Raw genomic sequence first — 72,089 nt, forward strand, 5'->3', positions numbered from 1 at the left:
ATATGTGTCGTACTCTTTAGGGAGTTCGGCCTCTGTCCATTCTGCAACGAAGTCGACCAAAACTTGTGACTTGATAGCTCGCCGTGGCCTATAAGTTATGTCGAATGGGAGGAGCTCGATGGCCCATTTTGCAATCCGGCCCGTTGCGTCACGGTTGTTTATAATATTGTTGAGTGGTACTTCCGATGCTACTGTGATTGAGCACTCTTGAAAGTAGTGTCGTAGCTTCCGGGATGCCATGAATACCGCATATGCAATCTTTTGATAATATGGGTACCGTGATTTGCATGGGGTGAGGACAGTGGACACATAGTAAACCGGCTTTTGAAGAGGGAATTTGTGTTCGTCCGTTTCCCGCTCGACGACGAGTACTGCGCTGACAACTTGATGGGTTGCTGCAATGTACAATAGCATTGGTTCGCCGATGTTTGGCACGGCCAGGATGGGGTTTGTTGCCAATATGGCTTTTATTTCCTTGAGTCCGGCCGTGGCGGCATCCGTCCACTCGAAGTGTTCGGTGCGCCGAAGGAGGCGATAGAGGGGTAGCGCCTTTTCTCCCAACCGGGAGATAAAGCGGCTTAGAGCCGCCACGCATCCGGTTAATTTTTGTATTTGTTTGAGGTCCTTTGGGATATCCAATTGTGACAAAGCTTGGATCTTGGCTGGATTTGCTTCGATTCCTCTACCCGATACAATGAAGCCCAAGAGCTTTCCGGCTGGAACGCCGAAAACGCATTTTTCCGGATTTAGCTTGATGTCATATGCTCGGAGGTTGTCAAATGTAAGCCTCAAGTCGTCTACTAGAGATTCGACATGTCTTGTTTTTACGACCACATCATCCACGTATGCTTCTACTGTTTTGCCGATCTGGTTTGCCAGACATGTCTGAATCATGCACTGATATGTTGCGCCGGCGTTTTTGAGCCCGAAAGGCATTGTGTTGAAGCAGAGCCTTATGGGGTGATGAATGCCGTTGCGGCTTGGTCTGACTCGGCCGTCTTGATTTGATGGTAACCGGAGTATGCGTCGAGGAAGCACAACGAATCGTGTCCTGCAGTGGCGTCGATAATTTGATCGATGAGGGGGAGGGGGAAGGGATCCTTTGGGAAAGCCTTGTTAAGGTCTTTGAAGTTAACGCACAGGCACCAGGATTTGTCCTTCTTTGGTACCATCACCAAGTTTGCTAGCCAGTCCGGATGTTTTATATCTCTGATGAATCCGGCCTCCAATAGTTTGGCTAGCTCCTCTCCCATTGCCTGTCTCTTGGGCTCAGAGAAACGCCGAAGGGCTTGTTTGACAGGTTTGAATCCTTTTAGGATATTTAAGCTGTGTTCGGCCAGCCTGCGTGGGATTCCTGGCATGTCTGAAGGGTGCCAGGCAAAAATGTCCCAGTTCTCCCGTAGGAATTCTCGCAGTGCGGCGTCTACATCGGGGTTTAATCGTGCCCCGATGGAAGCTGTTTTATTGGGGTCCGTTGGATGGACCTGGAATTTGACTATTTCATCCGCTGGTTTAAAGGAGGTGGACTTGGATCTTTTATCGAGTATCACATCGTCCCTGTTTATCGTGGAGCGCAGCATAGTCAGTTCCTCAGCCGCTAGGGCTTCGGACAGTGCCTCAAGGGACAATGCGACTGTCTTGTTTTCGGCGCAGAGTGCTATGTCCGGATCACTAGCGAGAGTGATGATTCCGTTCGGCCCGGGCATCTTGAGCTTCATGTACCCGTAATGGGGTATTGCTTGGAAGATTGTAAACGCTTCCCGCCCCAGCAAAGCGTGGTATCCGCTACTGAACGAAGCCACTTGGAATGTGACCTCTTCGGACCTATAATTATCCGGCGTGCCGAACACCACATCTAGTGTGATTTTTCCTGCACAGCGCGCTTCCCGACTAGGGATTATTCCTCTAAAGGTTGTGCTGCTTCACTCAATGCGGTTCCAGTCTATTTCCATTTTTTGAAGGGTTTCCTCATAAATGAGGTTCAATCCGCTGCCTCCGTCCATGAGTACCTTGGTGAGGCGAAAGCCGTCCACTATAGGACTGAGTACCAATGCGCCTGGTGCTCGAGCTGTTCGGATTTTAGGTTCATCACTGGCATTAAAAGTAATAGCCGTGTCACTCCATGGGTTTATTTTTGCTACTTGATAGACTTCGGCGAGGCTGCGGAGTGTTCTTTTTCGCATATTATTTGATGCGAAAGTCTCGAAGACTGTTAAGACTGTACTGGAGTCCCTGAGGTGGTTTTCTGCGGCCTCCGGAATTAGGAGATCTTCGCCCCTTTTGGCCACCTGCCAGAGTATCCAACATGCTCTAAGGCTATGAGTTGGTGTGGCGTCCTCTGTACTATGAATTTTACAGGGTCCATTAAGCCATCCCTCCAGTGTGGTTCCATGCCCTGTAGAGGGTTTTGGTTTTTTGGTTTTTAACCCGGGTGTCTGATGATGATGCACCCTTTTATTTCGGACGAGGTTTCTATTCAGGGCCGGATTGTCCCAAAATTTAGTTTTGGTTTTCCGGGCGCTTTCCATCGCACAGTACTTTTGTACTATGGACGCCAAGTAGAGAAGCGTGTAATGTCACGACGACCTGTGGCGTTGAGGATTCCCTTGTCCGTGCAATTATTGCAAAAGATTGAGATTGTGTCTTCCTCGCGGCAGTCCTTTATCCTGTTCATAACCAGGAGGAACCTTGCCCAGTAATGATGTACTGTTTCTTCGGGCTTTTGCCTGATTTGGGATAGATCGCTTATGTTCGGGTGGGTGGGTGGAATTAAATCCGGAACTTCACCCAATCTAAGACTCAGAGGCCAAGGAGTTTCCGAATCTGAAGTTTGGATTCTTGGATGTTGTCCAGTGAATCTAGCCCGCCCGTTGCCTGATTCTAAGTTCAGGTCTTAAGTTACATCCTCCCCTCCGCGGGTATCCGGCTTGGAGGGATCGGGAATCCGAACAAAGCTAGTCCTTAAGATAGATGAAGAGTCTCCGCACTGTGCCTCTACCACGGCAACGTGATGGGTGACTTGGGGAGAATTAATTTCTCTTAGATCGGGTTTAAGCCCAACCTGGTCATAATCCGTAGTGACCCCCAAGGCGGCGATGCGATCCAAGAGCTCGTTTATGGAAGAGAGCTCCATTGGATCTAACTACTCGACGAGTTCTGAGCTGACGTGAAGATTGCTTTTGATGACCCGAGAGGTCACCGTCGGCGCAACGGCCGAACAGGCGGTCATGAGAAAACCGCCTAGCCGGAGAGTTTGGCTGACAGCCAAGGCTCCCTTAGTAATGGCGCCGTCTTTAAAGACAGGAAGAGGCATCCTTCCTGATTGCGACGGCACAGAGGAACTCTCAATGAAAGCACCAATGTCGGTGTCAAAACCGGCGGATCTCGGGTAGGGGGTCCCGAACTGTGCGTCTAGGACGGATGGTAACAGGAGGCAAGGAACACGATGTTTTACCCAGGTTCAGGCCCTCTTGATGGAGGTAAAACCCTACGTCCTGCTTGATTAATATTGATGATATGGGTAGTACAAGAGTAGATCTACCACGAGATCAAGGAGGCTAAACCCTAAAAGCTAGCCTATGGTATGATTGTTGTATGATGAAGTTGTCCTACGGACCTAAACCCTCCGGTTTATATAGACACCGGAGAGGGTTAGGGTTACACAAAGTCGGTTACAATCGTAGGAGATCTTGAATATCCGCATCGCCAAGCTTGCCTTCCACGCCAAGGAAAGTCCCATCCGGACACGGGACGAAGTCTTCAATCTTGTATCTTCATAGTCCTGGAGTCTGGCTGAAGGTATAGTCCGGCTACCCGGACACCCCCTAATCCAGGACTCCCTCGGGTGCTTTGTAGTGGGTTCGATCTTACGGTGCTTGATCCCAGTGACAGAAAGGGAAACGACATGTATGTATCGTTGCTACTAAGGATAAAACGATGGGGTCTATCTCTACATAGATAGATCTTGCCTACATCATGTCATCATTCTTATTGCATTACTCTGTTTCTCCATGAACTTAATACACTAGATGCATGCTGGATAGCGCACTGGTACAGCGACGTCCTAAACAAATGGTTTAAAACCCCTTTCCGCGACGGCCTTTGGAACCGTCGCCAAGTGAGTGTGGGCGATAGGGGGGTCCTTCCCACACGACCCAAAAATCGTCGGGGATAGGCCCTCGTGGGACCCAGGCTGGGGCCGTGTGCGATCGGGCGAGGCATGGAAACCCAATCATTTCCGTAGGTATGTACATCCCACACGGTGAATCCTAGAAATCATTTCCGTAGGTATGTACATCCCACACGGTGAATCCCAGAAATCATTTCCGTACGTATGTACATCCCACACGGCGAATCCCAGAAATCATTTCTGTAGGTATGTTCATCCCACATGGTGAATTGCAGAAATCATTTCCGTAGGTATGTACATCCCACACGGTGAATCCCAAAAAATCATTTCCGTAGGTATGTACATCCCACATAGTTCTTTGTGTGAAAACGTGTGTGCAAGGTGGCCTAACGCAAATAGTTCGCTGCCGGAAGCCGTGTGTGATTGTTAGTTGATTGAACATGCCTACTTTCTAGAAACCGTGCGGGTTGTTTGAGTTCACCGCCCACGGTGTTGTCTGAGTAACCGTTTGCAATAGAAAACCCCAATAAGCAGGGTAATTATCCTATTATTGATAATCCATGTACTAATCAAACTGATATTTCTTATAAAACACGCCAGGTATTTCATATCCGTATAAAAGCAACCAGGATTTCATAATCGAATTACATCAGATAGCTTCGACACTCAGTTACACCATTACACAACAACACCAAGTTTCACATGCAGCATCAAAAACCTTTGGAAAGTAGCATCATACATGGTAAATAGACAGATGAATCTCATCTAGGAAACTGCAGAAGCGGAAGGCAAATATTGAGCCTTCAATGTTGTTGAATGTCCTTGCAACTTTAGGCCAATGGCTATGGATAATTGCCTGCCCAACCTTCGTCCTCTTCAGAAAGACTTCAATATTGTACCGTGGGTGTTGAATGAATACCTTCCTCACCTCTTGACCATGCAGGTGATTTGAGAGGTAATCATCGGTGAACTGCTTTAAAAAGTACTGAAAACAAAGCTATGCATAAATCGTTGTTGTAAATTTGAAATGGCGCAAGGGGTAAAAACAAGGTAAAAGAGTTGGTACCATCCTATAGTTGACTGATGTCTTCTTCATTGTGCAAACAAAGATCTTGTTGTTATTCGTCGCAAGTTTCTTCATCCTAACAATATTTCTGAGTTTCTTGACTTGACTGGTATTCATGGATATCTCATTTCCCCATATGCAAAATGGGTCGAACAGTGGGTCTAAGCCTCTGACAGTAGGACCTACATGTGCAAGACCAAATTATAAGAAACCTAAATAGTAGAATGATTCCTGCAACTGCACAATAATATGTTATTAGCCAAAGGACACTGCTTGAACAAACCTCGATGGTAAACCGCAGTGTCTCCCATTGTTTCCCTGCAACACACATAAGGAAGATCTTGATCAGGTTAACTAAGAGTTGCCATACTATCAGCAGAATATGTATTGAGTACAGCCAAATTCGATTGGTGTCACATGCATAACAATACAAAATTGTACCAACAGCAAATGAAAATCAAATTGTAGAACTGAACCAAACAGTTAAATGGACAGCAGACCAAATGAACCAATAGTTAACTGAGCACGACATTGCAGAATAGAAACATGTACTAGAAGATAAGACAGTTAAAAAAACAAAGAATGCTTGAGAACAGAACTATGAAATGTAGCAATTGTTGGACCAAAGTATTAACTGAACATTACATTTCAGATGACCAAACTGTTAACTGAACATCAGATTGCATATTAACATTACAAAGGACAAATCACTAGAAGGCACTGGCAGTGGCCTCAAAAAAACATCACGAACTGTATTTTAATGTAGACAACCGCGCGGCGGTGTCGACGGTGGCCTCAAAGACGAGGTGCTCCTCCAAGATCTGGCGGTCGACACACATGTCAGCCATAGCGACCTTGTTCGCGCGTGCGCCCGCATGCTACTCAGCTCCACGTTATACTGCGTGTAAAATGGCCGTGAGCGGCGCTTAATTGGAGGAGGGGGCAGTGATTTTGGTGGAAGGTGTCGCTCCGTCAGTCGGGGCATGTGGGACGGGAAAGGAGGAGGATGGTGTGGGTGGGGTGTGGATTACCTGACCATATTGTAACACCCCGGATATGATTTACCTAATATGTACTCCAACTCTTGCCGTTTCCGGCGCTAAGTTATTTTATTTTCTCGGGTTCGGGTTTTTGTCTCCGTGTGTGGTTGTTGTTATCATGCATCTCATATCATGTCATCATGTGCATTGCATTTGCATACGTGTTCGTCTCATGCATCCGAGCATTTTCCCCGTTTTCCGTTTTGCATTCCGGCGCTCCGTTCTCCTCCGGTGGTCATTTCTACCTTTCTTTCGCATGTGGGGGTTAAACATTTCCGGATTGGACCGAGACTTTCCAAGCGGCCTTGGTTTACTACCGGTAGACCGCATGTCAAGTTTCGTACCATTTGGACTTTGTTTGATGCTCCAACGGTTAACCGAGAGACCGAAAAGGCCTTGTGTGTGTTGCAGCCCAACACCCCTCCATTTTGGCCCAAAACCCATCAAAACCCTCTCCATCATCTAGAGCGTTCGATCATGATCGCGTGGCCGAAAACCGCACCTCATTTGGACACTCCTAGCTCCCTCTATGCCTATAAATAGCCCCCTCCGAAATCCATGGGTCCTTCCCCAAACCCTAAAAAAATCATCTCCGCCGCCACCGGACACGTCCGGACGGTGCCGGATGCGTCTGCCGCTGCCTCCGCGCCAACCCGCTCGCGCCACGTGTCGCGCCGCCGCCCCCTTCGCCGCCGGCCCGCCCGAGCCCGCGGGAGGCCCCCGCGGCCCAGATCTCCCGCGCCCCGCGCCGCCTCATCCTCTACCTCGCGTCGCGCCGCCGAGTCACCATCGTCGGCCGCCGCCGACACCGCGCCGCACCGCGCCGGCCTACGCGCGCCCGTGCCGCGCCGGCCGCCGCCGACCTTGCCGCACCACGGCGCCGCCCCGCGCCTTCCTCCTCCACGCCGGCGCCCTCCCCGGTGAGAAGTCCGGCCACCGGCGTCCTCTCCGGCGACGTTGAACCTCGGTCCGCGCGCCAGCTACAGTAACTCCGGCGAGATCCGATCTAGATCTGGAAACCCTAGGGGTTGACTTTCTCATTCCTAACCCTAATTATTTTGCTATGTTCATTGTGCCGTATCTTTGCATCCGTAGATCCGTTTTGGGCGTGTAGCATATCAAAATATTCGTCTCAGAGAGTACATCATTTCATCTCATTGCATCATTTTCATTTGAGCTCATCTTGATGCCTGAAATGCTGTTGGAAGAGTGCCATTTGAGATAATTGCCAGATCTGCTGCTCCAAATAGCTATTTGTCATTTTTGCCATGATTATTGTGTGCATGATATGCCCCTGAGCTCTACATATGTTTTGTTATATGCTTTGTCATCTTTCCAGATGTGCCATCCATGTATTTTTGTGATGTGTGTGGTGACTAGCACAAGCTTGCAAAGTGGAGCATTCGTTAATGCTGATTTCAGGGACTTAGCAATTCCACTAAGTCCTTGATCTGTTTTTATCAATATGCCATATGTTCATGTTGTTTCTTAGTGATCCGTGCCTCTTTTGAGGATGATCAGTAATGATGATTTGTTAATCTTGGAGTGCTCTATGCATCCGTGTCTTTTTTTGCAATTATGGAGCACCCTAGCTTGAGTCAATCGAGGTATACTTTTGCTATTTCGTGAATCTAGGCAGATTGTCTACTTGTTAGCGATTTTGCCGAGGATGTTGTAATTGATCCGTGCATGCTATGTTGTTGTTTTTGCCATGTCTAGCTTGTATAATGTGTATTCTTGATGGGTGTATGCTTAGATTGTCATGACATGCTCTGTAGTGGGTGCATCGAGCTCGTAAACATGCCTACTTGATATCTGATTTGCATGCTCCAGTTTTTCTCTAAGTCCGTGATCTGTTTAAGTTTTTGCCATGTTCACATGCTTGCAATTGTATTTTCTGATCCCTTTTGGCTCAAGGTCACTAAGGAACTTTTGTTAAGCTCTTTGAGTAGCTCCATGCCATGCTTTACTTTGCCATGTTCAGGCCCTGTAGCATATAGTTTTCATGCTCCAAAGTGTGCTACCTGATCTGAAATTCCAGACAAGTGTTAATTTCACTAAGTCTGAGATCTGTTTACCAATTGCACTTTTGCCATGCTTGTTTGAACCTGTTAATGGATGAATTGGCCGTAGCTCAGTGTTCATCTTTTGTTAAACTTTATGAGTGGATCCATGCCATGTATTTTGTTGCCTTGTTTGAGTGCTGTAGCATGTTCATCTTGTTGCATTTAGATGGCTACTTGCTGTATATCGCAGACCGGTGCCATATTTGAATTGCTTGCCATTTCCAAACCGTGTCTCCAATTCCGGCGTTCTTTATATCGTTTTCAAGCGAAATCATCTCACCTTTCCAGTGGCACACTTGGATTTCCAAGTTGAGGCCAGGTTCATTCATTCCTTGTCAAATCTTGCATATGCATCACACATCGCATCCCACATAGCATACCATGTTTACATCATGTTGTTTGAGTTTGCACGTGGTTGATTGTGTCCTTTTTGCTTGTTTGTCTTGTTTGGGTAGAGCCAGGAGACGAGTTCGCTAACAAGGAGCCCGTTGAGTTTGCTTTCGAGGATCCAGTCAACTCTGACAACTTTGCAGGCAAGATGATCATACCCTCGAAATCACTTCTATCTTTGCCTTGCTAGATGCTCGCTCTTTTGCTATGCCTATGCTATGATGCCTATCACTTGCTTATCATGCCTCCCAAATTGCCATGTCAAACCTCTAACCCACCATGTCCTAGCAAACCGTTGATTGGCTATGTTACCGCTTTGCTCAGCCCCTCTTATAGCGTTGCTAGTTGCAGGTGAAGATTGGAGCCCGTTCCTTGTTGGAACATTATTTACTTGTTGGGATATCACTATATTATCTTGTTATCTTAATGCATCTATATACTTGGTAAAGGGTGGAAGGCTCGGCCTCTCGTCTAGTGTTTTGTTCCACTCTTGCCGCCCTAGTTTCCGTCATATCGGTGTTATGTTCTCGGATTTTGCGTTCCTTACGCGGTTGGGTAATAATGGGAACCCCTTGACAGTTCGCCTTGAATAAAGCTGTTCCAGCAATGCCCAACCTTGGTTTTACCATTTGCCACCTAGCCTCTTTTTCCCTTGGGTTTCCGGAGCCCGAGGGTCATCTTATTTAACCCCCCCCCCCCGGGCCAGTGCTCCTTTGAGTGTTGGTCCAACCGAGCGATGTCCGGGGCTACCAGGGGCAACTCTGGGCTGGCCTACCCGACGTCTGGCTCATCTGAGTGTGCCCTGAGAACGAGATATGTGCAGCTCCTATCGTAATTTGTCGGCACATTCGGGCGGTGTTGCTGGATTTGTTTTAACTTGTCGAAGTGTCTTGTAGAACCGGGATACCGAGCCTGATCGGAATGTCTCGGGAGAAGGTATATGCTTCGTTGACCGTGAGAGCTTGTCATGGGCTAAGTTGGGACCCCCTGCAGGGATTTGAACTTTCGAAAGCCGTGCCCGCGGTTATGGGCAGATGGGAATTTGTTAATGTTCGGTTGTAGATAACTTGAACCTAAACTTAATTAAAATGAATCAACTGTGTGAGTTACCGTGATGGTCTCTTCTCGGCGGAGTCCGGGAAGCGAACACGGTGTTGGAGTAATGCTTGCCGCAGGTTGTTCTCTAGTTATTCGATCGTGCATTGCCTTCTCTTCTCGCTCTCATTTGCGAATAGGGTAGCCACCATATATGCTAGTCGCTTGCTGCAGCTCCACATATTTACCTTGCCTTACCTATAAGCTTAAATAGTCTTGATCGCGAGGGTGCGAGATTGCTGAGTCCCTGTGGCTCACAGATTACTTCCAAACCAGATGCAGGGCCTGATGACTCCGTTCCAGATGACGCGCTTGAGCTCAAGTGGGAGTTCGACGAGGACTCACGCCGTTACTACGTGTCTTTCCCTGATGATCAGTAGTGGTGCCCAGTTGGGGCGATCGAGACCGCGTCACATGTTGGGTTGATCTTTTATTTTGGCACCGTAGTCGGGCCATGAGTGATTGGATGATGTAATGCTATTTATGTACTTTGATTGACGTGGCGAGTGTAAGCCAACTATGTACCTTCCCCGTTATTATCTATATTACATGGGATGTTGTGAAGATTGCCTTACTTGCGACATTGCTTTCAATGCGGTTATGCCTCTAAGTCGTGCTTCGACACGTAGGAGATATAGCCGCATCGAGGCCGTTACACATATCGACGAGGCCGTGCAACAAGAAGAAGGGTCGGCGGCGAGGAGGCGGCGCTGCAAGAAGAAGGGTCGCCGGCGAGGAGGCGGCGCTGCAAGAAGAAGGGTAGCCGGCGAGGAGGTGGTGATGTAAGAAGAAGGGTCGCCGGTGAGGAGGCGGCGCTGCAAGAAGAAGGGTAGCCGGCGAGGAGGCGGCGCTGCAAGAAGAAGGGTCGCCGGCGAGGAGGCTGAGCTGCCAGTAAGCATCAGTGAAGGTTTGAACTTGGAAAGCAAGGAGGAACAGTGGAAATGTGGCTTTTGGTAGGAGGGAGGGGGCGGGGAGATAGATATTTCCGTGGTGGCAAAAAAAATCGCTCGGTGCCACGAGAAACTGGCGCACAAGTGTGGTTCAAGTGGGGGCGGTGGATTGTAGACGACGAAGCTTCCTGCGTAAGCCAGACAAGACGGTGCGCCAAAATATTTTGTATCGCATCTCACACGATTCTTTCTAGTAAACTGTTTGTGATATACCTGATTTTTTCATTATGTTTTGAAAGACAAAACGGTGTTACGAGGGAAAGGATGACATTTGAAATGCTAGAACATTTACGTACAATGAACATGCAACTAGTACATGAGTGTCGTGTTTAAATTTGGAATTATTCTGGGTTCATTTGGCATTTTTATGCATTAATTGAGTTTCTGGGCATTTAATGTGTATAATTCAAATTTTAACTACAAGCACATGCTCCAATGCACCAAAGTTTGCTTAAAAATCACATGTGTGTCTTTGGATGAATTTATAGGTCCCATGCAAGAAATAGGAATAAAATTCAAACATCTGGATGTCGTGGCTCAGCCGGAATGATTGAGAAACTTGGTTTTTTAATTCCTGTAAATCCAAAACATGGCTGAAAATCATGAAACTTGGCATGGTGTCATGACATGGCACCAACATGCTGCAATAACTTTTTTGGCCGAATTGGGACAAGCTTTGGTGTAAGCTTCTTGCAAACCGGAGCTTCCCTCAAGAAGGCTCCTGGTTCTGAGAGGGAACGTGTCACCTCCGTGTGCGAAACGACAGACGTACACTGCCTTCTCCCGCCTTAATTTTTTTACATGGGCAGATTATACCAAATAGAAGTACTGTGCTAAATTTTGGAATTATTCCGTGTTCGTTTGGCTTTTTTATACATTAATTAATTTTCTGGGCATTTTATGTGCATAATTCAAATTTGAAATACAAGCACGTGCTCCAGTGCACCATAGTTGTTTGAAAAATCACATGTGTGTCCTTGGGTGAATTTCTAGGTCCTATGCAAGAGATGTGAGTGAAATTCAAACATCTGGGCGTCGTGGCTCAGCCGAAAAGATTGAGAAACTTGTTTTTTAATTCTTGTAATTTCAAAACATGCCTGAAAAGCATGAAACTTGGCGTGGTCTCATGACATGGCACGAACATGCTGCGGTAATTTTTTTGGCCGAATTGGGACAAGCTTTGGTATAAGCTTTTTGCAAACCGGAGCTTCTCTCAAGAAGGCTCGTGGTTCTGAGAGGGAACGTGTCACCTTCGTGTGCGAAACGACATACATACACTGCATTCTCCCGCCTTATATTTTTTTGCACATCCAGATTAGACCAAATAGAAGTACCGTGCTAAATTTTGGAATTATTCCGGGCTCGTTTCGCCTTTTTATATATTAATTGAGTTTCTGGGTATTTAATGTGCATAATTCAAATTTGAACTACAAGCACAGGCTCCAGTGCACAAAGTTGTTTGAAAAATCACATGTGTGTCCTTGGGTAAATTTCTATGTCACATGCAAGAGATTGGAGTGAAATTCAAACATCTAGGCATCGTGGCTCGGCCGGAAAGATTGAGGAACTTGGTTTTTTAATTCCTGCAATTCCAAAACACGCCTGAAAATCATGAAACTTGGCATGGTGTCATGACATGGCACCAACATGCTGTGGTGATTTCTTTGGCCGAATTGGGACAAGCTTTGGTGTAAGCTTCTTGCAAACCGGAGCTTCCCTCAAGAAGACTCATGGTTTCGATAGGGAACGTGTCACGTCTGTGTGCGAAACGACATACGTACACTGCCTTCTCCTGCCTTATTTTTTTACACATCCAGATTAGACCAAATAGAAGTACCGTGCTAAATTTTGGAATTATTCTGGACTCGTTTCGCCCTTTTTATACATTAATTGAGTTTCTAGGCATTTAATGTGCATAATTCAATTTTGAACTACAAGCACATGCTCTAGTGCACCAAAGTCGTTTGAAAAATCACATGTGTGTCCTTGAGTGAATTTTAAGGTCCCATGCAAGAGATGGGAGTGAAATTCAAACATCTGGGCATCGTGGCTCGGCCAGAAAGATTGTCAAACTTGGTTTTTTAATTCCTGTAATTTCGAAACACGCCTGAAAATCATGAAACTTGGCATGGTCTCATGACTTGGCATCAACATGTTGTGGTAATTTTTCTGTCCGATTTGCGAAGGCCCACACATTAACAATCAACAAAGTCATTTTGGAACAAGTGTTGTCACGTTACAAATCGGAAACACAAGTATTATTGAAACTGTGGGCGTTCGACTTACCAATTACGTGCGGCCACGCGTCCCTTTTTTATTGGCTAGGAGGTGCCATGCGGGGTAGCTATTTGAGTACGGGAGGCGTGCGATCAGACCCATGCACGTGCTCATCGGGAGGAGAGCCCTTTGACCGCTACCCGCCGCACACCTCCCTCCCAACATCTCCAGTAATGGTGCCCGAGCACCTGTTCTACGGCATGGCTATGTCTCACTGGACTGAGATTTAAGAGAGAAAATGAAAATCTGAAAAGAAAGTTTTGCAAGGATGTAAGATCCGACGAACCTATATAGTATCGACTACGACTTATAGCAAACATGATGAATACAAAGACGATGACATTGGATAATAATTGTCTTACATATTTAGAAACATAATTAAAAAAGCCACATGCGGCAACGCCCGAAATACACGAGGGAAAAAGAAGAAGGAAGACAAAGATCTGGCTCACTGATCTCTACTTTCTTGATGTGTTGCTGCAGGCCGCGGGAACTAGTCTCCGCGGCGAGTGGCAACGAGCTCTTTCTTATCCTCAAGATGCTGCTTGAGAGCATCCACGGATTCCTCCACCAGCTTTCTGCGCTCGATGCGCGGCTTGTTATTCTCGTCCATAAGTTTCTCGACGATGACGCTGGTCCTCTTCAACAAGGCAGTGGTCTGCTCCTGGTACTCCGCACTTCCGACAATCTTCACCCTCAGCAGGTCGCGCTCGGCCCGGAGCTTCACATTGCTCTCATTTAGTTGCCGGATGACGTCGGTAGACTGTTCAAACGAGGCTTGCAGGTCATCCTGCAACCTTGCCCACCTGGAGATCTGATCCATCTGCCTATGGACGAGGGCACGCATGCTCCTGTAAGAGTCCTCGCCTGCCCGCGAGGCATTTTCCCAGGGCGCCGCGACATGGGAGGACATCTCTGCTGCATTCGCGGTGCAGCGGGACATCTTTTCTGCTTCCGCGGCGCGGCCGGACCAGTCTGCTGCATCGACGGCGCGGCGGGTTCTCCGTGCTGCTTCGGCGGCGCAGCGGGACCTCTCTGCTACTAAGGCCGTGCGGCGGGACATGTTGGCTGATATCGCGGCGAGGCAGGACATCTCTCGTGCTCCCGCTTTCAGGCTCGCCTCTCCCTGGTCGCAATCTCTCGACCCAAAACTCACGCTGGCCATGGCGAACGCAAGGGAACGATGATGAATGACTTGTTTGTTTTTGACTTTTTGTGGATGAGGAGTTGAGGAGGAATGTGCAGTCATCTTGGAGTAGTAATATTTATAACCGCATAGTAATATGCTCCTACGTGGGAAACCGTTTAGGTTTTGATCGGTGTGAGCAGGTTTGCAATTTGGAATGTGACGGGACGCATGCTCAAAATTTACTGACAGTTATAAGTGCGGCACTATTCCTGGAAGGCGTAACGTGGGCACGTACGCCTTCTCGGCCGCGTACGTGGTTTTTGCATCATAGGGTGCACCGCAATAGGCAATGTCAGCGCACGTCTTTTAATTAGAATGGGTGTGCCCTTCTAACGCACACACGTTAATCTATCTAACTGTTTCAGTTCGTTGTGACTAATCGCAAACAGTTCATCCATCTAAAGTGTATGCCATCAATCGCAGACACTTTAATCTGGCTTACCCGTTTCTGTTCTGTTGTCTAATCGTAAACGGTTAATCCTTCTGAAGCGTATGCCCTCAATCACACACACCTTGATCTGACTGACCGTTTCTTTTGTGTTGCCTAATCATAAATAGTTCATCCGAGTGAACCGTATGTTGTATATCGCACACACCTTCATCTGGTTACCCGTTTCTTTTGTATTGCCTAATCACAAAAAGTTCATCCGAGTGAACCGTATGCTCTATATCACACACGCCTTCATCAGGCTGCCCGTTTCTTTTGTTCCGCCTCATCTCAAACAGTTCATTGGACTGAACCGTATGCCCTGGATCGCACACGCAACTAAAATCTAAACCATATTTGATGCATCCTCCATCGCAAACATTTTCATCTTTTGACGGTTTTCATACAACACCGTTTGCGATTATGGCACCGCACACAGTTTCTCGAAGGGTCTCTGATCGTAGTGTCGCATTAGCAGCATCCTGCAGTAGTGGCGGTCGATGTGTGGAGTAATAGTAGTAGATGCAGGCAGAAGTCGGTCTACTAATCTTGGACATGATGCATATATAATGATCATTGTCTGGATATCATCATAATTATTTGAGGTTCTACCAATTGCCCAACAATAATTTGGTTACCCACCGTTTGCTATTTTTCTCGAGAGAAACCACTAGTGAAACCTACGGCCCTCGAGTCTTCTTTCTCATATATTTGCCTTTGCGATCTACTTTTTATTTGCTTTTATTTTCAGATCTACTAAACCAAAAAGCCAAAAATATTTTGCTGCAATTTTTCACTTATTTATTTTATTTGGCTTTCGATCTATCAATCTACTATAAATTTATCTCACGTTTGTTTGCCTATCTTGAGGCGTCGTACCCCGAAAGGGATTAACAACCCCTTTAACACGTCGGTTGCGAGGATTTGTTATCTCTGTGCAAGGGCTGTTTATGCTGTGTTGATTGGTTCTCTTATTGATTCGATAACCTTGGTTTCATATCTAAGGGAAATACCTACCGCGGATGTACTGCATCCTCCCTTCCTCTTTGGATAAATATCAACGTAGCTTCAAGCGATATCAGCCCACGCGTTAGTGGTTCAACTGCTAGTTTAAACGTGCGAGCGTGCGTTCGTGCCCGGCGGTGAGTACAGGGGACGGCGGCGTGGCTCGGGAGCTCGCCGAAAATCGTGCATAGGACACGGTTTCGCGTGCGCTTGGGTGCAACAGGACCGGCGTGACGAGGAACGTCAAGTGGTGGTGGCGGTTCGTCCCGGGGTGGCCGGAATCAAGGCTGGCGACAAGGTGAGCCGGCGGGCGTTCCGGGCGAGCTCGGATCCAATGGCCACAGGGGCAAACGACGGGGAAAAAGAGGGGAAAGGATGGGGGCTCACCCCAGAGCTCAGGGGCAGCTCATCGACGTCGGGGCAGCAGTGACGGTGGTCGGGGCGGAGGAGCTCGGTGCGGCGTCGTTGGAGGAGATGCGGGGTGGGGGCGGTGGTCCTCGGGCGTGGGAGCGTTCGCCAAGGCCGCTGGGAGTAGCGGCGACTTGGAGAGGAAGGTCAAGCGGCTAGGATCACCGGCAGCTTGTCGTCGAGGTCGTCGGGGCGGCGCGGCTTGGCGGAGGTAGAGGGCGGCACCGGGGCATGGCAACAGCTTGGCCAGGGGGACGGGGGAGCCCGGCGCCAGTCGAAGCCGGGCAGTGAGGCGAGCAGATCGTCGGTGAGGGTTGTAGGGGCGGCAATGGGCGGATCAGAGGGGCGGGCGCAGCCAGATCGGGGAAAGGGACGGCAGGGAGAGTGGGGGGGATCGGGGGAGGCAGTGGGGTGTCGGTGAGGGTTAGGGCTGTGGGGATGGGGTTATCCAGCCGGGGGTGGGCTAGCTGGGCCGCGTGGGTGGCCAGCTGGGCCTGTTGGCCCAGTTGGCCGGGGGTGTCCTTCTCTTTCTATTTTTATTTTGTTTTGTCTTTCTCTTAATTTTCTTATTTTTATTTTATGTTTTTATTTTAGATACACATTATTTTTAGTGTAGTAAAATATGATAACAACTCCTAAAATAATGTCAAAACCACCCACTGCCATAAAAGTTTTACCTTGAAATAAATTAGTTTAGAATTTTATTAATTGAAAAGGGTATTTACTTAGTTGTTTTTGTTATTTTTTAAATCATTTTAGATTATTTAAGCATTTTATAAAAGTGTGATTTCTTCACCATAATTACCTATGCAGTATTTGGCACCTCCCGAACATTTACTTTTAATATTTGAAAATCTTTACTATTTGACTTGTTTTTTACTTTTGATTTCGAACGGGATTGAATCATGGTGAGGTTAACAACAGTAATCACGGTGACATGTCATCATTAACAGGGAATTATTGTAGCTTAAATATCCGGGCGTCATAGTGGGCATCTCATGTCAAGATCTTGATACGCATGTACCTGATGGGATCGTGGAAAGTGTTGGCGACGGCTCATGATGACTTCAATTTGGTGGTGTTTCTCAAGTACCTGGTCTCAAGGTCCAAGATGAAAATCCTAGGTTTGACTATAGTTTATTATACCTGCCAATGATGGTGTTTTTTAGTCATTACCTTGTTGAAGGCATTGCTCAGATTTTCTTGGACTCTATCTTTAGGTTGAAAGCTCAGGATCTGGCCATTAGTGGTTGGGTCCGTCGATGGCGGCGCTTGAGCGTCGTTCCTTTCCCGGAGACTTTGTTATTGGTGAACATTTTCTATTGTCCTTATGATGGCAAGAGATGATTGGTGTGGATGGTCGACCTTGTAGTTCTTCAATCGTTGTTTTAAGTACTTGTGAGTTTTTTTATTTCTCATATGCCTACGCATAGCTTCGGTCATGTATGACTTTGCTCCTTGCCAACTTGATTCTTTGTCTGTTCATGCTGACTACATACATTCTATTCATGTACAGGTCATGCGTATGTGCATTGTGTTTGTATCCTCTTAGTGTTTCCGTTGGAGTGAATAAAATCCACTCTTTACTTATTAAAAAAGGCATAGGCTATGGAACTGTAGCGATCCCCATGAACACAAGTTTAGAACTAGGGTTGAGCTTGGCTAGCCCATAAGTAGCCCAATTTGGTGGAGACAAACTAAATTCGAGCTTGGGCTTGGAATCTCCTATTTGACGCTTGTGTGCGGCAACGGGCAGCGTTATGTCTCGTTTATAGCGAGACATAGCGTGCTCTCGCATTAAGCACCTCCCTAAATGTGCCAGGCCAGGAGCGTGGGAGGCAAGGCCTCATTTTTTATGTTTTTTTATTTAACAAAAACTTGTTTATACATCCAAATATTCTAAATAAATATATTACAAAAAACAGTTTACATAAAAACATTAAAAAATGTTAACCAAGCATTAGAAAAATGTTAGATGTGTATACAAAAAATGTTTTGCATGTATACAGAAAATGTATAAAAAGGTATACAATGCATGTGAAAAAAGCTGATCAAGTATTTAAAAAATATTAAATTAGCATTTGAAAAACAAATGTTAAAAAAGTACTTGAAAAATGTTAATCAACATTTGGAATGTTAAATGTGCATAGAAAAAATATTGATCATGTAGTAAAAAAATGTCAAACTTGTATTTGACAAAATGTTAATCAACCGTTTGAAAATGTTAAAATGGGTATAGAAAAAAATGTTAACAAACCATTTCAAAGTTATTCTAAGTAAAATATACATAAAATAATTTCATAAAAATTCTAAATAAATATATTTAAAAAACTATCTACATAAAATAGTAGAAAAAATGTTTCCCATGTATACTGAAAAATATACAATGTGCGTGAAAAGAGTTGATCATGTATTTTTTTTCTGCATGGTAATACGTGTCTCATTCATATTATATGGAGCAAAGTACAAGTCACGTAAAGACCGACATGACAAAACTGAAAAGATAGTAGAACATCTCTGAGCTTGACACCAACGCCCGTCACCTGCCTCCGGCACCATCATAGCAGCCACCAAATAAAAGAATGACGAATCACCTCCTCAGCCGAGCTCGACGTGGCTCCGTCGCTGATATGCGGCTTTGCGGACCTTCAAGGTAGCTCACCAAAAGTGAAGCTCTTACCGTTGAACGAATCAGACAGGGGCAACACCCCGGACACGTCATCGAACTTCAGATCTGGTACCCCACCACGACTAAGACGCCGAAGGAGGAAACCGTACCTGCCATCCACGAACCACGAACCCAGTAGACATTCCGTCTTCCAGATATCGTCGATGCAGACCACAATCTGCATCCGCTCCTGGACTACTTCCCAAGCTCCACGCCGATACTGGAGCAAACGTCGTCGCAACGGCGGAGCTCGAGGACACAAATCCACCGCGAGGATGCCGTCGCCGCTACGCCATCCTTGCTTGAACAGACTGGTTTCTAATTTCATCCCCAACCATAGGACCGATGGCCTCGTCAAGGATGGATCTGAAGAACCTTTATTCAGCGTTGTCATCGTCGCCGCCGAAGCCAAGATTATGAACAGCCTAAAAACCTAGACTACGAGAGAGTAAAGACGATCCACGCGCGTGGATCCGGCGACCCCCTCTCAACACCGACGACTGAGGTCGCCGGCGGAGGGGGGCCGCCAAAGGACGGCGCTAGAAGATTGGCCTCCTGGCGGCGGCTAGGGTTCCAGCCGCCAAGACACGAGAGGAAAACGATCTGATTGGGGACGGTTGTGAATGGACTGTCAGAGTTGATCATGTATTCAGGAAATGTTAATAAAGCATTGACAAAAATGTTAAACAAGTATTCGAAGTATGTTCAGCAAGAATATCAAATATTACATGTATCATGTATTAAAAATTATTATATTGTATTTGAAAATATTAAAATGTGTATATAAAAATATTGACCATGCATTAAAAAGTATTAAACTTGTATTTAAAAAAGTTAAGCACGTATTAGAAAAATATTCATGATCTATATGAAAAATCTAGAATAAAAACAGAAATAAACAAGAAAAGCAAAAAAATGAAATCGAAAAAGAAACAAAGAAAACAAAGGAAAAATAAAACTAGAGAAGCAAATGCAAAAAGAATAAAAATAGTAAAAATTGGTAAACTCAAAAGAAAAGCAAAACAAACATTGAAAACCCAGAAAGAAACAAAAACCAAAGAGTAAAAGATGGGAAATGAGAAAGAAAATGAAACTAATGAAAACCATGAAAGAAACAAAAGAGAAACCAAATAAAAATGAAATGAAACACACAAAAACTGAAGTATAACGATGAAAAAAAAGAAAACAGAGAAGAAATATGAAAACCAAACAAAAAAACAAAAGAAAACGGAAAAACCCAAAACGAACACATCAGCTATAGGCCGATGAATGGACGAAACGAGTAACACCCTATTATGCTGGCCCATATTCGCGCTGCGCAGCAAAGGTTCAGCGAGACGGACGCTAGTATCGCTGTAAGCGAGACATAGCATTTGCCTGAGTCTACTTGCAAAAATGCTACACGCACGGACTGATTACGGGATTGCAACGGACCCCTTCCAACTAACTAATCTTGCCCTCCCTGATTTTCAGGTGGGTGAGGCCCTTCCTCCCCCTTTAATTCAATAACAGTTTGACAACTCAACCTCACCCCGTAACCAGCCCGTAATCGTCCGTTGATGTAGCAAAGCTTGTCTACTTGGAGATCCTTCCCTGAAGGCCAGCCAAATGCGCCGGCCCATTTTACCCGCGAGCTGCTTTGAATTTGTTTTTGTTCTCGGTTTTCTAGTCGGTTTTCACCAAAAAAAAACCAGCTATTTCTTTATAGGAAATGGATATTTTTTAAAGAGATATATGTATTATAAATTGTTAATTGTGTGCTATATAAAAAGGCTTAGTATGTATTAAAGAATCATCTCATACTAAAAAAAGGTTTAGTGTGCATTAAAACAATGTTCATCATATATCAAAAATTGCTAAATCTATATACCAAAAATATTCAGTTTGTAACTAAAAATGTACTTCATATATGAAAAAGTTTAGCGCGTATTTGAAAAAAAACGTTCACATTATATTTTAAAATCTAAATAGAAAAGAAATGTCCAAAAATAAATTAAAATGGAAGAAAACCCGAGATCTGAAAAAGAAAAAAGAAAACCGAAACATAGAAACTACACACACACAAAAACCTAAAAAGGGAACTGTCGGAAGAAAATAGCCATAAAGGCCGGCCAGTCTGGAGGCTAGCTTCAAGGAAGAGACTATATGACGCCAGCCTACGGCATATAGGATTAGGGCGTACTACGTATCGGTCGACGGATGGCGGATCTTTTAATCCGCCGTTTCGCAAATCGTCCAATTCATTGATACTCCCTCCGTCCGAAAATACTTGTCATCAAAATGGATAAAGAGGGATGTATCTAGAACTAAAATACATCTAGATACATCCCCTTTTATTCATTTTGATGACAACTATTTCCAGACGGAGGGAGTACGAGCTATCTATTTATATCGTTCGTCTTGCAACAAGGTCTTTGTTGCAAAATATTATTTTTTTCTAATTTTCTGCAATAAGACCTTTGTTGTAAAATCTTCTTTTTTTTAATTTCCTGCAATAAAACCCATGTTGCACAACCTTTTCTAGTGTTCTGAGACAAGACTCTTATTACAAAAACTGTTTAGGATACATCTAAATGTGACATAATTATGTCACATCTAACCTGATATTCATTATGTTTATGGTCTATTTTGTTTTTGTCCCAGTTTTTTTTGCTGCGTTATTTATGAGAGCTTAAATATGACATCTTAACAAAAACAACTAGATGTGAATTAGACAAACTGTTGCAAAAATTGCAACATCTCCACTTCATATAATTTTCTGCGTATGTTGCAAAAATTGCAACACATCTTCGGCCGCGCCACGCGCTTGGGCAAGTTATCTTGGCGGTCACCGTTGTTGCCGAGGGACAGAGACATGCGTGGTTAAGCAGGCCACCTGTCCACGCCAGATCGGCCGGCTGATCCCTGTAGGATCGGCCTTGGGCTTGAGCATATTTCCAGCTCTTTCTTTTTTTTGCGGGATTGAGCACATTCTGTAAAAGTGCATGCTCTAATCAATGCAATTAAAAAACCGATTTAATGGAAAAGGCTAGACAGCACATTATACGTCGACACGTTCTAACTGACGCCTAGTCTGACTGCGAGTCCCCGAGATACGAGTATACGACCGCTTCCCCCATGGCGACAAGACGAGCACGCGCCCGTCCATGGAGCCGACACCGCTGAGCGAATCAGTCGCGCCCGACCCGACGAGAGCATCCGAGCCCGGCCGACGCGCGCCCCCCCTCACCCACCAAGCAACCAACCAACCCCTCCACTCAAAGCAAAGCCTCGAGGCGGAGTCCGTCCTACTCCATCCATCGCGTCGCGTCACACACCGGCCCGGGACTACAGTCGGAAAAGCACGGCGCAACCACACTCTTTGACCTTTGCCCCGTGCTCCCACCATCGCCCACCATTCCACTGCGCCGCCGCTCCGCCCAAGCCCGCCCCCATTTCCACCCTCGATCGTTCTCCGGTCTGCTCGTCGACCGCCTCGCGCTTTCTTCATGTCCAGGGAGCGGCGGCCGCCGCTCGCCCTGGCCCTGGCGGTGGCGGCGGCGGTGGTGGGCGTCCTGGCGGCTGCGTCGCCGCGGGCGGAGGCGGAGCTGCAGGTGGGGTTCTACAATGCGACGTGCCCGATCGCGGAGGGGGTGGTGTTCGCGGAGATGCACGCCATCCTGCACGAGGACCCCACGCTGGCGCCCTCGCTGCTCCGGATGCACTACCACGACTGCTTCGTCCAGGGCTGCGACGGCTCCATCATGCTCAGGTCCCGCCGGGGCACGGCGGAGCGGGACGCCACCCCGAACCGGAGCATGCGCGGCTACGACGCCATCGAGCGGATCAAGGCCAGGCTCGAGACGCTCTGCCCGCTCACCGTCTCCTGCGCCGACATCATCGCCATGGCCGCCAGGGACGCCGTCTACCTGGTGAGTAGCTGCAGAGACCACGACGACAAGTTGATTTAATTGGGCATCTTTTTCACCGGCTCTCGTGCTTACTTTGCAGAGCAAGGGGCCGTGGTACGGCGTGGAGACCGGGCGGCGGGACGGCAACGTGACGGTGGCCGAGTACGCGGAGAACGACCTGGCGCCGCCGGACTCCAACATCGTCGACGTCAAGACCTTCTTCAGCGTCAAGTCGCTCACCGCCAAGGACATCGTCGTCCTCTTCGGTACGCACCTCTCCTTTCCTCTCCATGACTCCATCGCTTCACGCGTACGTGCGTCCGTGGACGACAGCAACAGCCCAACACACGCCGCACTGACAATGGCATCCTTCCTGCCCCTCCAGGGAGCCACAGCATCGGGACCTCCCACTGCGAGGCGTTCCGGAAGCGGCTCTACAACTTCACGGGCGCCATGGACCAGGACCCGTCGCTGGACGCCGGGTACGCGAGGCAGCTGAGGAAGCTCTGCCCGCGCCGCCACGGCGGCCGGGGCAGGAGGACCAAGGTGCCCATGGACCCCGGCAGCGGCTTCACCTTCGACCTCAGCTACTACCGCCACGTGCTGGCCACGGGGGGCCTCTTCCAGTCCGACGGCAGCCTCCTCCACGACGCCGCCACCAGGGGCTACGTCGAGAGGATGGCCAACGCGTCGTCGCCGGACGAGTACTACCAGGACTTCGCGGCGGCCATGGTCAAGATGGGCCGCACCGACGTGCTCCTCGACAGCCTCGGCGAGGTCAGGGCCACCTGCGGCGTTTTTGTTGACTAGCCTTAGGTTCAGGGCTGCATTTGCACATATACACATACACTGGTTGATTTGTACGGGGGTTTATCGGGTTCTCTGATCTTTATGCTAATAGTATTATTAACTGAAGATGCAAAAGAGATGCAAGGCAGTTTCATACGCTTTTTAGCTGAGGGGGTCATCACCTGTAACTTGTACAAATAGTCCACGTACTAATACTTATACTGTACTGCATGGAGCTACTTATCTGTTAAGTACATCTGGTCGTTTGACCAACCACATGTTTCTGTTTGGTCAACCACAATTCGGTCACCAAACCTGGCCAGTTATAACAAAATAATTTAGCTACAGAGCGTGTCAGCTACTTATCATGCAAGTCGAACTTGTGTGAGCAAACTTCTCTATCGAGACAACCGAAACTAAATACTACTCCCTCGGTCCCAAAATGTAAGACATTTTTTTGCACTACCATCAAAAAAACGTCATACATTTCGGGACAGAGGGAGTACTTTACTATCCAATGACTGGTGATGCACTAAAAAAAACAGCACAAATGCACTACAATTTGCAAGCCAAAATCGTTTTCCTATTCTAAATATGCAACTTGAACGTTTTCGGCAGAGTTTTCTGTAGCAATGAACAGGTTTTACCCTAGTAAAATAGGAAAGCTTTGGAAAGAGACATATCCAGTGTACAGTGCAGTGAAATTGCTCTTTCATTTGTTCAACTTCGATTCCAGAAATTACACCTATTATATAATGAAAAACTGTAAGTGAGAACTGAACACCCTTTGCTTTTTAGAGACTACACATGACAAGAACAAAGAACACTTGGCACATTGGTGCATACATTGTTATTTTTTACCCCATATATAGATTCCAGATGCTACTACTGCGCTTACTGCTCCAATGGACGCCAAAATTTTCAACTTCGAAGCACCTTTCCTAGGCACAGGTAATTCCATCAAACGTTGTACCTGCACGGAAATTTGATAATTGAAATGAGCATTATGAAAAATAGATCTGCTCTGACCAAGGAAAGTAATCTTAAATAGTAATGAATTTCTTGCTCATAAAAATCATAACACACGAAATGATGTTCTTAAAAAAAATTCTTACCTCAATTGGTTGTTGCCAATTTTTCTTTATCCCAGAAACATGCCCTTTTCCCACAACTGCCACCACTGAAGAATGTTCCCTTGCTACCTTCAATAATTTGGAAGACATATACCTACAATGAAATTCAAGAAGTTAAAGCACAACCATTATCGCAACATTGAGAAAAGCAACACAAAATGCTTTACAAAAGTAAAGTAATTTTGAAGGAACTCACATATCACGTTCATGGAGAAGTGTCTCCATCAGACTAGGAAATGCCTTGCTCATCTCTTGAATGACAAGTGTTAGCATGTCAACATCATCCATGTCCTTTAACTGAATAAACAAGCATTTGCATTGCTATGTAAATACAGTGAAGTAATTATTTCTCGTACATTTCATCTAAAACCAAAAAGGTAACATCATGGTATATTAACTCTCACAATAGTGGATCTGAGGGCATTTAGAGAATCAAGAAGGCAAGATGATATAAGTGCTCCCTGTGGCAAATGTATTGCCTAAGACAACATACCATTTTATTAAGATCTTCAGGGCTCGGTAAAAATAAGGACTGGAAAACAATGTAGTACAGAAATTTAGCTCTGTGCCACAATGACATTTTCCCCCAAGTTCTCCTCAGAGTGATCTTCAAAAGAAAAAAGAAAAACATAAATGGCATCAGTTCAATGCTTATGAAAATTAACTGGCGACCTATCTCATAGTACCAAGATTTCAATAAAGGACCAATATGACATGCTGAATGTAACTAATATTATGCCAACAATAGCAGCAGTCAAGAGGTACAAGAATTAACATAAGATAACCCCCGGTGATGCTCTAACTTTAATCACTTAAAGATCCTACCACAGCGCAACACCATGACAACTAGATGCATATAACCTTTTGGATCCAATGTCCATAACCTACCACATCATTTTATGGCACATCACATAAGAAGATTGAAATTAAAGTTATAAGAACAAGCAAGCAGTGTTGACCACCTTTCAATCAATCCAAGCGGATAGATGTGATGATGATTTTGATGAGATGTGTATGTTTTTCTAAAAATTAAAATCTACTCCCTCCGTTCCTAAATATTTGTCTTTCTAGACATTTCACATGACTACTACATACGGATGTATGTAGACATATTTTAGAGTGTAGATTCACTCATTTTGCTCCGTATGTAGTCACTTGTTGAAATGCCTAGAAAGACAAGTATTTAGGAACGGAGGGAGTAATCAGTAATATGGGTGGAAAAATTAATGGGCAAGAATCAGCAATGTATGTTTGATTCATTTGAATTGTTGGAATAAATTGTCCGTCATTCTATTAGATGCATAGAAAATAGCGACAATAGAAGTTGACCACATTTATCCTTGTGAGAACAAATTGCAATATTCAGTGAAAAACTTATCCGTGTAGATCATTTTATGTAATTTAATTTGTTCTGTCCAGTGCCCTTCTGAATGAAAAACCAAATTCAACCACCAAGTTCAGTACCTGGACAGGGCGATCTCCAAGGATAACTTTGCCACCATACGTCATTGCTTCCTCAAATGCCACTCGAAATTCAGCTCCAGGTAATACATCAAGCTGGCTAGCAACCTTGGGTGCCAAAATCAACATCATATGAGCTACCATGAACACTACATAATTAGTACTGACTGTACAATAAAATCAGTGCATACCTTTGCAAGAAACCAGCTATAGAGAATCCCAAAGGTGTTCATCTTTTTCTTCTTCCACATGTCAATCATTTCATTCATGGTAGGAACCTGTGGGCAAAATCAGATTGAATGATGAACGAGAAGAAATAATGATACTCTATAATGGAACATGCCAAACTGGAGATGATACAATCTATATGGTCTGATTTCGATGATGTAATATTATAAGATTAAATACATGCACTTAGATGAAGGATCCGCAAAACCTATACACCAAGAGAACCACTGTTCATGCATGAACAAGCACAACTATCCATCATTATAATGATATGTAATCCTAACTTAGATACACCACAAATATGTTTTTGTTAGAAGTGCTTGATTGGTGTCCATGAGAATATGCAATGCCATATCAACAGTTTGAAGCCCATCCTGTCAATTAACTCAAGTAGGTCAAATTATGAACAAAATATGTTTTAACCAACAAATTCTACACAAGTGTCTTCTGGAGCAAATTTCACTTGTGTTATCCAATCCAATCAACTTGTTATTAGAGATATCTCTTGGGAGAACTCCACTCGTGTTTTCTTAACCAACTTTATACTAGAGATATCCAACATCCAACAGATAGTTCTTCATTGAGATTAATTTTGTAAACCCCAACGCCATATTAAGTGGCTTTCTTCACCATTTGAGGGAATAAAATAGATAAAGATCAAAGCAGAACGGACTCAAAATTCTTATAGTGCTTCCTGGTAATGTGATTCACACAAATACAATAGCTTCAATGTAATGGACCAACAATCATTATAGGATAAGCATTTATTTCCTACTTTACACATGTCAATTGTTTCATACCTGAAGGTTTTGTGGTGTCAGAATAGAAACCCTGCTGGAACACAGTTCCAAGAAAACAGCCTACAATTCCAAAAAAAAAAAGAAAGTGTTCCAAACAAATTAGTTGAAAATCTCCAATATCAATTAGAAAAGAAAACACTCCAAAACTGGCAGCCAACCTGCCAAATGATCCACCAATTGTTGAAATTACTGATGATAAGTAAAGAGAGGAAGAAACCTGAGGCTTCAGAAAGTTGATGACGGCTTTGACTTGATCACATGATTCCTACAATCAAATCAGCAGTCAAGTCAGCATTCGAAATTACAAATGTCCTGATGACTGACGCGGCCTTTTTTAGCACATGCCGCACACTCAAAGCAAAACCACCGGGGTACCAGTACTTATGATTTAGTACTACCGCCCTTGCTGTAGCCCACTGTAGCCCACACAGAAGTAGTACTAAGCAGAAAAGCAATGCAACTTGCTTGCTGGGCCAATGCAGGCAGACGTCCCTACCTTTTGTGCTTGGACTCTAAATCTTAGATCGATGAAACTTTCTTCCTTGAAAAGTAAAATTATCCCGAACTGAAACTAATGTACACGAGTAGTGGTGTTTTGACGCTCCAACAAGGGATTAGAACAGAAGGAAACGCGCAAGGGTCCTGCAATTGACGCTCGAAAATCGAAATCCGTGGCAGGAGGACAGGGCAGGCTCACCTGCGAGACATGGGCGGTGCCGACGACGTAGACGCGGCAGGTCTCGCCTTCCCCGGCCGCCACGGCCTCGGCCGAAGTGTGGCACTCGAGGCACACCACCCCTCTGGCGAGCTCCTCGGGCAGTTCCCTGGGCATCTCATCACCAGCGTCCTCTCCCCCCGCTTCCGCCTCGGCGTCCGCGAACTCCGGGTCGTCCACGCCAGTCTCCCCGTTGAACTCGGCGTAGGCGTAGGCGTCGGCATCGGAGTAGGGCGTGGCCGGATCCATCAGCAGGCAGAGCGGCGCGAGGCGGCGGGACGCGAAGCTCCGAAGAGTCGGGGTTAGGGCTCGGCGGGCGGCGAGCGGCGGGGTGCGAGGCGGTGGCGGGGTTCGGAGGAGGAAGGGGGCGCGGTGGAGGAGGAGGCAGGGCGGGCGGATCATGCGCCGGAGGGCGTCAGTTTGGGGTGGGATTGCTCGCCGTGCCGGGGGCTATTGAGATGGGACGGGACGGGACGGCCTGTGACGTGGCCTCCGTCGGTGCAGCGGCTGGGATCTCTCTGAGAGACGTGGGGGGCGGGATCTCGGCCGTTCGAACCACCGACGTGGCCGCGCCGCGCTGCCTCGCTTTTATTCGTTGGTTGCTTGATCTGTCGTCCCTGCGCGCGGTTGCATATGCAGTGAAATTTTTCTATTGTTGGTGGACGTATAAGGGCATCTCCAGCGCCGAACCTGGAACCGCTTGCATAGGTTCGGGTCAGGCCAAGTTTTTTCTCGCAAACCGAAGACAAAGTGAAGGGGCTCTGCGGACATCCGGATCTCTGACATGCATGCACCAGACTGCCTTGGCCTATCACGAACCCTCGCCAGTCCCTCCTATGCTTTCCATCGAACGGTCATGTCGCTTGTCGCGCCTCATTCTTGTCGGCCCGGACCATGCAACGCCCGACATTGATGCTCGTGATTTGACTGGACAAGAGGACGGTGCTGACGGACGAGACTTCTCGGGCGTCGCCGCTTTGATGCAGACGACGCGTCCCGAGAAACCAACTCCGGCTGCTGCGCTGCATTGAAGTCGTACGCCGACCTAGCCTCGTCTCGCCTAGCCGCAGCTATTTAAGTCGTGCACCGACAACGCATAAAGTCGCACGCTCGCTTCCCAAGCACCGTCCTCCTTCCCCTCCCCGCCACCGTTTCCGAGCCATTCCTCTTCTTCGAGCCCAATAGTGATGCCGAAGTCTTGGTTCTCCATGCTAGGAGGCAGGAGACACTGGGAGTTCTTCATCTGGTGATTCTTGGTGCTGCCGTCCTTGCTCTCCGGGCCCATCGGCATCGACGACGCCCATTTCCTCCAGCAAGGAGGTGATCGACATCTTCTCTGGCGACGAGGAGGACCAGACGCCGCAGCAGAGGCCTCGCCTCCTATCGGAGTTCGTTCGTCAGATCGAGTTAATGACGGAGCATTCGCTCCGTCACATGGGCCCGTCGCCACCATCGTCGGTGCACGTCAAGGAGGAGCCGTCGTCCCCACCGTAATAGCCCATAAAGTGTGAGCCGGTGTCCCCTCTTCGGCGGGTCAAGAACGAGTCGACGTCGTCCCCGCCCCAGCGCTACCGCTGTTGGGGAACGTAGCAGAAATTCAAAATTTTCCTACGTGTCACCAAGATCTATCTATGGAGAGACTAGCAACGAGGGGAAGGAGAGTGCATCTACATACCCTTGTAGATCGCTAAGCGGAAGCGTTCAAGTGAACGGGGTTGATGGAGTCGTACTCGTCGTGATTCAAATCACCGATGACCAAGTGCCAAACGCACGGCACCTCCGCGTTCAACACACGTGCAGCCCGGTGACGTCTCCCACGCCTTGATCCAGCAAGGAGAGAGGGAGAGGTTGAGGAAGACTCCATCCAGCAGCAGCACAACGGCGTGGTGGTGATGGAGGAGCGCGGCAATCCTGCAGGGCTTCGCCAAGCACCACAGAAGAGGAGGGAGAGAGAGATGCAGGGCTGCACCAACGAGAGATCGAATCGCGTGTGTTATGGGCAGCCCTAGGCCTCATATATATAGGGAAGGGGAGGGGCTGCGCCCCCTCTAGGGTTCCCACCCCCTAGGGGGGCGGCAGCCCTAGATGGGGATCAAGGGTGGCGGCCAAGAGGGGGAGAGGAGAGGGAGGCGCACCAATATGGGCCTTAAGGCCCATATCCCTTAGGGTTTGCCCCCTTTCCACCTCTTAGGCGCCATGGGCCCTTGTGGGAGGCGCACCAGCCCACTAAGGGGCTGGTCCCTCACCACTCTTAGCCCACGCAAGCCTCCGGGGTTGGTGGCCCCACTTGGTGGACCCCCGGGACCCTCCCGGTGGTCCCGGTACATTACCGATAAACCCCGAAACTTTTCCGGTGACCAAAACAGGACTTCCCATATATAAATCTTTACCTCCGGACCATTCCGGAACTCCTCGTGACGTCCGGGATCTCATCCGGGACTCCGAACAACATTCGGTAACCACATACAAGCTTCCTTTATAACCCTAGCGTCATCGAACCTTAAGTGTGTAGACCCTACGGGTTCGGGAGACATGCAGACATGACCGAGACGTTCTCCGGTCAATAACCAACAGCGGGATCTGGATACCCATGTTGGCTCCCACATGTTCCACGATGATCTCATCGGATGAACCACGATGTCAAGGACTTAATCAATCCCGTATACAATTCCCTTTGTCTAGCGGTACGATACTTGCCCGAGATTCGATCGTCGGTATTCTGATACCTTGTTCAATCTCGTTACCGGCAAGTCTCTTTACTCGTTCCGTAACACATCATCCCGTGATCAACTCCTTGATCACATTGTGCACATTATGATGATGTCCTACCGAGTGGGCCCAGAGATACCTCTCCGTTTACACGGAGTGACAAATCCCAGTCTCGATTCGTGCCAACCCAACAGACACTTTCAGAGATACCTGTAGTGCACCTTTATAGTCACCCAGTTACGTTGTGACGTTTGGTACACCCAAAGCACTCCTACGGTATCCGGGAGTTGCACAATCTCATGGTCTAAGGAAATGATACTTGACATTAGAAAAGCTTTAGCATACGAACTACATGATCTAGTGCTAGGCTTAGGATTGGGTCTTGTCCATCACATCATTCTCCTAATGATGTGATCCCGTTATCAACAACATCCAATGTCCATGGTTAGGAAACCATAACCATCTATTGATCAACGAGCTAGTCAACTAGAGGCTCACTAGGGACATGGTGTTGTCTATGTATCCACACATGTATCTGAGTTTCCTATCAATACAATTATAGCATAGATAATAAACGATTATCATGAACAAGGAAATATAATAATAATCAATTTATTATTGCCTCTAGGGCATATTTCCAACAACCGCGGCGTCCAGATCGGATGTCGCGTCAAGGACGAGCCATCGTCTCCCCCACCCAACTGCGGCGTACAGATCATACCCAGGTCAAGGACGAGCCGGCCTCGCCCCCGCGCCGCATGTACGCCCACAATGACGGGCCTGCCTCGCTGTCCCACCGCCACTGTCGCGCCATCAAGGAGGAGCTGCCTCCCGCGATCATGAAGACGCGGGGCCGTATCCTCCACTACCTCTGAGGTGGCGGTCCCTCGAGCTCCAGGTTCGTCGTCTCCGGCGAAGCAGCAGGCGTGGTACGACCGCCGCAACACCTAGCTGACTCGCTTTTTCTCGTTGCTTGCTTGATCTGTCACCCTGCACAGTTGCATCCCATTGTTGGAAGAACGGTATTTGTCTTCATCAGTTCTTTTTTATTTCTATTTATCTTCCCATTAGTACTACAAAAGCAGTCCAGACCTACAGTAAGTGCAAGTCCAAATTCAGCTTCAAGATTATCTGTTGATTTCCTTTATGAGCCAAGAGACAAAACCTTTTTTATTGTGGTGATTTATATCCACGCAAGCAGTGAAACTATTTTTCTATGGTAAGATTTATTGGGGCTTCTAGGCCAATGCCTACATTGGTATTCACACATTTGCTATCATCATTTTCAAATTTTAATTTTAGTATTTTCTGTTGATTTCTTTTCTGATGAGACATGAAATTTTCCATTCCTAGAGGTATGGAACTGCTATTATGGGAGTTTATGAGCTATTACCTTTTGATGATAATGCCAAAGATTGAATTAGTTGATGTTTGAGTTGCTGAACCTGGTGCATCCAATATACCAAAGGAAATTTCAGAATTGGTTCTAAGAAAATGTGTTGTTGATGTGGTTGTATCATTGATTTTTTTTATGTAATGCGAGGTTGCAAGCATTCCCGTCATTATTGAATGAGATTTAGTATGAAAGAAAAGCTCCCTAAAACCGGAAAACAATAAAACGGTGCGACAAAGGCACGCGTCAATTTCTAGTTATACATTATGTCTGAAAGCTTATTTTTGAATGCCTAAGAAGATCCAATTTTCAGGGAGCAAATTCACACCACATACTAATAATATATATCTTCATGTCACTAAATTACCTCTCTTTGTGTTAAATTTATTAATGTTTCATTCTTTATATTTGCATATGCTAGATATTGCTTGTCTTGATAATTTATTTTCCTATAAAATGCCTATGCATAAGAAGAGGGTTAGACTTAAATGTGTAAGTGACATATTTTGCGACACTCTCTTTGTGTTTCAACTATTATTTTTTATGTGAGCATCATTGAAATCTCAAGCCTATCTTAATTCTAGGAGCAAATTTACACATCATGCATGTCATAGTGAAATATATGTTAACTAGATTTCTATATCAAATCAATGCACAACTTCTTATTTTATAAACTAGGAAGGTTTGGTATACACCAAATTAAACTAGTCACACTCTAGATGAGCTTATCAAATATCAAATCATATTTGTGCAAAAATAGAGTCTGCAATTTATTATGTTCTTCAATGATTACAATAACTATGTTATTTGAAGTACAAATACAAATCATCCACATGTTGCCAATTTTATTAAGAAACCCAAGTAGCAAGACACATTTGGCATAATCTAGAAGTTTATACCTAATAATAGACTAGAAACCACTATCAATATTTCTCTTAGATTTTATGCTTTACAAATCTCTATCGTGATATTTAATGATATTATTATATACGAACACACAGACACACACACACACACACACGGAGAAATATATATTTATAACTTAGAGTTAATACAATTTTAAAAATTAATTCAATTTTTTTAATAATACAATCTAAATTTAGGAGAAGCAAAATTTTAGTAATATACATTTAAACTGCATAGCAAACATGTATTATTTAGCAAAATTTTATATGTTGTTGACGATGCTAGCTAAGTATTATAAAAGTGTACTAATTAAAGCTATAGTATTAGACAACTGGTTTAAATAAGTATAAAAGTTTATTATGAATATATATGTTTTATTACGCCCCTGGTCCAAAAATCATTTGGACCCGGCCTAATTAGAAATCACATTGTCTTCAATATGATTGAATTTTTTAAATGTGTTTCTACACAGTTTGATGTAATGCAGAGGATTCTCTTTCTTGTACTTTGCTTTCTTGTAATGGGTCATAATCAGGTCTACAATATGTTCTGAAGTTACCATCGCTGGGCACACCATTTGTGCTTATTTAACCATGATTTTCATGTCAGCCTTTTTTCTTGAATTATCATGCTTATATAATCGATCTTCTGCTGGTCATCCCAGTCATCTAAATAACCTCTAAGTACCTCGGATGTTTTATGGTTGCTGATGAAATCATATAACACACTCATGTCAGTATCTCTAACCAATCTGCAACAATGGTTGATAATATCTTGGTCTGATTAACAGGTTGATGTCTAGGATGAATAAAGACTGATCTGTATGCTCCTGAAGTCTCATATTCGTTGCGCAGACGTAGTACTAAACAAACACAATGTGAATTTTTTTAGAATATACACTTCAATCATGTTCCAACTCAAACGGCTTTAAGCCTGATTTGCAAAATAATGGATTCAGCTCAGGTGCTACTAAAACGAAAAAATATATAACTCTATTATTAAAGCTAATTTTGTTAATCTAAAATGAGATGGACACAATATGAAAAGAAATTCATATTACTTCTGTAGTTAGCTTCAAGCTAAAAAAGGTAGTAGACTCATGATGTGAGCCAATTTTCCTTTCCACATTCTTTTGCCTTCGCTCGCATAACAAATGGACTCGTGAACGTACCGAATAGCTTTAGCTCATCGCCATAGCGGAGAACATTTATTTTGGGTTTGAGGGTCTGTTTGGGTGGGTTATTTTGTTACAACGGTGTCTAGGGTATCTGCCCAGACACATAAGGGGGAGTGGGGGAGGGTCTGGTTGAAAATGCTCTTAGGTCTCTGTCGTTGTAGGTTTGCAGTTAGGCCATCGTACTCATCCCCATCCTCGGTTGCACCGGATGATATGACGATGGACCTTGCCACCGTGCCCGCCCAACTCTCATGGTGGAGTCGTCACCACATAGTGCCCCCAATGTCGACAATTATGGACCTGCCCCCACGAGTAACTCTGAGGAGGTTGTGAAGGTGGATGTCAAGGCGGAGATGTTGACAATGGCGAAGCACAGTGATGCTGGAGCCACAGGAGGTCGAGCAGGACGAAGCTGAGACTGAGAAGGCTGAGATTTTCCCCCTCGAGACTGCTCATCGGGACAAGGAGCGGAGGAGGATGCATGCAGGGCGGCTCAAGGAGGAGCATAGGGCCATTGTGGCTTCGCAGGAGTAGAACCGCCGTGAGCTCTGGTATCACGAGCACATCACCTACATGGAGCGGTTCATAGACAAGCGGCGCAAGCCTGCGAGTTCTGTTACTGTGATGACCCGGTGGCCCTGACAGCGTTATACTGCCCACAATTAGGCGTGGGACAAGCTCTAGGAGCCTAGGAGGACCTCGCCATGGAGGAGGATGGGGAGGAGGGGTTCCCTATGACGGCGACAACCATGCCCAACAACGTCGATGACATCTCCTTCGACTTCAAGGCCTAGGGTGAATGTGAAGCTTAAACTAAACTTCTTTGCTTATAATTAAGTTTTAGTTTAGTTCTATTTTAGGAGATCTTTTGTCTGGTGGGGCACTCAGTTGTAGCTAAGCACTGCCTATCATGACCTGACTTATGGGCAAGCAAAGAGGGTCAATCAATGTCTTGAAATGTCTCTGAGATGTTCGGTGCATGACAACCCTACAAAATTGCTTCTTGAGTGCGATTGGCGAAGTTCTGATACTATATTCACTAGCATGCTCTTCTTACATCTCTACTACTCCCTCCGTTCTAAAATTCTTGTCTTACATTTGTCTCGATATAGATGTATCTAACACTAAAACGTAACTAGATACATCCGTATTTAGACAAATTTAAGACAAGAAATTTGGGACGGAGGGAGTAACTAAATTGGTGTTATGTGTGGTGGCGATGAGTTCTCTCTCCACTCCATCCCATCTTCATCATACATCTAGAATCTATCAGATCCGCTCTAGTTTGAAAGAGTTCAATCCCCGCTCCATTCCAATCTTTCTCGTCCATCTAGAACCCATCATACTCTATTGGTTTGAAAAAAAGAATTTTATAGGTGAAATGGTACAAAAATAATATTGTTGCGGAGCCTCAATCTTCTCTGAATTCTGATGTGCGGCAATGGATTCAGAATCAGAAGCACCATTGCAAACATACTAAAAGAGCAACTGCACAGGGCACAACTTAAGTTCAAGCTTCATCTTGACAAACATAGATGAGATCCTTCCGAAACTTTATGAGTTGGGGAGCATGTATTTCTCAAGCTGCAGACATTTGCAGATTCTTCCCTTGTGAACAGGCCTGATCTGAAGTTAGAGTTGAAGTACTTTGGTCCATTCACAATCCTAGCTAAGTTTGGCACTATGTCATATCGTTTGGGCTTGCTTGAAGGAGGCTTAGTTCACCATGTGTTCCATGTATAGCATCTTCATCATCCATGTATAGCATTACTCGTGTTCCATGTATCCCAAGTTCCCAACTGAAGCAGCATGTGCGAGACCATACGCCAGTGTTCGCTGCATTACCTGAACCTCCTGACCAGAGGGCTCTAGGAGTTATCCCTGAAAAAATATTGGATTCTCGCCCTGTGACGACCCGGTGCATCGTCTCCGCGCGGTTGCGCATTTGCATGCATCATCGTCGTGCAGTCGTCCTCTCTTCTCCGGACCATCAAGTCATGGAGCAGTGTAGTACAGCACAAAAGATGCCACGAGATCGCATCTCGAGCTCCTCAGTTCACTATCACTGGCCCCATCTTTTCTCCCCCCGTTCCCACTCCCTGCCGATGTCGAAGCTGTCGGTTCGCTCACAGCCACCGGCTTCTTCTCGGGCTCACCGATGGCATCCATGATTAGACCATTACTGCAGCGACACTTCACCCTGTGATTCGTTCCAAAGCCCAAAAACTTGCAAAGAATGGCCTCGGCGGAGCTCGGCAAGAAGCTACGGATCCTGATCATCCCCTTATTCGTCACCAGCCACATCGGCCCCCACACCGACCTCGCCGTCCGCCTCGCCGCGGCAAGGCGGGCACCGTCGAGCCCACGCTGGCGGTCACCCCGGCAAACGTCTCGGTCGTTCGATCGACGCTCCAGCGGCACGGCGCGTCCGCGGCAACCAGCGCCATCAAGATAGCCACCTACCCTTTCCCGGAGGTGGATGGCCTCCCGCTGGGCGTCGAGAACCTCTCTGCCGCCGGGGCCGCCGGGTGGCGCATCTTCGACGCGGCCCGCGCAGGAGGCGCTTATCAGGGAGCTGCCCCCTGACGCCGTCCTCACCGACGTCCACTTCTTCCGGAACTCCGTCATCGCCGGCGACCTCGGCGTGCCGTGCATTGCGTTCAGCGTCATCGACACCTTCTCGAACCTTGCCATGAGCCATCTCGGCGGTAAAGTCGACTGCGACTCCGGTTGCAAGGAGGTGATCGTACCACGTTTTCCAGGCCCGGAGGTACGGATCCCGAGGACCAAACTGCCCGAGTTCTTGAGGGTCCAGGAAGAACACGACCGATTCAACCCGCGGTTGGCGGGAATACGCAGGTGCTTCGGCACGCCTTCAACACTTTCTTGGACATGGAGAGGCAATACCCCCGTGTAAACAACAACGAGTTCAGAGCAATAAAGAGAACTAGCAAATATGCCCGTGCGTTGCAACGGGTGAAAAATACATGCCCCTAAATCAAATATGCATGACGGCGGGAATGTGTATGTTGAGGAGTAACATGAAGGAGAATTTTGATTTCAGCCAACCATTTTGTACAAACGGCTAATAAACTTATGCATTGCACAATTTGCGGGTTTGATTAAAGATAGTCATCTCCAACTGTGATGAAAAAATGAACTCAAGCATAAGAATAAAAAGACATACAAAAGATAACAAAATTCAAAGTACCGAAACACAATTTTCTATCCTCTGCATATTTGCATATTTCTGCCTTTCCGTGTGCATTTTTTTCTTTCGTATTGGCTCCATGTTTGAATATTTCTTCCTCCCCTGTGTCTTATTTTGCAACTGGATTGAATCTTAATTGTTTTATTTTGCCGATAGGTTTCATAACGTTGGTTTTTTTTTCTAAGGACTGTGATATTTGACACATGTGTGCCATATAAGCAAAACTGCCACACCTTTATTTTTTTCACTTTAAAGTACCACATGATCTCCCTTCCTTCGACCCCACTTTCTTCCGAACGACCTGCAGGCTCGCCCGAGAAACCTGCTTCTCCCGTACATATCGCGCGCCCACCTCCGAAAAAATTGCCACTTCGTCACGTCTACCACATGATAAAAAAATAATGTGCATGTGGGATTCAAACCCACACCTTCTTGGCACCAAAGCGCGCTACCACAACAACCCCACCCTTAGTATTTGTTGCTCGAACTAAAGAAACTAATCGTTTTGATCCCTTTTTTTACAATTGTGTTACTACAAAAAAGTACAGAAAATTATCATGATTTTCCCTCGTGAGAAAGTTACCATGGTATTTGCATGCAAGTTATCAGGCCTGTGTTGCGTAAGTTACCGTGCTATTTACATAGAACTTACCAAGTAATATGTTTCAACAACTACACCCCTTTCGAAGTTACCACTGTGTTATAAGGTCTTCAATGTGTAAAATACCATGGTACTTACACATAAGTTATCAGGGTATATGTACATCAACCTCGTCCCTGGTCAAAGTTATCATGGGGAATTGTACATGAGTTACCGGGTCTACAGTTCGTATATTATCATGGTACTTACACCAAAAAACCTGAGTGTGTTTCGGTAACTTTTTTCATAGGTCAAAAATTACCACGATGTTTTTGCGTAATTTATCACGCCTATAGCAGGTCAAAGTGGGCCGTTTTTCTGGGCCAACCCATGAGCATGTGTGCCTCCTCATGACACTAAACATTATGTGGCTTTTCTGTGGCACATCATGTGTTGTGTTCATCTAAGAGGCCCCGCGAGGCGAGTGTATGTTTTTAACAACTTGTTTTCCTTTGGTAAAAAGTTACCATTATGTTTATATTGTAAGTTATCAGTTATGCGGTGCTTATATTATCATATTATTCACACAAAAATTATCGGGGATGTTTTGAACAACTTTTTTCCCGGACAAAAAGTTATCATGGTGATTCTAGGTAACCTATCAAGCCTGCAATGCTTAAAATATCATGCTATTTACAGAAAATTTATCAGGGGTATGTTTCAGCAAAATCCCCCCCCCCCACAGGTCAAAAACTTATCATGGCGTTTAGTTATCGCGGTGCATATGTATTCATGCTATATATTTACACATGAAAATACCAGAGGAGGGAGGTATAGTACTGTGCTATTTACATAGAAGATACCGGAGTATATTTAAAAAAATCTTCCCTATGGTCAAAGTTACCATGGTGTTTCTATCTCAGTTATCAGATGTGCGCTACGTATATTACCATCTATTTACACATAAATTATCTGGTTTCTTTTCACATTTTTCTTCCCCAACGGTTAAAGTTACCACGATGTTTGTATCTAAATTATCAGGTCTATGGCGTAAATGTTATCGTGCTATTTACAGAAATTACCGGGGGCCGGGGTTCAACAAATTTCTTCCCAATGATCAAAGTTACCACGATGCTTTCACCAAAGTTATCACGCCTTCAATGCTTATGACCATGCTACTTACACATAATGTACCGCGTGGTATACAAAAGTTATCATGTTGGTGTTGCGTCATTTATCGGGGTGGTGATGGAGAATTTACCACGGGAAAAGTTTATGTGCCAGGCTTGATAGTGCTAAAATATTGAAGGCAAAACATGTCAAAAACAATATTTTTCCTTAGATTGTTCAACAATGAGTGTCATAGGTGAGATGGTTAGCTCCCTTCGTTGATTACCTTCCATGCATTCTCTCTGTTTCCTTCCTTACTCAGCCCTCTTGAGGAACGTGAATCGCGTCTGTTTTTCCTTGTTTCCTTGTTTCTGAAATCAGCCTCTCTTTCTTTAATTTCTTTAGCCCCTCTTCTCTCTTTCCCTCCTTATCATCTCTCTCTTTCTCTCTTATTTCCAAGAGGACTTCTTAACTCCCAGGGAAGTTAATGACATATATAAATTGGGTGGATCACATGTAAGGGGGCGATGTGGTATTATTTGACAGGCGAGTTGACCTTTTAACACTGAATATAACCTAGTTTGGTTGGTTGTGGCGTTATGCGCTCAACAGTAGGTTGCGTGTTAGATTTAGGCTCAAACATTTTTTTGCCTCGGTCTGGCTCGTCAGGATAAGTGGGCCTGATTCCTTGGGCCATCGGACGCATCAAACGGGATGGTTAATTCGGCCTACTCGTGTGGATGTTGGGTTTAGTCCTTCTCTCGGACCAGAGTAGATATCGAGGAAGGATTTTTTAGACGAAAGCGAAACTGGCGTACGATGGGTTTTGACACGGACGGACGAAAATTGTAAGATGGACGAAATTATGATGAGAAGAAGCAATAGCCCTTTTATTATTACTAGTACAAATGCCCGTGCGTTGCACCGGGCGAAAAAAGAGGCACACCATGCTTCATGTGAAAAAGAAGTGTGTTCCTCCAAACATTATTGAGCAATAAATAAAGCGTGCAGTTAGCCTAAAAACCTGCTTCATGTGTTAAATATGGAAATATTCTTATTTTTAATAAAAGTTAACGTTTACATAAAAATCAGGACACTTTTTGAAGAATAGTTAACATTTTTATGAAATTGGAACATTTCTTTAAATAGGAATTTTTAACAGATGTTTTTTAATAATGTTTTGTCTTTTTGAAAACTATATTTTATTTGTAATATTTTTTGCACTATTTGGGCTTGGCCTAAACATAAGGACTTGCCTACACAAACACGCACACTTTAAGAAAAAGAAGACAATGTCGTTGCGAGAAGAACTGCCCACGTTGTCTCTCTTCCCGTTCCCCATCTCACTATCCCTAGTAAACAAATAATTGACCCTCTTCATTTAATTGCCCATGCGTTGCAACATGAATGTACCATAATTTGCATGTTTGAAAAGTCGCCTGGGATTCAGTTATCTTGCAAATGCATAAAAATATTTTGGTGTTGTTGCTCCATGTAGTCCCCTTGTCTCTCTTGCGGAAGAATGAAGAATGAACTGTGATATAATTTGCATGTTTGAAAAACTTGACTGAGATTCAGTCATCTAGTCTATAGCAAATACATAACTCAATGTCTCACTATGATATGGATAAATCTTATGGCTCTCTTAAACACAAACAATGATAATTCTCGTGGGATCTTCTGTCACATAAAGTGTGAGAATTGCAAGAGCAGGACAAATAATCGTACATAAAAGATAAATTGAGCACTGAGACATCAAAGTAAATCAGAGCTAGTCATGATTCACCCACCCTTGCTCTGATGGTTTTATGCATTTGCTCACCTCTCAACAAGGCGACAACTATAACATTGTACTGCCCCAAGTAGTGTTCCTCTATGTCTACTCATGGTTTCATTCAAGTTTTTTTACGCTATTATCCACCAATGAACATAGAAAGGGGTCACTAAAGGTATCTTCAGATATAACTTATCCAGGGCCATCAGTTATGGTATAAGCATCCAAAGGAATACTCAGATATAACTTATATACAACAAATAGAGCCAACCAGAAGGTGTCTTCAGATATAAAGCCATGTAAAAAATTGTCACCCTGGAAAAATATTGCATGCTTGAGAGATCAGGATGCACGTTTCCATCTCTGTTTACAAGTTGCGACCATGTGAGCATGGTCTATGTTACAGTAAAAGAAAGAGAAGAAAAACTACACCGAAACAGGTTAGTTTTAAGTCACATGATGGGGAAAAGGTGGATTTACCATTGGAAAAAAAATAGGTCTTATTAGCACTAAGACACACATCAGCATAAAAGATAAGGAATGCCAGAACATAGCATCAGTAAGAAAATAAAAATGCATAGAACAGAAGCACCACAATTTGAGTCGAAACCTGACATGGGTAATAGACGATTACTTTTGATTCAAAAGAATACATCAAAGCTTCCATTGGTCACTGAAACTTCTCCTGGCATGATATATGGTCCAGCAGAAAGCTACACTACTGGCAAGTATAAGCAAATAATGTATAGTTATAAGCAAATAATGTATAGTTATAAAAGATATGGGTAGTTAACTCTACAAATAACAACTCAAGAATAACATATAGTTATAAGTAGGTAGAACATTGCTCTTCTACAACAAAAGATTATGAAAAGTTTATGATCCAACTATTCAATAGTAGATAATGGTACAGTTTTGTGTAATGGAACAAACACATTCTATTTATTACCCTGATTTGTTAGTTTAAAGGCAATTGACAGAGGAAATTTAAGATAAACATGGCCATTCTGTGTAAGCAAAATAACACAAACAGTGGCAAGAAATAGGATACAGAGATTACAACAATGCCAGTACACAATCTGACTTCACCTACCAAGACTAATAGTTGCTCTCTTTTAGTGGTAATCTTCTATCTGGGAGAGTTACAAATTTGTTCGTAACAAAGAAAAAAATGAATTTTCTGAATCACTAATTTTATGCACCAAGTATCATTCAAATAGGAATATGCAGCACTAAGATTGAAGATAGTGAACCTGACCGAAGGTTGGATTATCCATAGTTTGGTTGGGGATAGAGATACCAAGGAATTGATGATCCCAGTCTCTCTCTGGTTTGGTCCTCAAGGGTGCCCAACAATGTATTCTTTTTGGATGGCTACTGCATAACGGAAGAATGAACACATTTCGAAATTTACACAAGACCATACTTGATTCAGACATCTGCCCCATGTGTCTCCAAGCCACAGAAACTTGCTCTCGTCTATTTATTCAGTGTCCTACAACAAAAGTTGTTTGGTGTGGTACTGGCATACTCCAAACTGGCAGGAAATCATCAATTCGAAGCGTTTCATGACTTTGCTCATCCTTTGGAACATTTGGGATCCTTGAAACTCTCAATTCAGACAATACATGAAGCACAGAAATATGGCATGGGAAGTTGTTTTGAGACAATACATGAAGCAGGCCAAGCACTCCCTCTTCAAGTAGCTCATGGAGCTTGGGGCGGCGATGACGCACGACAGCGATCTGGGGCGGTGGTGAGCAACGCATAACACTAGCGGCGACACGAACAAACGCTTGTCGGCCCGAGAACCGTCGAGCTCAGGGCACAGACGGACGGCGACGCCGATCGTGGAGACTCGCGGCTGCTGTTGGGACCATGCTGGCGGTGGCGGCGGCGCATCCCATTCTACAAATGCTTGTAAAAAATCTTTGCAACTCCAGATCAAAATAAGATTTTTGCAGACGGACATCAATGTTGACTAAATCGTAATAATGTAACAAAAAATAGCTGATCATTATTTTATTCTTTCAAGTGGCACCAGGCACTTAATTCTACTGAAAAATATGCACATACACACTGGCCGCATGCCCAGAGAAGTTAGCTCCACGCAAACATTTGCATATCAGGTCTTGTCATCTTGTGCAACTGTAATGGAGTTTTGACAGATTGATTTGAGCAAAAAACATGGGTCTGCAAGTCTGAACTAATAATAACAGCACGGCAAAGAGAATATTTAGGCCAACAGATCAGGCAATCTGCTACTACATGCATGCGTGTGGAAAGAGGGGTGTTGAAGGCATTAATCTGAGAAACACATGTTGGACAACCCCAGAAACTACAGAGAGAAAAGCTATTTAGTACACGCTAAGAAACACACATGTTTCTTTGTTGATCAATGCATATGTTGCACTTGAATACACCTCCTAATCCTGGTTTGCTAGGTGCAGCTAGCATATCTATTCTGCAGAGCTACTTGTTAACTGGAAAAAAAACATAACCGCAGTCAGAGCAATGGGACAGAAACAATGACTAAAATAGGGGATACCATCGAGTGATTAGCTTTCAAGGGGATACATACCTCTCGTGTAGCCGCCATAGGAGACATTGCACGGCTCGACGGATGTTCTTGTTCCTCCGGCGAACTCGGCGCTTTTTCCTCCGGCGAACTCGGCGGTGACATTGGACGTTTGGTCAAAAATTGTAATTTCGACGGGATGATGGAGATTATGGTCCCGAGGCACGACCTAATGGAGATTCCGGCCGAGGACCCTTACTAATAGCAGCCAATCAAATCCGGGTCGGGCGCTCCATCAATTTGTGTTAGAGAAGGACAGGGCCGGTTTCCAATTTCCTATCCAAATCACAACACATCAGCAGTAAGTCGGAGGTTGAGACGGATACGACAAAGGAGTCCGGAGAGGACTGGTGGCGGCGGACGGCCAGTGCTGGCGGCGAATGGCCGGCGTACCCACAGGATGCTGTCCCACCTTCCATCCTCCATGAACGCCCACGAGCACAGCTGGCGCACCCACAGGAAGTTGACCCCCCTTCCATCCTCCATGAACGCCCACAAGCACGCAAGGGTGGACTCCCTTACCCAAGCACGCACCCACGGCATCCGCCTTCTCCTCCACCGCGGTTGTAGCCGTCCGACGACAAGGGCGCTGCCCGTCACCTGCCCATGCTCCGCCGTCGCTGGAAAAGGAGGAGTTTGGATAAGATGAATTAGAGAACGGACCGTATTTCAAACAAACATAGGGTTTTTTATGTAAAAAATGAAGCGTTTAGGTCCACGCCGAGGCTGAACCCGCCGCCGTGCCAGAGCAGCCGGCGCGCGTTCGGCTGGAACCGGGTAGGCGGCCCGTGGCCCATAGCAAATTTTCTGGCCCATGTAATATAAAGCTGTGAAAACAAAATTGGACGGACGAAATTTAGTACCACCTCACGTATATGTTTTAAATTCGAATTGAAAACGTAAATTCACGGGAAGAAGCGTATTGTGACGGTGAACCCACGGAGTCAATCCGTGCTTTATTATTATTATTATTATTATTATTATTATTATTATTATTATTATATATATATAGGGAAAGATTATATATTATGTACTAGTACAAATGCCCGTACGTTGCAACGGGCGTGGAATCTTACAAAACCTGCTCCATATGTCGTTAGGTACAATTTCCCTTTGAGGTAAATACACCAAAGGTCTTAGAACTTGCGTGCGGCGGTCACTTTGGTGCACAAAGTTGTAAAATACGTGTTTGTGGTCACTAAACTTGCGAGGCCGTTCAAATACAGTCAATCTCACCGTACGCATGCGTATCCGTAGACGCCAGCATGGCACGGGCCCGCTGTCAGCCACCGTAATTGCTCTTGTATGATAGATTTGTAGAAAAGCCTGCAGTTCTTTTTTTATTTACATAGGAACCCCTAAAATAAGAAAAATACTGGGGCGGCGGGGTTCCATACTTGGACGTACTGCTAAGTGGCATGATTGAACAACCACCACGCCAACAGTATCATGTGTTTACTTTGCACTACTATATTAAACTGTATATCCTATCCGGGTGGACCCAAAAAGTGATAATGAAGAAATTTATGTCTTCTAATAATAAGAACGCAAAGTGCAACCGATGGGTTCGAACCTGTGACATGGAGATTCACTCGCGCATAAGCCAACCACCAAGCAACTGCGACATGTGATGTAATTTAGAGATAGACAATGTATATATTTTTATCACTCTTGTTCTCTGTAAGTATGTGCCATTTTAAAAAATGTTTAAACATTGTAAAAAATGTTCGTGTTCAAAATATGTTCATGCAATAGAAAAACTACGCGAACAGTTTTTTGAACCATGCGAGCATAATTGTACATTGTGTAAAACTCGCAATTTTTTTTAAAATGTGTCAACATTTTTTAAATGCAATGTACATTTCTTAATTTACATGAATATTTTTCACAGTGTTTAAACATTTTTATAAATGCCATGTAGTTTTTTAACGCATGTACATATTTTGAATTGCACAAACAATATTATTTGAAAATAATACATGAACAATTTTTTCTGATCCACGAATTTCTCAAATAAAACGAATAGGTGTTATTATGAATATTTAAAAACTATTTATGTTATTATTATGCAAACATTTTTATAATTCATAAGTATTATTTTAGAATAATACATGAAAATTATTTGAAATTATCTTATTAATGGCATTATAATTTGCATACTATCTACAAATTTCTGAAAAATAAACAAGTGCAAAATGGATCGCCGGACCACAGCCCATTTCTGTTCCATGAGCGCTTCCATTTTTGTACATTAATCTTAGTTACTCTTAATAGTTGTCTACAGATGTGTGGCGCAATTTGTATGACCTGTATTGTACTAGCATTAGGTCAGGGTTCGAGATCTGGCAGTTAAACTTTTCGTCCCATCGATTGTTGATTTTTTATTTTGCATAGAAGAAGAAGGGGTTTTGTGCAAAAATGTGTTCATGTGTCATTGACAATGGGCCCATGCCATGCTGGCATCGACGGATACGCTCGCGTACAGAGAGAGTGACTGTATTTGAACAGTCTCGCAAGTTTAGTGACCATAAATACGTATTTTGCAATTTTGTACACCAAAGTGACCGTCGCATGCAAGTTCTAAGACCTCTGGTGTATTTACCTCTTTCCCTTTTTCTTGAGTTGGAATCGCTGTGATTTATTAACCAGTCTTCATTGATTCTGAGCGTGATAACACACGCTGGCAAGACATGGAACCATGTTTTAGAAAGCTTATTCTTATTGCAACTAAAATATGGGCAACTTTGTTCTTGAACGACGCACCCAGCAAACCTTGGACTCCATGAAGTCTTGAATTTCTTTGTCATATACGCACCATTTCTTATATTCAGTTCTAATAAACATCGGTACTAATGTTACATTGTTGCTTCTCGGTTGAATTTTGGTCGTTCAGAAGCCACCATGGCATTCTTCGCCTAATTGAAGACTTCATGGAATAGTGTTTGATTCAGTTTTCTTTTTTTCATTTCAGAAAACACGATTTGTTTAATAAAAATAAGTGCTTTATTAAAAAATAGTGACTGTTTTTTGAACATTTTTAAATGCACTTTTTAAATGGAACAACTTTTGGGAATTTTGACCAGTTTTTAAAAAGTGTGAATATATAAAACTATTTTTACTATGTTGAGTTTTTTTTATATATAAGTTTGTTCTTTGGTGGGGAGTCGTTATTCTTGTGTTTTTCATTATTTGGGCTTGGCCCAAAGAAAGCTCTTGACATGGACATTTCACGTACACAGATAACACTTTGGTGATTCTCAAAAAAAAAAACACTTTGGTATTAAAAAAAGGAGTGTCTATTACAATTGACTGAAATTGAATTGGCCTTTAATCAACTACTTGTAGAGGAAACTGCTGAACACAAACATACTATAATTCATCATTCGGCTGCCGTAAAATCATCATCAACTTGTTGTACAATGATCAACACATTATGAACTAATCACATACTAAATATTTCATCGTCATGAAGCTTTAAATACAGTTTTTTCGACTGAAATTTACAGTCAACTCACTATGATAAACAGTAACTTTAAAAGTGTATCGAGCTTTGATGAATTTTACAGTGTTCGTTTTACTATAATACAGTCAGTAACAACCAGATCACAACAAAGATACTGGAACTTCCGTAAAAATAAGGAGAAACAACCAGTAACAATGTGTGCTTTATGATCAGATAAGAACGAGAAAGAGGATGGAGGAAGAAGGGGACATAATAGCTACACAATCAGGAAACTACAGTCACACCAAGAAGACAAACTGCAGGTCAGTACTCTCGCAATCTCCTCCAAATAGTTCTTCCAGTACAAGAAGATCAACACCTAAGAGCATCATCAAAACATGTCTAGAACACCAATAGTTCAGAAAAATGTAGCACCGTAAATTAAGGTAACTGTATACTGTAAAATCTATACCAGGTCATTGTAAAATACAACAATCACAACCTTTATGGTACTGCTGTAAATTACAGAAGTTATAGGATTGTAAATCTTCAAACAGGGTAGTGTAAATTCAAGCAGAAGGTCACTGTACATTCAAACAATCAAAAAAATTATAGAGCTGTAAATTATAGAAGCTACAGGACACTAAATCCATCATCAGGTTAGTCATCAATTAACTATAATTTACTACGAAAACAAAAACAAGTAGACTTCTTTGAGTACTACAGTACAGTAAAATCCATCATAGCAATTCAAAAAATTATAGTAGCTGCAGGGCAGTTATTCGATCGTCGTGTATTGTAAATTCATCATGAAGAAACGGTAAAGTAAACACAAACTTTTAGGAGGCACTCTAAACTGGACAGTATTACCTGTTAATCAGAAACAAAACAAAATAAATTTCTAAAGGACGAACAAAATGAACTTCTTCACTGACTTCACTCAACATACATAGACAAACAAATCGGAAAAATATATCACTTCACTTGCATGACTTCACCCAACATACATAGACTAACAAGTCAAAAAAATATAGGGGACAATGAGGTGCTTCACTTGCATGACTTCACCAACATACATGGAAAAACTCTGAACCACAACCCTTAAATATGATTCTTCTACTGCATGTAGGGGCTTGACTCCACCCAACATACAAAGATAGAAGGTCAGCATGTGCATCATTCAAGGCGGCCAAATATTGCAAAGGACATGGAATTTATATACACTGAAGATGAACCTTCTCTCAATGTAAGTAAAAAAGCAACTACTTCACAAGGATACAATTTTGTAAGTAGCAAAACATACTTTTATTTGAGCGAAACAATATTGAAAGTACTAAAAATATAAAGGGTCATTATTGAAGGAAAAATATATTCCTATGCGAATTTCTTGTTGAAAAATTTGTAACACAACACCCTTGCTTTACTACCGGCCGCCGACTCCGCCAACCCAAACATCTTACTCCTGCTAGCAACGTCACTGGACATGGTGAGGGTGAAAACTCTGTCACATGCTCAAGGGTTATATGATTGGCATTGCTAGTTGAAGGTTATCTACATGGCTTAAAATCATTATTCTAACCTGAAACAGCAAGATAAACATACCTATATAGGCCTTGGAGAGACTACGTATTGTTGCTAGTGTTTGATGAAGCTTCAGATTAAATTACTATGTATTATATGCTTAATTTTATTAGTGTATGCTTGATTTTCTTACAATAAAGGGAAAATGTAGTAATATAATCTGAAGCTTCATGAAACAGCAGGAGTACTACAAAGCTGAAGGTCCCCTGCCTGTAGAATCTAATGCATGTACAATAAGCAATGCCCTTTTTTGACCTCCTCTTGTACAGAAAATCGTTCCCCAGACTGTACCACCATAGTCAAGAAGCTAGAGTATTTCGCTCTGAAGGACCAAGGTGATTCGATGCACGATCGTCATGCCAATCACCCCTGAGTAATGCTGTTGTGGTGTGTCCGGTATCAGGTTATCTGTTGCAAGAGGTTGCAAGTCCACCGAAGCAGTGGCAGAACCAGTATCTTGGTCCGTCTCAGAATCACCCAACTGAGACAGACGGGCTGACACTGGCCCACACACCAGTTCTCTCCACTATCTAACACTTAAAGGGCAATTTGGAATTTATCAGCAATTTCAGAAGCACCAAAACTACCAGAATATGAACTCTATGGTACGAGTAAAGCAGAGCTGGCGAATCATGTTTTAGCCCCTTTCTCCGAACTTCAACTCCTAACTGATAGTGACCCGATGCTTGAAATGTAGAATAACAATTTTCAGTCATGATTAGATAAGTTAAGAAGATTGGAGGGCCTCTGTATTTGAGAAATGCACAAAGCCGTAGTAGCCAGTACAAGATTTACAAAGTATCAACGGGAACACGTAGGTTCATAGAATTGTATGAATGTGAAGACATATCGAACTAAAAAACAATTACGAGCAACAGATTCATACTTCGAGCCAAGACAAACAGATTTTTTAAGTGATTGTTTAGTAATTTGAGAAATGACAAGCAATGAGCATGTGAATATCAAGACTACCTCCTAGATTTGATTGTCAGTGTACTCTCCTAGAGGTCAAGGTTGTTTCTCACAGTTCAATCGAACATTGATGATGGCCAATCTAGAAATCAGATCGTACAACCCAATGGTGCCAATGTCGACGATGTCTACTATTATCTAACTGATAGTAGGACACATGATACAGAAAAGGGCATGCATGAGAGTTGATTTACCACTACATATTCTACCAAAAATACCTGTCTGCATACCTTGGAGTATATCTCACGTGCATCATTATTAAAAAGTTAATGACATGAGCTACTTAGTAATATTCTGTTGTTGATCTGGCAAATCACTGAATCAAACAGTTCATTTGCCCATGAGTTTAGATTTCTGGCAATTTACTCACAAGGGGAAAAAAGGTGCAGCTTCTTTAGAACATGCCAACACAAAAATGTAAATATGTAACAGAAGTGGGCAAGAGGGAAAATAGATGATGGTATTTACATGGAGGTTATGGAGCTGAATTTCTCCCTCTGATGGCCAGTTATTAGATACCCAATCTTCAGACATTGAAAGAGAGGCCTCTGTTATGCTTCTTGTTGGGAAGATTTGCCCTGAAGTAAGAAGGCAGAGAGATTAAAAGTTAGGAACACAACTTCGCACAGGGCTTAATCCATGTTTTGAAATCATTCATCTATCTCTTAAAAAACATCACTTTCTCTATAGACAATGTAAACTAAAACTGATGACAATTATTTTCAGCAGACCAAGAAAGAACAATGGTTTGCACTGAATCAAATAGTTCATTTGCCCATGAGTTTAGATTTCTGGCAATTTACTCACAAGGGGAAAAATGGTGCAGATTCTTTAGAACATACCAACACAAAAATGTAAATATGTAACAGAAGTGGGCAAGAGGGAAAATAGATGATGGTATTTACATGGAGGTTATGGAGCTGAATTTCTCCCTCTGATGGCCAGTTATTAGATACCAATCTTCAGACATTGAAAGAGAGGCCTCTGTTATGCTTCTTGTTGGGAAGATTTGCCTTGAAGTAAGAAGGCAGAGAGATTAAAAGTTGGGAACACAACTTCGCACAAGGCTTAATCCATGTTTTGAAATCATTCATCTATCTCTTAAAAAACATCACTTTCTCTATAGACAATGTAAACTAAAACTGATGACAATTATTTTCAGCAGACCAAGAAAGAACAATGGTTTGCCAAGAAATACTAATCTTCTATATCTAAAGCTAGCCCCCACTAACTATTTCTCTTAACATGCAAGCATGCCACATCATCCCATAACATGCATGATAAAAGGCCCACCTCCACTATCATATGTCTTCCAACATGCAAGCATGTGACTTCATCATTATACATGCATGGAAAAAAGACTCTCTCAACATGCAAACATTGAAGAGAATTTTCATTCTACTATGCTATTTATATAGTAATCAAACATAATAAATTATATGTATTTTCAGTTTTAGCCGTCATATTATTACTTCAAATATTCATTATTCATACAACGAATCACATTGAAATATGTTGCAAAATATTCCGCAATAACGTGCGAGGTTCATCTAGTGAAACTAACAATTACCATTGTACGTTCTAGCATATTAGGAATTTCATTTCATTTACCATGTAGTACAAAACCTAAGTATTGTCTGGAAACATATACGTCAAATAAATATAGTGGAAAGGACCACAACGACATACCTGCAGGAGAGCCACAACTTGAGCAGCAAATTGCAAAAGAACTTAGTTTGCTTGAGGAAATATCACATGTTAAAATCTCCATGGTTCCCTAGATGCATAAACATCATCACCCTGTAGGAAAACATGACTTGCCAAAGCAGATCAGACTACAACATCCAAACTTACCAATAAATTGAGGAAATGTGAAAACATCAACGCTGTTATGGCAAGCATGACAACCACTTTAGAAATTTGAGCTTTAGTCATGTCGCTGCATATTTGGAACATCATAATGTTATTCCTACTGAACCTTGTGTTAGCCATTTGAATAATTACCACTAAAATGATATGTGACCTTCTATATTCCTTTTGTAAATGTAATACTGTAACGAATTCTATATCTGGCTAAATTGACTACCTAATGTCCATGCTTATATAGCACAAAAAGGGAAGATTAATGTCCACGCTTATACAGCCCACCTTTCCCCATACAAGGATGTACACGATTATTTTGTTTCTGAAATATTGTTGACAGTGTATACACACAACCTCAAATTCTCAGCTGGGAAAAAACAACCTAATCATCACTGAACTATTGTGCTTCTTTTGCATCACATCTCCAGAATCTGCCACCAGTGGTGGATGGGAACTCCCATGGGGTGCTACATCTGCATCTGCAGCAGAGGATATGAAGAGAAGGTGAGGTGTAGGGTGGTGGATCCCGGCCAAGAAGGAAGGAGGGACGAACCTGGGCCGCCGGAGACGCGCCGGCGAAGCCTGCCCGAAACCCTAGCCACGGGGGTGGGTTGCGAGCGGGCGGTAGAGGCCAGGAGCGGAGAATCTGGCCGGAGGGGAGGGAGGCGCGGACCGTGGGGAGCTCGGGGGCGTGCTGCGCGGCGCCGGAGCTCGCCGGAAGCGGCGGCGTGGGTGGTGGCGGCGGCGAGGACTTCGTGGGCGAGGGAGAGGAGGCGAGCCCGTGTGTGTGGTTCGTGTCTTTTTTTTCTTTGCAAATCTGATCGGACGGTGGGTTGAATCGACAAACTACAGGGACTCTTTTGCAAGAACGAAACGTTTTCTCTGATAGTCACTTAAAAACGGACTGCGGGTTGATTTCAGAAACGGGGGGACTTTTTTGCAAAAAGCCTAACGACAGGACACCACAGAAGCTATCGCTGCTTTATTAGTAGGGAAAGATATATATATATATATATTGTGTGTGTGCTTTGAAATATGTATATGGCAACCGTGTGCCAGATTGCGAAACTGCCACACGCCTCCCGATCTTCTTCTTTCCCGCACGTCCTCCGACCTGACCTCCCGATTTCTTTCCTTTCCTGCACTCTCCGATCTCTTTCCTTTCCCGCGGGCACACCCGCTCGTGACTTCCTAATTTTCGTAATCGTCAATTATGGCCCCACGCGACTTCCCAATTTTCGGGCAAAAATAATGCTTGGACTAGGATTTGATCTCTGGTCTGCAGGTAATCAACAAAGGGAACTAACCACCTCACCTATGACACTGATTGTTGAACAAGCTAAGGGGAATGCTGTTTTTGACATGTTTTTGCCTTTAATATGTTAGCACTGAATTTTTTTTGTTTCAAGCATCGTGGTAACTTTGATCATTGGGAATAAATTTGTTGAACCCGCCCCCCGGTAATTTCTGTAAATGGCACGATAACATTCACGCTATAGACCTGATAATTTAGATACAAACATCGTGGTAACTTTAACTATTGGGGAAGATAAATGTGAAAAGATACCCGATAATTTATGTGTAAATAGATGGTAATACACACAGCGCATATCTGATAACTGGGGTAGAAACACCATGGTAACTTTGATCGTAGGAATTTTTTTTGAAAAGATACTCCGATATCTTCTGTGTAAATAGCACGGTAGTATACCTCCCTCCCCTGGCATTTTTATGTGTAAATAGCATGAAAATATATGCACTGCGATAACTAAACACCATGATAAGTTTCTGACCCGTGGGGGAGAATTTGCTGAAACATACCCCTGATAAATTTTATGTAAATAACATGGTATTTTAAGCACTATGAGCTTGATAAGTTACCTAAAATCATCATGATAACTTTTTCTCCCAGGAAAAAGTTGTTCAAAACATCCCCAATAATTTTCGTGTAAATAACATGATAATATAAGCACCGCATAACCGATAACTTGCAACATAAACATGATGGTAACTTTTTTTACCAAAGGAAAATAAGTTGTTAAAGACATACACTCGCCTCGCGCGTGGGCCTCTTGGATGAACACAACACATGGCGTGCCACGAGAAAGTGACATAATGTTTAGTGTCATGAGGGGCACACGTGCTATAGGCGTGATAAGTTACGCAAAAACATCGTGGTAATTTTTGACCTATGGAAAATGCTACCGAAACACACCCAGGTTTTTAGATGCAAGTATCATGATAATATACGAACTATAGACCCGGTAACTCATGTACAATCCCCCATGGTAACTTTGACCAGGGGGAGGTTGATGTACATATACCCTGATAACTTATGTGTAAGTACCAGTATTTTACACATCAAAAACCTTCTAACTTGTGTATAAAATACATTGGTGACTTTAAAGGGGTGTAGTTGTTGAAGCATAATACCTGGTACGTTCTATGTAAATAGTATGGTAAGTTACGCAACACAGGCCTGATAACTTGCATACGAATATCATGGTAACTTTGTCCTGAGGAGAAATAATGTGGTAGACGTGAAGAAGTGACAGTTTTTTCGGGGGTGAGCGCGCGAGATGTGCGGGAGAAACATGTTTCTCGGGCGAGCCTCCGGGGTCATTTGGGAGGAGGCGAGGTCAAAGGACGGGGGATCGTGTGATACTTTAAAATAAAAAAAGTAGAGGTGTGGCAATTTTGCTTATATGACACACGTGTGCCAAATATCACAATCCTATATATATATATATATATATATAGAGGATAGCACTATTATAATTTCAAGATTAGAATAATTATTTAGATCACACCCAACCCTACATAGGAGCCACGAGCTGTTCCCCACACACACCCCACCCGCAGCCCCCTCGATACCCTCCACCGAGCGCCCTGGATCTCGCCGCCCCGCACGCCTCCTCCCGTCGGTCGACCTACCCAAGGCGCCGCCGCCCCCCTCCCCTCCGCCAAACCAGAGCCTCCGCGCACATTGCTCTAGCTAGCCCCCGAGCAGAGAGCGGGGCCGCCCCCACTCCGCATCCCGCGTGCCTCCCGTCGGCGAGCGGCTCCCTTCTTGTCGCCGGTGCCGTGCCCCCCGCCGGCTACACGGGCGCAGAGACTCGCTGCGTGCCCCCGCTCCGCCGTTCGTGCCGCGTGGGTGCCGTGCGCGGCTCGCTGAGGAGTCGTGGTAGCTGAAGGTGCGGGGGAGACACACACGAGGCGGGATCCGAATTGGCCAGGAGAGGTGGCGATCTCCGTCGAGATCGGATCCATGGGCTCCTCCGCGTCCAGCACGACTCCCTCTCCGCGCCAGGTAACGCACGGCTCCCGTCCTTGGCTGGATCACGCTAGAGGAATTGGCTGATTTTTGCAGTGCCCGCCGTCCGACCTTCGCCGTCCGAACCTTCCCATGTTGTATACCCGCATCCTCTACCTTCGTCTACAAGCGTCTCAATCCCCAGCAACACCCCTGTCTGTGCAGAATGCTTTTGTTCTTCAGTTTGGGAAGATTTGAACTTCTGAAGAAACTTTATTGAGAAACGACACCCACCATCTTGGCATTAATCAAATCCAGGTGAAAAAATGAAGTATTGCATCAACAGAAAAGCATACTACAAAGAAGATATTATTTTGAATGTGAACCTGCGTGCATTATATAGAAATTCTGGATGTTACTTCTGTAGTACTCATCTTACCATACACGTACAAACACATGTTACTCTTATAGTACTCTTATAGTACTCATCTTCCCATACAGGTACAGAATTGATGCAGAGAAAAAAGTATGTGAATACTGGTACATGCTCCATTTTGCATTACTCTTACCGTAGACGACGGATTGTTCGCTTTCAGGCTTGATTCTTGGTATTATTGAGAAGGTGGCTCGTCGGATGCTGTCGCCATGGATGATGACGGCGATCTCGTTCTCTATCGGAGAATGAAGAGACACAGTAAGGCATTTGTTCTGTGGCTGTCTTTCCGTTGCTGGTGTGTTATGAATTTGATTGATGTTCCTTGGTTTGCAGGGAGAAGGAACAAGGATCATGTGCTCACCGTGCAGCACGGCGTCACCTCTTTGCTCCGGAGCGTCGGGCTTCTTGCTAGAGAGCATTCAGTGTCGGATTTCCTACTGTGTATCATCCTTCTTTCATTTGTGGTCCATTGTTTGCTGTTGTTGGTTTACATGTTTGGAAGGCAGCCATGCTGCTAACCTGACTTTGTGTTGCACAAGAGCTTCACGTCGTCTGAATTCGACGGTGTTACTGCCATGGAGATCGGTGTTGGGACAGGTGATGGCTTGTTATGAAATTTAGTGAATGAGAAAATTGCTCTATTGTTGTGCTTGTACAACTGTGTAATTTTTCTGATTTTTATTTGTTTTTGTGAAGGTCAAAATGTTGTGTCCGAGAAGTTCAAGTATGTTAGTTTATATTGTATTATTGAGAAGTTCCAACTGGTTGTAGCAGTGCATTGAGAAACAGAGTGAAAAAATATCTATAGAAAAATGCAAGTTCGGGAGGATCAAAAAGGAAAAAGAGGAAAGAAAAAGCTCACACTTTTGTCTTTGATATTCACGGCGACAAATAAGTAAGAAGTTCATGTTTGTCAACCATTGAAGTTCATGTATATGGTATCTGATGATTGTTGTGTGCACTTAGGGGAGCACAAAAAAAATGCGGCTGACCAAGGTCCGTGGATGTTAAACTTTTGTGCGGTGAGTGTGGCGTGTGTCTCAAAAAACAAATTGTGTTCATAAAAACAAAAACAAAAAAGAAACAAGAAGAGACAAACCCAATGATTTTCGTTGGAAAAATAATGAGAATTTCAAATTGTTCAAATATGGAAGCTCAAAAATGTTAATAAATCCAAACTTTTCTAGTACTCGTATCCCACCTCTTTTGTCTCAATATAAAAAATATAGAACCTCTCTCTTGAAAACAAAAAAACTAAGGAATTTCACACACAAACTTATATGAAAGACCTAGATATGCATGAAAAAGAAATAAAATTGTAAGTGTTCAACTTAAAAATAAACTCGTGAAATTCCTTATTGGGACAAACACACCGGTTTATTTTCCACATTTATAAAATAAGTACACAGAAGTTGAAAATAAAAATGTTGAGAAGTTCAAATTAAATTAATGGAGTAGTTCGACGCTTAAAACATCTCAGATTTTTTTCGTTACTAATTAACAAAAAGTGAGAAGTTCAAACAAAAAATAAAGCTAATTATAATTTATAAAAAAGGATTTTCACTGTTTGTAAATAAAAAACTCTAGAAGTTCAAATTTAAATTACAGACCGATTCAATATTTATTAGAAAACTAGAATTTTTCCGTTGCTAAATAAATAATCCAAGAAGTACAAAATACAAAAATAAAGTAGTTCGACATTTATTAAAAACTTAGATTTCCTTGTTACAAAAGAAATAAAATCTTGAAGTTCAAAATAAAATTAATAAAAGTATGAAGTTCATTTTTTAAAAGATGTTTGATGCTTATTTAAAAACACTTTTTTTCTAATAATAAAACTTAGAAGTTCAAATTAAAATAATAGAGAAGTTCGAAGGGGTGAGAAATTATAATAATAGAGAAGTTCAAATTATAATAATAGAGAAGTTCGGCACGGGAAACTTCAAGAACTTCTTGTGAGAGAGGTAATCGGCACGGTATATCATTTGCGCAACTCTGATGAAGGGGTGAGAAATTACGAACAAAAATACATGGTAGAAGTTCAAAATGAAAACAATGGGAAGTTCAACTACTACACGGAATGCATTTCAGATGAGAATAAAACAAATAAAAAACTAAAAGATTAAAAGGTTTGTTACAAGAAGTTCACGTGCTCCTCTCGGTGAAGTTCAAGATCTCTAGTGCGAGACGTCTGACCTTCAATTATATGTTAAGAAGAAGCAAAAAACAATGTTGTTTTTGCCATCTTTAATACTGCTTTCAAACGGCAACGAATTTGTAACGATTGTCTAGATGAAAAAGTTGCTCCTACTCATAAGCTTTCCAACGGTATATTATATGCTGCATTCCAATCAATGGTTTAAAAAATTTATGTATACTATTAAAAACACATTTTTATGCATTCAAAAAAATATATTTTGAACCGCCGTGAGTATGAGAAAAAATGATCAACACGAAAAAGTTGCGTGTTTTCAACAACTTTCCATTGGTATACCATTTTCTCAATTCCGGTAAGTGGTTTGGGAGTTACCGGCAAAAAAACACGTGAAAAACAGAGTGACGTTCAAAAAGAACTGCTCCAGAAGTTTAACCTATTCATGAAGTGCATTTTCGGAGACTTCTGTTTTTCCGATGAAGGTAGAACACATGATCTTAGAAGTTGAGGTTGATAACTGCCAGAAGTTCACGTACTACACGATGTGCATTTTGTATTAAAAAAAGAATGAAAATGCAAAGCCAAAAGTTTTGTTACTAGAAGTTCAAGTGCTTGCCCTGAGAAAGTTCAAAAATTCTTGTGAGAGAGGTTGAACAAAAATACGTGACAGAAGTTCAAGGTGAAAACAATGAGAAGTTCAACTACTGTAAGGAATGCATTTCAGGTGACAATAAAAGTATAGAAAAAATAAAAGCTTAAAAGGGTTGTTGAAAGAAGTTCAAGTGCTTTGTCCGGGGAGGTTAAAAAATCTTTGCGAGAGAGGTTCATCTTGTATTTCCATGTTCGATTTTTGTTGTATAAAAATCAAATACAATTATTTAATCAAAATATAAAAAGGTGAAGTTCAAATTGAAATAACATAGAAGTTCAGAGTTTATTAAAACCTAGGATTTACCCGTTCAAAAAATAAAAAGTACAACGCCATTTTTTGCACTTTTAAAAACAACCTCATAAACGAAAAAATGGTTTCTAGAAGTTCAAGTGCTCGGCGAGGAAAAGTTCGAAAAATTCTTGTGAGAGAGGTTCACCATGTATTTAGATGTCCAAAATACGTAAAAATATATGTTGTTTTTTGTGTTTTAAAATAACTCTCTCAAAGCAGATAGAAGTTCAACGTGATAACAACCGGAATTTCACGTACTACATGGTGTGTGTTTCATATAAGAAAAAAACAATAAAGTGAAACAGAGTGAAGTTAAACAAACATGCCCCGGAAGTTCAACTACTTCATGCAGTGCAAAAAACAACACGTCAAAAACAAATTGAAGTTCAAACAGACATGCCCCAGAAGTTCTACTACTTCACGCAGTGTGTTTACATTCGCGATGAACGCATAAATCATGATCTCGCCATTTTCTAATTTACCTTAAAATGGTAGGAATATTATTTGTGTAAGTTCAAGTCCTCGGTCGGAGAAAGTTAAAAAAATATTGTGAGAGAGGTTTGTACAAAAAGAGTATCATTTGTGTAACGCTGACGAAAATGGATGAGAAAATTAGGAACGAAAATACGTCACAGAAGTTCAACCTAAAAACAGCAGGAAGTTCACCTACTACATTGAATGAATTTCAGATGAAAATTTTTTAAAATCATCGCGAATATGAAAAAATGATCAACACGGGAAAGTTAAGTGCTTACAGCAGCTTTCCACCGGTATATCACTTGCTCAATTTCGGTGAGTGGATGGAGAGTTACGAGCAATGGATGGAGACCTACGAGCAAAAAAATCACGTGAAAAACAGAGTGAAGTTCAGGTGCGCACGCCGAGAAGTTCAGGTTCTTCACGTGATGCATTTTTGACAATCTGTTTCGCGAAAAAGGCAGAACGAATGATCTCGCCGTTTTTGAAATTACTTGAAAACGGCTAGGAATCATAGAAAACCATCAACATGAAAATGTTTCACATTTTCCGTAGCTGTTTAGCAGTATATTATTTGCATCATTCCGATAAAGTTTGTAGAAATTACGCAAAAATACGTTTTTAACCATTTTCAAAACTGACATAAAACTGTAATGAATTAGGAGAAAAAATATATACAAAAAAGTTTCGCATTTCTTCAAGCTTTCCAACGCCATATCATTTGCTGCATTTGGACGTACGGTTAAAAAATTAGCTCGAAAATACGAACTCGGTGGAACTTGTACCGTTTTCTAAATTACTTTTAAACCATTCAAAATTAGAAAAAACTTTTAACACAAAAAAGTATCGCATTTTCATAAGCTTTCCAACGCCATATTATTTGCCTCAATTGGATTAGCCGTTTAGAAATGATGTCGAAAATACGAACTCGGGTGTTCAATTTGCGAAATTTTACGATTTTTCGAATTACTCTTTAACCGTAGGGAATTAGAGAAAACTTTCAACATGTGGAAGGAGCGGTTTTGCATCAGCTTTCCAACGCCATATTATTTGCCTCATTCCGATAAGTGGTTTAAAAATACGATTGAAAATACGATTCACGTTTTTTATGTGAAGAAATAACGGTTTTCAAAACTGCTCTTAAACCGCTTACATTTTGCCAAAAATTTAACTTGGGTCATGATACTGATGTCCATAGCTATCCAACGGTATATCGCAAGTCCCATTTGGACACCTTTTAGCTGAAGTTCAACCTAGTACTCGGGGAAGGTCAGGCGCGTTACTCGGGAAGTTCATGTTGTGATCAGAATATTATTCTGATCCCATGATCAAAATAGTGTTTATGTATATATATATAAAGATAAAGATATCAGGATCGAGACGAGCCTGTAGCAATCCATCGATTTGGTGCCTCGTATCTGTTCCGCCGAGACTGCCGAAGTTAGCTATCCACGTATACGTGCATGTGCTGCGGCTAAAGAATTGATCAAGCTGCTTGCCTGGTTGGTTGGCTAGGTTTGCACGTACGTACGTGTATTTGTCCTAGGCAATTTAGTCTAGCGATCAAAAGCCAACATACTCTGTAAGAAAATATAAGAATGTTTAGATTCTCCGTAAAGAAATATAAGAGTGTTTAGATCATCACTACTATTGTTAAGTGAAACTTGTACTCTATAGAAGTGCAGTGATTCGGTGCTCAGACTCATCTGCATATAGTTAAAAAAGTTTAAAAAATCAAAATATTCTAAAATATTTTTACATGCTCGATAATTTATTGCGTGGTGTCCATTTTAATTTTTAATCATTTAGACATCTTAATAGCTCTCAGCAAAAAGATAAATTGGATTAGAACAGTACATGAACAGTAAATATTTTTACATACCCTAAATTTGTCTTTTTTACCGAGAGCTATTCAAATGTCCAAATGATTTGAAAATTGAAGCGGACCTCGCGCACCAAATTATCTACCATGAATGGACGGCCTAGCCTTTGCGCCTTTCGCGACCCTGCACGCGACTTGATCTAGCGCACGCTGCCGGATCCTTTCTCTGCCGCCAATTCACCCGACCCTACCCCTGCTCCCATGCGGCGCCACAGCGCCGCACCAGGGTGTCCCCAGCCTCCCGTTTTCGCCCCTTCCCTTCCCTGCCAACAGTCTCCTATCCGCCGCCGCCGGCGACAACGCCGGGGCAAAGCCTGAGCGGCTCGGTGGCGATGGCCTTCTAGCATGTCAGCTGCTAAAGATCGTTGTGTAGTTCCGATCTTGATCTCCTCGGCGGTGATGGCGGATAACGACGGTTGGAGTGTGGTGGCGGGTCTTTAGCCGCAACGTCATGTGGCAGCGGTGGCCATGTTGCAGCCGCTCAACCTCCGGTTCGGCTTTGGATCACGGTGGCGCTCCTGGTCTTGATCTGCATTACGGGGCGACGACTCTTGGCTTGGCGTTGGTGGTTATCTCCTCCGTCGGAGGTGGTCATGCTGAGGCTGAGTGGTCGGATATCGAGATCCGTCATCTAGTCCCGGCTGCGAGTTGGGGAGACATAGTTGTCGGTGAAAGCTGAGCCCACGACAGACCATGGCGGTGTTCTGCGGCGTTACCTTGGTGAAGGCATCGTCATGTAACTACTGTCGACCACTCGTGCTGCTGCGAGGAAAACTCTAGGATCTGGTCTTCCAGATCGGACGACGGCGGCATTGCGGTGTCGTTTCTCTCTTGAGAGCAACGTTTGTGGAGCAGTGCTGGAAGACAGCAGCAGGAGGTGGAGCGGCTTCGTCTTGCACGGAGGTTTGGTGGAGATGGCAAGTCATGTCTGGCCGACAGGTGCTACGTTGTTTCATGCCTGTTTGGCAGATGCTACACACGATAGATCTTCCAGAGACTTCAAGCTATGTCAGCTAGTGGTACCTGGTGGCATGATGCTGTGATGTACCGACAGCGACCACGACATGCTCAGCAATTTGCGTGCATTGAGGTGGTGCCGTTAGGCGCCGTTGTGGCGTCGGTGGATGGCCAGTTGGACAAGGATGATGCGAATCTCTTTCCTGAAGATGGGTCAGCGGTTTGATTACCTTGGTGGCTTCTAAAACATATGCATGTGGTGTACGCTTTAGGTTTGCTGCGCCAGTTATAGGTTGCGATATGTCATGCGGATGGATCGGCAACAAACCGGTTTTAGATATGGAGAGTGAGAGCACTCCACATTATCAAGTTAGAAAGTTTGAGCGGTGACTTCGGGTTGCTCGACATATGTTCTTGACAGATCTTTGTTAAATAATTAATAAAGATGGTTGTATGCATCCATTAATGCAGAAGTCGGGCTTTTAACCTCCTTTTTCAGAAAAAAAAAGTTTGCGACAAATGCTTGAGGCTTAGTACAAGTCGATGTTGGTTTGCACTACTGTGGTTGTGTGCTTGTTTTGGTGCGCCGTACTGACATAAAAAAACTTGTGACTGCTTGAAATCAAAGTGCCAGCTGAAGCTCCTTCAGATGGCTGATGAGAAAAATTGCTTAGCCGTCTTTGGAGGATTCTGATGAGCTTCTGACCTGTGTAATGGCCTGCAGCTTTGTTTCATACAGATATACAAATTCTGCTTTTGCATTTCGAATCGTAATGGAGATGGCCATGTTCCAACTTCCAAGACCAGGTCTGCATAGGTGCAGACAGAGCCCCATGCATAAAACGAGATAATGAGCTGAGAAAAATGTAAATGCAGACATAGACGACAATAAATGCATTAATGCCAACTCCAGCGCGTGACCCCATCTTGTTCAGGTGCGTCCGTTTGAGGTACAACGGACAAACCAAACGACCCAGCGCGCGGGCGCAAACGTACTTTTGTCCGTTTTCTGTCCGCTTTCGACCCCTCCCCGGTCCAAGTTTGGGCCGCTTTTAGGGTGAAACATGTTGGATATATGCCCTAGAGGCAATAATAAAATGGTTATTATTATATTTCCTTGTTCATGATAATTGTCTATTGTTCATGCTATAATTGTGTTATCCGGAAATTCTAATACATGTGTGAATACATAGACCACAACATGTCCCTAGTGAGCCTCTAGTTGACTAGCTCGTTGATCAATAGATGATTACGGTTTCCTAACCATGGACATTTGATGTCATTGATAACGGATCACATCATTAGGAGAATGATGTGATGGACAAGACCCAATCCTAAGCATAGCACAAGATCATGTAGTTCGTCTGCTAAAGCTTTTTTAATGTTAAGTATCTTTTTCCTTAGACCATGAGATTGTGCAACTCCCGGATACCGTAGGAGTACTTGGGGTGTGCCAAACGTCACAAGGTAACTGGGTGGCTATAAAGGTACACTGCGGGTATCCCCGAAAGTATCTGTTGGGTTGGCACGAATCGAGATTGGGATTTGTCACTCCGTATGACGGAGAGGTATCTCTGGGCCCACTTGGTAGGACATCATCATTATGAGCTCAGTGTGAACAAGGAGTTGATCACGAGATGATGTGTTACGGAACGAGTAAAGAGATTTGCCGTAACGAGATTGAACAAGGTATCGGTATACCGACGATCGAATCTCGGGCAAGTGCTATACCGGTAGACAAAGGGAATCGTATACGGGATTGATTGAATCATTGACATCGTGGTTCATCCGATGAGATCATCGTGGAGCATGTGGGAGCCAACATGGGTATCCAAATCCCGTTGTTGGCTATTGACCGGAGAGATGTCCCAGTCATGTCTGCATGCCTCCCGAACCTAGTTGGGTGGGAACCAGCCCCTTAGTGGGCTGGTGCGCCCCACCCGAAGGGCCCAAGGCGCCTAGGGTTGGAAACCCTAGGGGGGCGCTGCCCCCCCCCCCCCCGGGGCGGGCGCCCCCTAGTTGGAAACCCTAAGGGGGCCGCTGCCCGCCCCCCTCTAGATGGATCTAGGGGGCCGGCCCCCTCTCCCCTTCCCCCTATAAATAGTGGGGGTGGGAGGGCAACTGCACCCCTTCTCCTGGCGCAGCCCTACCCCTATCCATCCTCGTCTCTAGCAATGCTTGGCGTAGCCCTGCTGGAGTGCTACGCTCCTCCACCACCACCACGCCGTCGTGCTGTTGCTGGACGGAGTCTTCCCCAACCTCTTCCTCTCTCCTTTCTGGATCAAGGCATGGGAGACGTCACCGGGCTGCACGTGTGTTGAACGCGGAGGCACCGTTGTTCGGTGCTTAGATCGGAATCAGCCACGATCTGAATCGCTTTGTGTATGACTCCACCGACCACGTTCTTGCAACGCTTCCGCATCACGATCTTCAAAGGTATGAAGATGCACTCCCCTCTCGTTGCTAGTAAACTCCATAGATTGATCTTGGTGATGCGTAGAATTTTTTTAATTTCTGCAACGATCCCCAACAGTGGCATCATGAGCTAGGTCTATGCGTAGTTTCTATGCACGAGTAGAACACAAGTTGTTGTGGGCGTTGATTTTGTCAATTTACTTGACGTTACTAGTCTTATCTTGATTCGGCGGCATCATGGGATGAAGCGGCCTGGACCGACCTTACACGTACGCTTACGTGAGACTGGTTCCACCGACTGACATGCACTAGTTGCATAAGGTGGCTAGCAGGTGTCTGTCTCTCCCACTTTAGTCGGATCGGATTTGATGAAACGGGTCCTTATGAAGGGTAAATAGAAATTGGCATATCACGTTGTGGTTTTGGCGTAGGTAATAAACGTTCTTGCTAGAAACCTATAGCAGCCACATAAAAATTTGCAACAACAATTAGAGGACGTCTAACTTGTTCTTGCAGCATATGCCGTGTGATGTGATATGGCCAAAAGGATGTGATGAATGATATATGTGATGTATGAGATTGATCATGTTCTTATAATAGGAATCACGACTTGCATGTTGATGAGTATGATAATCGGCAGGAGCCATAGGAGTTGTCTTAATTTATTGTATGACCCGCGTGACAATGAAAACGCCATGTAATTACTTTACTTTATTGCTAACCGTTAGCTATAGTAGTAGAAGTAATAGTTGGCGAGACAACTTCATGAAGACACGATGATGGAGATCATGGTGTCATGCCGGTGACGATGATGATCATGGCGCCCCGAAGATGGAGATCAAAAGGAGCAAAATGATATTGGCCATATCATGTCACTATTTGATTGCATGTGATGTTTATCATGGTTTTACATCTTATTTGCTTAGAACGATGGTAGCATAAATAAGATGATCCCTCATTAAAATATCAAGAATTGTCTCCCCCCTAACTGTGCACCATTGCTAAGGTCTGTTGTTCCGAAGCACCACGTGATGATCGGGTGTGATAGGTTCTAACGTTCGCATACAACGGGTGTAAGCCAGATTTACACACGCAATACACTTAGGTTGACTTGACGAGCCTAGCATGTACAAACATGGCCTCGGAACATGGAAGACCGAAAGGTTGAACATGAGTCGTATAGAAGATACGATCAACATGAAGATCTTCACCGATGATGACTAGTCCGTCTCACGTGATGATCAGACACGGCCTAGTTAACTCGGATCATGTATCACTTAGATGACTAGAGGGATGTCTATCTGAGTGGGAGTTCATTAAATAATTTGATTAGATGAACTTAATTATCATGAACATAGCCTAAAACTTTGCAATATGTCTTGTAGATCAAATGGCCTACGCTAATGTTGCCCTCAACTTCAACGCGTTCCTAGAGAAAACCAAGCTGAAAGACGATGGTAGCAACTACACGGACTGGGTCCGTAACCTGAGGATTATCCTCATAGCTGCCAAGAAAGCATATGTCCTTGAAGCACCGCTAGGTGATGCACCTGTTTTCCTAGCAACTCAAGACGTTATAAACGCCTGGCAGTCGCGTAGTGATGATTACTCCCTGGTTCAGTGCGGCATGCTTTACATCTTAGAACCGGGGCTCCAAAAGCGTTTTGAGCAGCACGGAGCATATGAGATGCTCCAAGAGCTGAAAATGGTTTTCCAAGCTCATGCCCGGGTCGAGAGATATGAAGTCTCCGACAAGTTTTACAGTTGTAAGATGGAGAAGAATAGTTCTGTCAGCGAGCACATACTCAAAATGTCTGGGTTGCACAACTGCTTATCTCAGCTGGGAGTTAATCTCCCGGATGATGCGGTTGTTGACCGAATCCTTCAGTCGCTCCCACCTAGCTACAAGAGCTTTGTGATGAACTTCAATATGCAGGGGATGGAAAAGACCATTCCTGAGGTATATTCAATGCTAAAATCAGCGGAGGTGGAGATCAAAAAGGAACATCAAGTGTTGATGGTGAATAAAACCACTAAGTTCAAGAAAGGCAAGGGTAAGAAGAACTTCAAGAAGGACGGCAAGGGAGTTGCCGCGCCCGGTAAGCTAGCTGCCGGGAAGAAGCCAAAGAATGGACCCAAGTCTGAGACTGAGTGCTTTTATTGCAAGGGAAACGGTCACTGGAAGCGGAACTGCCCCAAGTACTTAGCGGATAAGAAGGCCGGCAATACCAAAGGTATATGTGATATACATGTTATTGATGTGTTCCTAACCAGCGCTCGTAGTAGCTCCAGGGTATTTGATACCGGTGCGGTTGCTCATATTTGTAACTCAAAACAGGAGCTGCGGAATAAGCGGAGACTGGCGAAGGACGAGGTGACGATGCGCGTCGGGAATGGTTCCAAGGTCGATGTGATCGCCGTCGGCACGCTGCCTCTACATTTACCTACGGGATTAGTTTTAAACCTCAATAATTGTTATTTAGTACTAGCTTTGAGCATGAACATTGTATCTGGATCTCGTTTAATGTGAGATGGCTACTCATTTAAATATGAGAATAATGGTTGTTCCATTTATTTGAGAGATATGTTTTATGGTCATGCCCCGCTGGTCAATGGTTTATTCTTGTTTAATCTCGAATGTGATGTTACACATATTCATAGTGTGAATGTCACAAGATGTAAGGTTGATAATGATAGTCCCACATACTTGTGGCACTGCCGCCTTGGTCATATTGGTGTCAAACGCATGAAGAAACTCCATGCAAATGGACTTTTGGAGTTTCTTGATTATGAATCATTTGACACGTGCGAACCATGCCTCATCGGCAAAATGACCAAGACTCCGTTCTCCGGAACAATGGAGCGAGCAACCAATTATTGGAAATCATACATACTGATGTGTGCGGTCCAATGAGCGTTGAGGCTCACGGTGGTTATCGTTATGTTCTCACTCTCACTAATGACTTAAGTAGATATGAGTATGTCTACTTAATGAAACACAAGTCTGAGACCTTTGAAAAGTTTAAGGAATTTCAGAGTGAGGTTGAGAATCAACGTGACAGGAAAATCAAGTTCTTACGATCAGATCGTGGGGGAGAATATTTGAGTCATGAATTTGGCACACACTTAAGGAAATGTGGAATTGTTTCACAACTCACGCCGCCTGGAACACCTCAACGTAATGGTGTGTCCGAACGTCAAAATCGCACTCTATTGGATATGGTGTGATCCATGGTGTAACACCCACAATGCGGCTATATCTCCCACGTGTCGGAGCACGACTTAGAGGCATAACCGCATTGTAGGCAATGTCGCAAGAGGGGTAATCTTTACACATCCCATGTACTGAAAGAGAAAAGAGGTACATAGTTGGCTTACAATCGCCACTTCACACAATACATGAATAAAGCATTACATCATCCAGATACAATCAAGGTCCGACTACGGAACCAAAATAAAAGAAGACCACCCCTAATGCTACAGATCCCTGATCGCCCCGACTGGGCTCCACTACTGATCAACTAGAAACGAAACAACACAACGAACACGATCTTCATCGAACTCCTCCTTGAGCTCGGCTGCGGCATCTGCACTGGTATCATCGGCACCTGCAACTGTTTGAAGTAATCTGCGAGTCACGGGGACTCAGCAATCTCACACCCGCGAGATCAAGACTATTTAAGCTTATGGGTAGGAAAAGGTAGTGAGGTGGAGCTGCAGCAAGCACTAGCATATATGGTGGCTAACTTACGCAAAAGAGAGCAAGAAGAGAAGGCGAAGCACGTTCGCAAACTAGAAGTGATCAAGAAGTGATCCTAAAACTACTTACGTTCAAGCATAACTCCAACACCGTGTTCACTTTCCGGACCCCGCCGAGAAGAGACCATCACGGCTACACACGCGGTTGATGCATTTTAATTAAGTTAAGTTTTCCAGGTTTTCTACAACCGGACATTAAAAAATTTCCATCTGCCCATAACCGCGGGCACGGCTTTCGAAAGATCAAATCCCTGTAGGGGTGTCCCAACTTAGCCCATCACAAGCTCTCACGGACAACGAAGGATATTCCTTCTCCCAGGAAGACCCGATCAGGCTCGGAATCCCGGTTACAAGACATCTCAACAATGGTAAAACAAGACCAGCAAGACCGCCCGATGCGCCGACATCCTGATAGGAGCTGCACATATCTCGTTCTCAGGGCAACACCGGATGGACACTACGTACAGCTAAAACCAACCCTCAAGTTTCGCCGAGGTGGCGCCGCAAGTGGCTCTATTTCGGACCAACACTTAGAGAAGCACTGGCCCGGGGGGTTAAATAAAGATGACCCTTGAGTCTGCAGAACCCAAGGGAAGGTGGTAGTTTGTTAGTGCAAATGGTAAAACCAAGGTTGGGCCTTGCTGGAGGAGTTTTATTCAAAGCGAACTGTCAAGGGGTTCCCATTATAACCCGACCATGTAAGGAACGCAAAATCAAGGAACATAACACCGGTATGACGGAAACTAGGGCGACAAGAGTGGAACAAAACACCAGGCATAAGGCCGAGCCTTCCACCCTTTACCAAGTATATATATGCATTAATTAAATAAGAGATATTGTGATATCCCAACAAATATCCATGTTCCAACAAGGAACAAACTCCATCTTCACCTGCAACTAACAACGCTATAAGAGGGGCTGGGCAAAGCGGTAACATAGCCAATCAACGGTTTGCTAGGACAAGGTGGGTTAGAGGCTCATGGCAATATGGGAGGCATGATAAGCAAGTGGTAGGTATCGCAGCATAGGCATAGCAAAAGAGCGAGCATCTAGCAAGCAAAGATAGAAGTGATTTCGAGGGTATGGTCATCTTGCTTGAGATCCCGCAAGGAAGAAGAACGAGTCCATGAAGAAGGCAAACGGACGTAGTCGAACGAATCCTCACAACACGACATTATGGGAACCAACCCGAAGAAGCAACACCGGAAAGGAGCAAACAACATAGTAAACAACCAACACATGAACATGGCATGATGCACAATCAAGTATGATGCATGTCCGGTTTAATGAAGCTTGGAATGGCAAAGTGCACAAACAACCCTACAAATTAAGTGGAGCTCAAAGTGCAACTCCGTTGCATATTGATGAAACACCATGTGAACTTATTTAGTTCGATCTTGTTTATGTACCCAACAATATTAAATGTTGTTAAACATGGAAGAGGGTGAAGCAAAGTAAAATTACCTATCTAGTCAAGTTTAAATGAGGCCGGAAACAACGAACAACAATTCCAGAAAATCCTCATATGCATATATTAGGTTTGGTACTGTTCTGCCCTAAACCGTATTTTATAGTTGTTAAACATGCAAAGTGATGCCACCAAGTTAAACTAGGCATTTTCTACCCCATTTACATATAAAGTTTGTTAGGTTTGGAGCTACGGCTATTTAGTTATGAATTAAAGCATTTTAACATGACATATGGGCAAAATTACACAAACAACATTTTAAACATTTTAAACATGGATGGAAAAGGCATATTATGAAACTAGACGAAAAACTAAGCATCTTCCATATATAATTTATTTTAATATGATGCACGGTTGGTGAGTTATAATATGCATGATGTTAAGGGACTTTTCTGCAAAATGGGAATTCTCTGGAATAATAGACAAAATCATCTAGAGGAAAAAAAACATGACATGGGCCAACAGTGCACTTGGGCCAACAGTGCAAGAGGTGGGGGCAGCAGAGCTCACCCTTGGCTTGGCCCGGTGGGTGGAGAGGGGAAGTAGAGCGACGTGGGGCTGGCGACACGCTGGGCCTTGGCGCCCTTGCGGCCCACTCTCGTGTCGAGGAGGCACGAGAGGCCTCGGGCGTGGTCCTTTGTTCGACAGAAAACAAAGGGGCGGCGGCGTAGAGCTTGCGGTGGATGGAGGCCGGCGGGCGCGGGACTTGCAGCAGGAGGGGTCGCGGGGCATGGCGCTGGCAGGACCTGACGAAGGACGTCGGCTGTGCAGGAAAGTCGATGCGGCGCTGGGCATTAGGATCCACTGGATTGAGACGAGGTGAGGGCATCGGCTTCAGTCGAAGCAGGGCGCGACAGTGGCAGAAACAGAGCGGCGGTGAGGAACCCTTGGCGCGAATCCATGCCGGCGCTGGACGCCGGTGACGGGGTGCAGGGGTCCAGGACCCGTGAGGAGGAGAGGGGCGGCCATGACGTTCCTGGGACTTGGCCGGCTCGATGAAGATGAGCAGCAACGGCGGCTCGCCGCAACTCAGGGACGAGGCGGCGTTGTACTTGGCGTGATCTCCGGTGACGCGGGAAAAGCGAGGGAGGCCAGAGATGAGACTGGGAACGCTGGTTCTTGACGCTGGATGCGGTCAGATCGAGCAGTAAGGAGAGTTGACGAGGCCGACGACATTCTTGAATTGGTGGCGCAGTCCTTGCAGGAGAAAACACGGTGACCACGCGATTAGTAGCAGCAGTAGAGAAGAACAACGAGAAAACAGGGAGGAGGCCTTGCGGGTCAGGGCGACTTGACAGCGGGGGCCATGGCGCGGTGTTTCTCGGGGCCGGACGGCGCTGCTCTCGATCCATCCTCGATCAAGGCAGAGGAGGGGGATGAGGCGCTGGATGGAGGCCGAGAGGATTTTTGGATCGATGGTGGTTGGGTTTGGATCGGGCAAGATGGAGGCTGGTTGGTTGGTTCGACGCTGAAAACAAGAGGAGTGGCGGCGCATGATGGGATGGATGGGACAAGGTGCCTAGAAACTAGGGTTGCCCATAATATATAGCAAGCCGGATAGGTTTAGGGGCTATCTCGTCCCTCTGATCAAAATCGGATGGTCAGGAAAAATAGGCTATGGAGGCCAAATAAGAAAACAGTGATGTTTTGTAGATATTTGGGGATGTTCCGGACCCAACGGTGACGACTGCCCGGTTCGGGTCCGGGACAGCTCTCGGACGCGCGCGCGCGAGGAGGGCGGCGGGCTGAGGTGAGAGCTTAGGCTAGGCTTGGCGGTAGGTAGTGGACTGTGCAGAAGGCCTCAGGCTGAGAGAAGAGAAGAGAGGCCCGACGACTGTTTCCGGAGACCGAAAACGTCCGACGTGTGCCCGGCTATAATGCCGCTGTAGTTTAATAGTTGAGCTATCAAACGAACTCCGAATGCGATGAAACTTGACAGGCGGTCTATCTACACTATAATAAGACCACACGCCAACTTTCAACCCATTCCGAGAACATTTTCCGGCCACTTATAAAATACTATTTCAGACATGCCGCAGGTGCATGCAAGTGTGACTGGGTTCAGAACGGGCAATGGAAAGAATGGGGAGACCGGGACGGATGCATGTTTTGAAAACATGATGATGCAATGCACATGATGACATGATGAAATGCAAAATGCAGGAAAATGACATGGCAACGTCGGCGAATAACTGGAAGACACCTGGCGCATCAGACTCGGGGCGTCACAACACTCCAGCACTACGAGAGGATCTCGTCCCGAGATCTAGAATGGCACCGGAGGAAAACGGAAGAGGAAAAGAAGAGGTAAAACTAAGTTGCTTCTTTGACAAACGAGTGAAACCAAAGAACCTTGCGAGGTTGAATAATTAGAAAGAAAGAATACATGCAAGCACTCCGGATGAAATGAGATGTACAAGGAATGATAAAGATCAATTACGACAACACTCCGGTTGGAAAAGGAAGGTAAGGAATATGAGCTTGGCCAAAAATGAAAGCACTTGGATGAGAGTCCGGTTTGAAGAGGAATGATAGACACAACGCTTCGGTTAACTGGATAAACATGAAACGAACATGATCTTTGACAAAACGAGATGATGGGTGAATATAGCAACAATACAATGCCTCCGGAGTGAATGTAAGAATGGAATCAAAAGAACGGAGGAGAAAACCACATCTTCTGCCTCAAATGAGCTTGGAAAAAGCATCTTTAGGAGAAGGGTCGAACGGAGTTGTTGGAAATCCAACAACGAAAAGAGTAAGCTTGTTGTGGGCTTATGGAAAACATCTCAAGAACTTGAGGTGAAACCTGCCACAAACGAAAACAATTGCTTGCTTGAGAGAGACGGAGAGATGAAAACATCTTTCATCGCGAGAATAGGAGGAAACTTGGATTATTGATAAGCACCCCAATAGCAACATTCCTTAGGGAAGGTTTTAGTTGAAATATAACCCAAGATAACTCCAATGAAGAGATTGATGGATTTAAGATACCTCATTCTTCACAACATGTGAATCATGAAACATGAACTCAAGTTATGAAGAATGACATAGCACCACCTCAAATGATACGGTAGAAAGAATTGCACTACGGAATGCAAGATGAAGAAAGGTTGAACTCCTCTAAAAAGAATCGTGATGAACACTTCGAGAAGGAATTAAATCCTTGATGAAACATCATGTAGAACCTCCATGAAGAACTCGGGTAAACAAAAGGATGTCAAAAGAAAGAGTAGTTGAGAATATAAGGTGAAGCCTTGAAATGATGTAGATGGAGCTTCGCGACAAGATAATTGAGAGAGCTTGGACCTCCGGAAAAGAA

The 72,089-nt window shown here is 44.1% G+C and overlaps 2 protein-coding genes, 3 long non-coding RNA genes and 1 pseudogene across 6 annotated transcripts; 3 read left to right on the forward strand and 3 right to left on the reverse strand.

The window, feature by feature from the left end:
* Nucleotides 1-21,988: 21,988 nt before the first annotated feature.
* LOC125523846 (peroxidase 1-like) lies at nucleotides 21,989-23,665 on the forward strand. Its single transcript, XM_048688914.1, has 3 exons — nucleotides 21,989-22,621; nucleotides 22,701-22,866; nucleotides 22,986-23,665. The coding sequence occupies exons 1-3, from the start codon at nucleotides 22,199-22,201 to the stop codon at nucleotides 23,408-23,410; spliced, it is 1,014 nt and encodes a 337-aa protein (XP_048544871.1). The 5' UTR covers nucleotides 21,989-22,198; the 3' UTR covers nucleotides 23,411-23,665.
* A 413-nt stretch (nucleotides 23,666-24,078) lies between these two features.
* On the reverse strand, nucleotides 24,079-28,250 carry LOC125523834 (traB domain-containing protein-like). Its single transcript, XM_048688907.1, has 9 exons — nucleotides 27,709-28,250; nucleotides 27,229-27,276; nucleotides 27,012-27,071; nucleotides 26,175-26,261; nucleotides 25,987-26,091; nucleotides 25,016-25,129; nucleotides 24,719-24,819; nucleotides 24,505-24,616; nucleotides 24,079-24,362 (listed from the first exon to the last, which is right to left on the reverse strand). Exons 1-9 carry the CDS (start codon nucleotides 28,126-28,128, stop codon nucleotides 24,240-24,242), a joined length of 1,170 nt encoding a protein of 389 aa, XP_048544864.1. The 5' UTR covers nucleotides 28,129-28,250; the 3' UTR covers nucleotides 24,079-24,239.
* A 7,823-nt stretch (nucleotides 28,251-36,073) lies between these two features.
* LOC125533010 lies at nucleotides 36,074-36,908 on the forward strand (annotated as a pseudogene).
* A 3,890-nt stretch (nucleotides 36,909-40,798) lies between these two features.
* LOC125523853 lies at nucleotides 40,799-43,846 on the reverse strand. Its single transcript, XR_007290463.1, has 3 exons — nucleotides 43,577-43,846; nucleotides 43,168-43,440; nucleotides 40,799-43,069 (listed from the first exon to the last, which is right to left on the reverse strand). It is a non-coding gene; the product is annotated as an uncharacterized LOC125523853 (long non-coding RNA).
* A 4,573-nt stretch (nucleotides 43,847-48,419) lies between these two features.
* Nucleotides 48,420-51,449, reverse strand: LOC125537034. The gene is made up of 3 exons (XR_007295503.1): nucleotides 51,405-51,449; nucleotides 50,849-50,959; nucleotides 48,420-49,737 (listed from the first exon to the last, which is right to left on the reverse strand). It is a non-coding gene; the product is annotated as an uncharacterized LOC125537034 (long non-coding RNA).
* Nucleotides 51,450-54,419: 2,970 nt separating this feature from the next.
* Nucleotides 54,420-55,481, forward strand: LOC125537039. Of its 2 annotated transcripts, XR_007295507.1 has the most exons (3): nucleotides 54,420-54,593; nucleotides 54,777-54,969; nucleotides 55,045-55,481. It is a non-coding gene; the product is annotated as an uncharacterized LOC125537039 (long non-coding RNA). The 2 variants fall into 2 exon arrangements; XR_007295505.1 differs by having other exon boundaries at nucleotides 54,420-54,969.
* The last annotated feature ends 16,608 nt before the right edge of the window (nucleotides 55,482-72,089 follow it).

This window comes from Triticum urartu, chromosome 1, assembly GCF_003073215.2.
Source record: "Triticum urartu cultivar G1812 chromosome 1, Tu2.1, whole genome shotgun sequence".
Taxonomy (NCBI): Eukaryota; Viridiplantae; Streptophyta; class Magnoliopsida; order Poales; family Poaceae; genus Triticum; species Triticum urartu.

Excerpts from the sequence above, each read along its gene's own strand:
- LOC125523846 (XM_048688914.1), top strand. The coding sequence starts at position 22,199 with ATGTCCAGGGAGCGGCGGCCGCCGCTCGCCCTGGCCCTGGCGGTGGCG. Across the intron at positions 22,622-22,700 it reads CCAGGGACGCCGTCTACCTG|AGCAAGGGGCCGTGGTACGG; the intron begins GTGAGTAGCTGC and ends CTTACTTTGCAG. Across the intron at positions 22,867-22,985 it reads GGACATCGTCGTCCTCTTCG|GGAGCCACAGCATCGGGACC; the intron begins GTACGCACCTCT and ends CTGCCCCTCCAG.
- LOC125523834 (XM_048688907.1), bottom strand. The coding sequence starts at position 28,128 with ATGATCCGCCCGCCCTGCCTCCTCCTCCACCGCGCCCCCTTCCTCCTC. Across the intron at positions 26,092-26,174 it reads ATAGCTGGTTTCTTGCAAAG|GTTGCTAGCCAGCTTGATGT; the intron begins GTATGCACTGAT and ends TTGGCACCCAAG. Across the intron at positions 24,363-24,504 it reads ATTGGCAACAACCAATTGAG|GTACAACGTTTGATGGAATT; the intron begins GTAAGAATTTTT and ends ATTTCCGTGCAG.